The sequence below is a fragment of the Papaver somniferum genome, chromosome 2, assembly GCF_003573695.1.
Source record: "Papaver somniferum cultivar HN1 chromosome 2, ASM357369v1, whole genome shotgun sequence".
NCBI lineage: Eukaryota > Viridiplantae > Streptophyta > Magnoliopsida > Ranunculales > Papaveraceae > Papaver > Papaver somniferum.
Window position 1 is genome coordinate 31909686 of NC_039359.1, and position 72089 is coordinate 31981774.

General features: G+C 38.9%; 4 protein-coding genes across 4 annotated transcripts; all 4 read left to right on the forward strand.

Annotated features, from left to right (window-relative positions):
* Positions 1 to 12212: 12212 nt before the first annotated feature.
* On the forward strand, positions 12213 to 15093 carry LOC113347293 (chorion class B protein M3A5-like). The gene is made up of 3 exons (XM_026590916.1): positions 12213 to 12547; positions 14041 to 14215; positions 14738 to 15093. Exons 1-3 carry the CDS (start codon positions 12391 to 12393, stop codon positions 14829 to 14831), a joined length of 426 nt encoding a protein of 141 aa, XP_026446701.1. The 5' UTR covers positions 12213 to 12390; the 3' UTR covers positions 14832 to 15093.
* An 8621-nt stretch (positions 15094 to 23714) lies between these two features.
* On the forward strand, positions 23715 to 27169 carry LOC113353103 (monooxygenase 1-like). The gene is made up of 6 exons (XM_026596812.1): positions 23715 to 23917; positions 24024 to 24170; positions 24259 to 24309; positions 25474 to 25639; positions 25819 to 26047; positions 26306 to 27169. Exons 1-6 carry the CDS (start codon positions 23829 to 23831, stop codon positions 26836 to 26838), a joined length of 1215 nt encoding a protein of 404 aa, XP_026452597.1. The 5' UTR covers positions 23715 to 23828; the 3' UTR covers positions 26839 to 27169.
* A 30-nt stretch (positions 27170 to 27199) lies between these two features.
* Positions 27200 to 29338, forward strand: LOC113347294. Its single transcript, XM_026590917.1, has 7 exons — positions 27200 to 27372; positions 27492 to 27578; positions 27689 to 27904; positions 28009 to 28140; positions 28308 to 28361; positions 28442 to 28588; positions 28796 to 29338. Exons 1-6 carry the CDS (start codon positions 27205 to 27207, stop codon positions 28547 to 28549), a joined length of 765 nt encoding a protein of 254 aa, XP_026446702.1. The 5' UTR covers positions 27200 to 27204; the 3' UTR covers positions 28550 to 28588; positions 28796 to 29338.
* A 190-nt stretch (positions 29339 to 29528) lies between these two features.
* LOC113353104 (monooxygenase 1-like) lies at positions 29529 to 32714 on the forward strand. The gene is made up of 6 exons (XM_026596813.1): positions 29529 to 29681; positions 29794 to 29940; positions 30501 to 30551; positions 30634 to 30802; positions 31647 to 31875; positions 31998 to 32714. Exons 1-6 carry the CDS (start codon positions 29599 to 29601, stop codon positions 32528 to 32530), a joined length of 1212 nt encoding a protein of 403 aa, XP_026452598.1. The 5' UTR covers positions 29529 to 29598; the 3' UTR covers positions 32531 to 32714.
* The last annotated feature ends 39375 nt before the right edge of the window (positions 32715 to 72089 follow it).

The following is a 72089-nucleotide window of genomic DNA, read 5'->3' on the forward strand; positions in this document are numbered from 1 at the left end:
GCTAAATGCATTCGAGAGACCAGCGACAGTGGTATAGTTAGGATTTCATTAGTTTTGTTTTACTTGAGGACAAGTAAAATTCAGGTTTGGGGGTATTTGATGAGTGCCAAATAATGTATATATTTATCCCTTTTTGTTGGCAATTTAACTCATCTTTTATGCATTAATTCTACATTTTATCCCATATTCTGTATTTTCATTGTTTTCAAGAATAAATATTTTTCTTACTTAATTTTTCATTTTTTAGGTAGTAAATAAAGATTGGATGAGTTGCGGAGCAAGAAGAGCAGAAAAGTGGTGAAAAGCCGGGAGGAATTACGCAAGGAAGCCGCAAAGAATGGAGCGCACGTCCAAAAAGCTGGAAATGGGCTCAAGAAGAAGAAAGTTGTTCTTAAAGAAGAAGTGGGCTCAAGGTTTTCCAATCCCAAACTCATTTCCCAAACCCATATTCTATACCCAAAAGCCTAAAACCCAAATCCATACCCGCTTGCGTCTTCAGCCGTCAGATCAGTTCTCAGAAGAATCCGACGGTCGCTCCCTTGCTGTGCATCGAAGTTGGATATCTCCGCCTAACACTACAACACCTAACTCCATCTTGCGTCGTTGATTTTGTTGTATTATATAATCCAGCGGTCGTTACAAGCTTCACTTCATCTCACCGTCCGATTTATCTTTCATCTCCCTATCCCACGGCTTAGTCTCGCTGAACATCAAAAACCGATGCACTCGCCTCACACCCAAGTGCCGAACACCCTAGACCTCAAACAAACGCACCCTTCCCCTTTCTCCATCGAACCCATCTCCTCCATCACCCCCCTCTGCAGAACCACCATACTCCGTACCACCACCATGTCCGTCTCCATCACCACTACCTTCCCCCAAATCACTCCACTATCTTCTCCCCAAATCTACTCTACCTAAGCCCATCATCACCATCACGTACTATCTCTTTAACATCACTAATTTCTCCAATTTCTCATCTCTCTGCTCACTGAAACCCTAGGTGAGAAATTGGGGATATAAGTGATGTTAAAGCAACAATTGGAGCATGAGAGGAACGAGAAGAAGCAGAAGAAGAGTGGGTCGACGAGATGGAGCGAGTATCTCATCAACATTAGGTAAATCAATTTCACCTGATTTCACTATTTTGGGGAAAATTGGGGAAAACCCTAAATGGGTAATTGGGTATAAATTGGTGTTGTGTGGAGTGTGTGAAAGACACTGTGTATCTCTCTGGACTAGCCAGTAGAGAATTTGCCACAAAATTTTAATGAATTTCAATTTCAGTGCTTATCAGTTAACAGTTGAAAATTGCATATGTTTTTAGTTATCTCAAATGTTGCTAGTTGTGTTTGAATTATCACATATGATGAATGTTATTGCTTTATCCATGTTTAGCATGAGCTAAATAGCACTAAGCTAAGGCTCAGTTGAAGCCTTGTGTACTGTCATTTGACAGGTTGCTAGGATAGTTCTCCTGTTGCCCTGTTTTGCTTGAGCAAATGGGAGATACCAATGCTCATAGAGCCTGTGATTGGTTGTACTGTCAAAAGACAGCCAATGCTAGGGGCAAACTAGTGAGCAATTTAGTATTCTTCTATTTCTAGATGTATGCATAGGAACAAACACAACCTAGAAACATGTCATTTGATTAGGACACAAGGTGGATCCTAAGCCTTGGCTTAACCACCAATCCCTTTGCAGTCACTTCTATTCAGTTCTATTTTGTTTCCTGATCAGTTATTTTCTTGCCTTTTTTTTCTTGCACTTTGAAGCCTACTGTGCACTGAAATCAGTGCACAATCCTCACCTTGCCCTTGGCTTCCAAGCCTTGGTTCTTTGCTGATTTACCTTGCTGTTTTCTTAGCTGTTTCTTTACTGCTTTACCTTGCATCCTTGGTTCATGCCATTTACCTTGCTTTGCTCACTGCCATAGTGCATTGTCACCATTGTTAGCTAGGAAGACTTCTTGTATGCTCCTCTCCCTGTGGACAAACCCCCACTCATCACTATATTATAAATCTTGACCTTGTATACTTGCAAGTGTTTTGTGTGCTTCTTATTTACACACCAGGTATTCACTTTTTGTGATCGTCTATGGATATGAAATCGAGACAATACAACAACAAATTGTTCACTTGATAATAGGTACATTATAAAACCAAAACACTATATGATCAATATCAAGTGATTAGGATTAACGTGCAAGTGTAATTTACTTTAAATTGTAATAAACAAATTATAATTGTGGAATAATAAAGTAAATGACACAACAAGATTTTGTTAACGAGGAAACCGCAAATACAGAAAAATTCCAGGACCTAGTCCAGTTTTGAATACTCTCATAATTAAGCCGCTATACGAAATATAATACCAACTTCGTATAGTTGAGACCAGGTATACTACCCCTAGCTACTTAGTTTCATCAGTATCCCTGCGCCTTCGACTTCTATAGTCACGCAAGTGAATTTCTACTCTTCTGAATCGTATTCCAAACAACAAAGAAACTCTATTTGGTAACCACTCTAACCAATCTTTGGTAAAAGATATGTATTGAGTTGTTGACAAAGGCTCTTCCATTAAACTAATAAACTCTTTTGTATGGTTAGATCAATCTAAAACTTGATTACTGAAATAACCAATTTCTAGATTCGCAATCAATCAATATAGAATTCAAAGAGTAACTATAAGCAATGTCGATCTTACACAACTAGATAATCAAGTCTATCAAAGATAGACACGATTCTAGTTGGATCCCAGTCGATCAAGGTTTGTGCATTATATTCACAAGATACGAAAACTAATAAGAAAATATTCTCCGTCTTCAAATCTTCAATTGCTTTCAATAACCTGCACAACACAACTTGAAACCTCTTGTGATCAATCACACACAGAATGAAGTCTGTTAATGATGGATTATCACAAGATGCCTTTAGATCCGCAAATGGTTCTAAAGATCCCATCGATACTTTGATCTAGTTTGAGTGACCCTTATATCAGGAGAGAAGACTCTCAAGAATAATCAAACTAGGTGCAATCAAAGTTTCAACCACTAGTCAATCAAATCAATAATCGACATCTAAAATAACAATGCAATTATCTAGTTTCGCATCAACGATACTCGTAGAGCTTCTTGATCCCACATAAGTCTTTAAACGAGAGGTCATAAGAGATTTCGCCTAATTAGTGTACTTTCCTCTCCGGATAGACGGCTCCACCGGGAACAAAACGAGTGAGTTTGCCTGACTCTTAGGATAGCTTGCAAGAAATTAAAACTCAAGTATTTATAGACCAAGGTTGTTTGGACAACAAGAAAATTCCAAAACCGAAAATATTCTCAAGATATGCAATAACGTTCCTAATTTCGGTTTTCCTATTTCCAATAAATGTCAACCAAATATTTCCGAAATCTTTCATAGAAAATTTCTATTATTAGTTTAGCACATTAATTAATAATCCTTTTCTAGAGTATATGCTTTAATGCTGGTAATTAAAACATATAAAATCGAAAATCATAATTAAATATTTTTCAATTATTTGGGTTTGGGGTCACCTCGAGTACCAAGGAATATCTTTAAACGATAAATGATAAGAGTTATACACATGTTCAAATAATGTCGACATCTAGAAGTTTCCTATCTTGGCAAACCCTAATTCCAAATTCACACACAACATAAAGAAATATGTGAATATTGGAAACTAGGTTTTGCTCTTGGGACCGGTTCTACCATGACTCCCAAACTAAGTTAGGATCGATTCTACCATGACTCTCAATATAGGTTATGACCGATTATACCATGCTTCCCAAAACAAGTTACGATTGATACTACCATGTCACTGGATATAGATTATGACTAATTTTACCTTGCTTCCCAAAACTAGTTAGGATCGGTTGTACCATGTCACTCAATATAGGTTATGACCAGTTCTACCTTGTCTCGCAATACTAGTTAGAATCAGTTATACCTTGTCACACAACATAAGTTATGATTGTTTCTACCTTGTTTCTCAACATAAATTAAGATTGGTTCTACCTTGTCATCTTGCATTGGTCATCCAAATAATCTTCAATGAAAATCGGACCAACACACTTATTGATTTCCCTTTTTAATTACGAAACAAGTTCACACATCTACTTCCTTAAACCAATGTAATAATACATAGTTTTCTAGGATGAAATCATACCTATATTCCACACATAATAAAGTAACTAAATACATAGATTATGTTGATGTCGTATTTACAAAGTTCAAAAGATACGGGTTATACTTCGTAATTCAATATATTTCCTTGATACTTTGATCATAATGTTATGACCAAGTCTAATCACTAGAGGGTCATATATATAGCTTCACATGTTATGTTTTAAATATAAAGAGACTTGAAAGATACGTTAGGAATGAAAACAAGTCAAGTCCGTATTACTAACCTCAAGAGGAAGGATGATGTCTTCGTTACAGTCATTACTTCTTCACATTCTTCAGGTCTTCAGATAATACTTGTAAGTCTCGACATTCCTAGACTTTCTAGTCAAACGTAAACGAAGTTGAGTATAGTAATTAATCAAGAGACTCTAGACGAGTTTTGACACTAAAAAAATGATATCCAAACTTGACATACCAACGCTTGGTGGGTTCAAACACAAAGAGTTGAGAGCTTAACCTATGAGAACATATGTGATATCTGTTCTAAGCACCGGAAATATGATAAAATATAACGAATCTTAAAAAATAAGCAATACATACGCGCGCGCGCGCGCACCCGCGCGCACACACACACACACATATATATATATTAGGTATTGCAAGTCATCTCCAAAACAAAATTTAAATAAATAAACTTAAATGATTGCAAGATGATAATAATTTAAAATAGCTAATGTAATTTACATAAAAACGCTATTCCAAAAGCTAATGTTCCTCCTAGAGCAATATAAGAATAAAAATTCCTACATGGAGTTGATTAGAAACAAAAAGAAGAGGCAAGTGAAGGAGCTGGACATCGTACCCACTTTCAAAACCAATCCATGAATCTTGAATCTTTTCCATATCATCCTTGATTTCGGGGAACTTTGAAGCAAGCAAGCACATTTATTGTTGAATACATTATGTACCTTGTTATATACCCTTTTAACATTCTTGAGAATCTTGTGAAAAATACTCAAGGAAGTCGGATCGCAAGAACCAATCGAACATGAAGAAGGATTTCTTTTCCTCTCGTAATCATTCATTCTCATTTATTGAAAAGTAGTCTTGAGATTGGGAGAGGGAGTACCAATAAGAGCATCTCCAATGCTAGGGGTGAAGGTAATCCTAGGTGGAGGTCCTATTAATACCTTTTTGTTGTGGGTCATTACTATGTGCCTAAAAAAAATGAAAGTTATACTTTCTACCTCAAATTTCATCTCCAATGCCAAGATATTACTACCCTAGAACTTAGAGACAAATTAATTTTGGAATAAAGAATTGATTATGTGTCAAAAGACCTTGGGTCATGGAGAAGGTAAAGATATGACTTTCTCCTTTACCCTTTCTTATGAGATGGCATCCATGTCATGCTTTTACCTTACCTTGACCTTGGCATTGGAGATAAATTCTTGATTAGAAAAGTGCTAAATCCTAGGTGTCTTGTCTTTTTAAGACCTTCACCCCTAGCATTGGAGATGCTCTAAGAGTACTAATTGGAGCAATATTGAAGGGTCGACAAATCCTTTCAATTAAACAAGGGAAACTTAATTTCTTGTCAAAAGAGTCATGGTGGCCATTTGATGCATGATCCAACCACGCACATCAAGATTTTGAGTTCCGAAGTCAGGAAAGTATACCAATTCCGCAAATTTTGGACTCCAAAGAGCATTTTCAATGGTGGAAGGACAAATGTTTGGAATCACAAACTTACCAAAAATCTTCAAAGGCATCGGAAGATTTATAGGAAATTTTCTAGGAAATTTTCTATCTTTCCAACCAATACTATTACCAATGATTTTATAGGAAATCGTTTCACAAAAAGATTTATCTTCCCTTGATCTAGGAAGTGAGAAGGTTCTCATAGGCGGTGTAGTCGAGATAGGCAGTGTAGTCGATCTCGGCTGTATCGGCGGAGATTTCGGTGGAATTCTGCATCTCGTCCCAAGAGTGAGAACTCACAATTTCGCTATACGAGATTTTTACGATTATTTCGGCCGGAATAGTCTCATTCGGCTAAAATCGGTAGTATCGGCCGAGATTTTAAGTCCGAAATTTATTAAAAAAATTAATAGAGCAGAGTCAAGAGAACTGTTCATCATTCGCATTTACATGAGAATGAATAAAGGATATTGATTCACATAGTGAATAAGAATAATTCTTAAATTATGATCAATCTTTTTAAATAATCTGAAAACAATCACCAATCAAATCACCGATATTTTCAATGTACACTAAACTAAACTCTCAGTAACTGATTAGTCATCATCAACAACTAAATTATTATGATGATTTAGATCGATAACTGCCCACTAAAGAGATATACAGGTTCAAGTATATCTACACAAATCCCAAGCTGAAATTCCCATCCTACCTATAAATACAAAGCAAACAAAATGTTCCTAATCTTCAAATTAAATAGTGATCTTTAGCTGTGAAAAGGTAGACAGAGAAAGTGAGGAGATGACTCCGTGAAGAACAAAAAGATGATGATAAACTTGACTTTAAGAAATTTTCTCAACTTCTACTGTTATATCCTCATCTCATGTCTAAAATATCGGACATATTTACGAGACGACCCTCGTATTTCAAGAGACTTTGACACTTGGTAAACATGTGGTGAGAAGGTGCAACGTGGACCGAGATTTTCTAACAGATACTACTCTTTTACCCTTAACAGTATTATTGTATTAGTGAAAAATAATTACTCGTACTCTGAAATGTCGCTGTAACATACTTATAAAAATAAAATTTTAAACCGATATTAGAGCGATATTTGAAACCGAAATTTCCCCGGTACAATGTTGTATCAGTGTACCGGTCCCTGGCCGAGACAAACTGATATTCGATATTAACTACATTGCTCACAGGTAGACTTGTAATGCTTTCCAACAAATCCCTATCAACTTTAATAACCATTATTTCTATCATAGTTCTTAGGAACAATTTTTGAAGATCAACATCATGAATGTTAGCATAGAATACTATTTCGACAATGTCAAATCCTTCATCATCAACGATGTCGCCAAGTTTATACTTTTTAAAACAAGATAATTCAGCAACATGCACATAATCCTTGGCCGATTTATTTTCTAAGATGAAACCTCAAGAAAGAATTTTGTCATAGGTTTTGGAGCAATCTTCATTAACAAAGACAATCCTATAAGATGTTTGATTACTTGATTTACCTTTTTCCTTTAGGGTACATGCCTTTTGTGATGTTAACTTAGCCATTTTCTTAGGTTTCACAACATCCCCATTGATTCTAACTATACTTACTATGAATAGTAAATTGAGAAGGAGAAGAAGGAAAAACTTACTTGGAAGATACTCTTTTTAAGAACAATCACCTTAATTGACACTCTTTTTGAAGAATAAACTTATTTTCAAGCAAGATGGTATCAAGATTGTGTAAAACCAACTCCAAAATCATGACAATAGTAGCCGGTCCCGTGGCCTTAGGTATTTTTCTCCTCCTGTTCGCAAACTGTTGGGGAAGAAGAAATATACAGTGGTTGGCGGCCCGCGGACCTTATATTAGCCTTAATGGGCTTGACTGGTTCCGGAATAGTTAGCTTCTTTAAAGAAATTATCTGAATCATTTAATAATTTTCAAAAGTGCCTTTCTAGGGAGGATTTTCTCGATAAATCGATACAGAGTATTAGATGTTATCACTAAGACTCAGATAAGTCCTAATTGATGAGATAAACTCAATCAAAATTATGACATAAGTCGGTTAATTGATACATGATCCAAAAAGAGTATGTATCATACCAAGATGAATTGCTTTACCCAACCATTTTTGATAATCAATGGATAATGTTAAGATGATCTATATTCATTCAAATATATATATAAGTTTAAATATCAACATGATGATTAGAAGGTCTAGGAGCATCCTTAACTTGGATAGTTAACAACCAATCCCATGGATCTTTTTTACGTCTATTACTTAAGAGTCAGATAGGCAGGGACAATAGGTCGAGAAGAGCGCAATATTTGTTGATACCCACATTGAGTCATTATATTTTGGAGTCATAATTGTGATGTGGTAGCACCAAAGCCATACACCCTCTTTTACATATACAAATGCTTAGGAGACAACCATGATACCGCATAGAGATTTACGTTGTAGAGACACATCTTTACGGAGCGAGGCTCAACATGACAAGATGGATTTTTTAGTGTCTTCTCTGCTTGAAAGAGTTCTTTTTCTTCATTGTCCAGTGTAGAGTATCAAAAAAATACTCAGATCCCATTAGAATCACCTGATAAGACATAAAACGAAAAGATCGCGATAAACCAAATAAACATAAAAACAAAAAGAACTACTTATATGTCACTTGCCCCATATAAAGCTATTTACATGATTGGGTGGGGCCAAACTCTTGTTACCAAGAAGTTGGGTGAGCAAGATGTTCATGAACCATCTCAGAATGATAGTCTTCATTTCTCGTGTTTGAAGCATAATCAGTTGGGTGAGAATTCTTGATCAGCCTTTAAATCTGCCATACATTTCCCTTTCCGTTAATAAAGTGGTCAAACAATTGAGTTCCATAACCAATAGGAGTAGTCGACATCTTTATCGTCTTTTTCTTAGGGATTGCGCAAGACTTGACATGTCCAACTTATCCACACTGAAAGCTGATTTTATCAAAGTCAGAACAATACAAGGAATTAACCTTCTATTTGTCAAACCAAGATGTTGCAAGAATTCAAGAGTATTATTAATTGATTTGAAGAGATCTTCGTCTATAAAACATTTTTTATTGCATTACTTAAAGGGATTGAGAGACAATATTTTAAGACACTGAATCCTAGTGCTCTTGAATGATAGATTCTTAATCTTTGCTCTTGTTAAAGAAACTCTGGTGTACGTTACAGGCGAACGAAATGAGCCTCCTAAAGCAGTTTCCCACCAGGAAAAACTTTTAAGATCAATCACAAACACATACTTATTAGGTCTAACGGTGTTTTCCTGTTCCTGATACCAATTGAAAAGGAGAGGGTACCAAGTAAACCACCAACCTTTTCTTTTAGCAACCTGTATGGACGAAACCTAATACAATTGTAAGTATATCTACTTAAAGATCCTTGAATAATATATATATATATATATATGTAGAGAGAGAGATAGTTTTTCTCTTATCTCTTCTACAATCAATATGTCTAGACAACAAAGCACGTGAACCTGATTGTATAGAAGAGATCTTGGATGATCTCACAAATCAATATCCAAGATCAATCTAGTTGTACCCAAATCAAGAGCATTTGAATTCTGCCAAGTATGAAACTTGTTATTTATATTTCAAGATATGAATTCTACGAGAACAAGTCTCGTAATCGAACAAAATAAATAAAGACTTAAACTATACCTAGATTGAATACGTACTACTTGTGTTATTCTTAAGATAAAACAATATAATGTGGAAAAGGAAAAACACAAGACACAAGAAGTTTTGTTAACGATGAAAATTGCACTGCAGAAAACCCCGGGACCTCGTCCATCTTTGAACACCAAACTGTATTAAGCCGCTACAGACACTAGCCTACTATCAGACTTCGGACTGGAATGTATTTGAAACCGAATTAACCCTCAAAGAAATTCAACTATAGTCGTGCTCCTTACTAAGTTATGTGGTTTTCCCGCAATGAGTGTCTGTATTCCCCACGGCTCATTCCTAAGTTGAGTAGGGAAGTGGTACGATGTTTGAATATTATTTAGTAGGCCAGTTTTACCCGATTCAATATTATTTAATTTATTATCTTATGGTAGTCTACCGGGTTTACCGCGGTTGAATATTATTTAGTAGGTCGGCTTTTCCCCAGTAGAATATCATATATACCTTATATTTTGGGGAAATCACTTATGTGCATATTATGCGTGATTGTAAACCCTTCTAAATTTTGATGGTAGTTTCATGAATCATGGTTTGTATGGGCGCTCTGTGTGGATGACGCTATTATTGTGAGACTGGAGTTATTCTTTCTTCGTCTTCTTTAATGAGTTCGGCGAAGTGAGAGTAACATATATTGGTTGTTCTAGCGTCACTTTTGTGGATCATCTGGAGGTGGTCTTTTATGGATATTGTTATTATGGTCGTAATATCTGAGGAGGTGGTGTTAGAATAACATTTCTTTCATGAATGTCATATTTATGATGCCATGCTGAGTGTTGGGTGTAAAATGTGTTATATGTTTTATATTATAGTTGTATTTTAATTTATTATCTTTTAGAACTGTGAAGCATGTTAGGGATTACTTGAGAGTTATTTGTTTCCACCGAGCACCTTTTTGATATGATTTGCTAACTTGTTCCCGCTTCAGTTTCAGTTTTCAAAAGATAAGATGCAGTGAAGATATCTGTTTGGAAATTCCTTGTTGTCCAAACTACCTTGGTCATTATAAATAGTGAAATTTGTAGTTCTTGCAAACTTATCCCTTTGACATGCTGAACTAAACATTTATGTGGGAAGCCCGGTGAAATATTCTTGTAATACTCGTTCTAGAGGAAAGTATCCTAATTAGGTAAAATCTCTTACATGCGCTTCGCTTAAAGACTTCTGTGGGATCAAAGAAGCACTAGTAGTACCATTGGTGGGAAACTAGATTTGTATTGATGAGTTTTGGATTATTGATTTGATTGATTATCGGTAAAGTTGAACCTTGATCTAGTTTATTTATTCCGTGATCATTCTCTTCTGATATAAGATCACTCGAACTAGTTCAAGGACTAATGATTTCAGATCTGATCTTTTGATTCAAGATATGAAGATAAGAACTTTGATCATCCAATTTTAACAGACTCTGTTCAATGTGTGATTGATCATTAATAGAATCAAGTTGTTTGTGCCGGTACTTTGAAGAATGAAGATTGAAGACTAGAAGATTTGTTTTTGGTATTCTGATCTTCGTGATAACTTCGTGCACACTTGATTGACTAAGATCGGACAAGCTTGTTTATCTCGTATAAACATTTTAAGCTTGTTGTATAAATCGGTAATCTATCTTTGTGTTTCTCTTTGAAATCTACTTTAATAGTTTGCGAACTAAGATTGGTTATTTCAGTAATCTTGATCTTAGTTGATCTAATAAGACAAAAGAGTTTATATTGATTAAACGGAAGAACCTTTATGCTCAACCTTATCTCTGATTAACTTGTTGATCTTGGAGATTGATAGAGAGGTTACCGGAACAAGTTAGTCATTTATTGTTTCAGATTATGATCCAACAAAGTTGAGCAGTTGAAGTCTTCACAGCAGTGAAACGACTAAGATAGTGGACTTTATCTTAGGATTAACGTGCATAGACCAGATTGGTTATAGGCGCAGGGAGAAGGAACTGAGTAGCTTGGAGTTATTTTACTCGGCCTCAACTATACGAAGTTGTAGTAGTCTTTGTATAACGACTTAATTCGGAGAGTATTCAAAATTGGACCAGGTCCCATGGTTTTTCTTCCTTGTAGTTTTCCTAGCTAACAAAATCTTGTTATGTGCCTTTGCTTTACTTTTTGCATTATAATTACTACTAAAGTCATATTTAAAGTAATAACACTCTGCGTTAATCCAACACTTGGTTTGATCCCATAGTTTGGTTGAGATTCAAACTTACTCTATATACCAAGTGTACATCTTATTTAAGTAATCCCCTTGACAACGCTTGTTTGTAATAGATGACACAAGGTGTATATGCGTAGGTTGATACCAAAAAGATTGTGATGTACTTGGTACCCTCGTCATTTCAGCTGGTTTGGATACCAAAAACATAAATCACAAACACGATAATTTTTCTTCACAAAAAAATAATTTTTTTATTTCCAAAAATAATTCTGAAATTGTATATACAAAAGTTTTTTGTTTTCAGAATTCAAATTCAAAAAGCAACTTCTGGAGTGGCACCAAATAGGCTATTACTACGACCCTGACGCGTAAGATGCTCCCATTACTTTTCAACGGCCGTTCTCGGCATCCGTCACAGAAACGTGGACCAGAGAAATGAGGCGAGGACAGAGGACAGAGACTAGGGAAACATATAAAGACAAACGAAGCATAGTATTCCGGTCTCCGGAGTAGTCATACTCATACCAGAGAAAGAAGCAATCAAAACCAAATCAACATCACAAAACTCTCTTCCACCCATACCAACACTCAACAACTCACTCAAACTTGTCAGTTCTACAGAGAAAGAGGAAAAAAAGAGAAAGAGATGAGTGGGGATGGAAGGAGAGAAAGGAGAGACAACGATGACAAGGGTTTGCTATGGAAATTGCCTGTTATCAAGACTAATGAGTTAGGGAAACTTGGCCCTGCTTTTGGTATTGGTGTTGGTTGTGGTCTCGGTGTTGGTATTGGATTTCTTGGAGGTAGTATCTCATCTTTTTTGCACAAACCCTTTTCATAAAATCTTCACTTTCTGATTGTTGTTATCTTTAATTTATGGATTTCTACTAGAATTTCTTGCTGCTTTTGTTTCGTTTAATGGGGTTTCTTATATTAATAATTTCATTTGTACCAATTCATAAACCCTGGTATTTTTGTGAAAAAGACCCAAATGAATCACTTAGGAAGGTACCCGTGCAGCTCAAGGTTGACCATGAAAGTTTTACGCCTCTTAAATTGTTACTTATAGTCAGCAGTTACTGAAAAATGGTTGTGATATGGTTAATTTGCATTATCAGTGATTTGGTAAACTAATATTTCAGCTTTTCCCATGGATGTAGATGACATGTGGAATCAACAGTTCCTAGTAGTATCCTGTACTCTTAAGAAACATACTAAGTATTTATATCTGCTTCTTATATTTGTGACACCATCTTCAATGTGTTTTGTTTCGAAAACTTTTGGTTCAACATGATATATGCGTCTTACAGAATCAGCTGTCTATGAACAAAATCATGTCGGAATATGACCGTATAAGTTGCTGTAGTAGAGGATTAAGAACAGATAAATTTTTCCATGTGTTGCATTTTCTTTGTTCGAGTTTGAAACTGTTGTAACTTGAAACTTTTGGTTATTTTGACTGTTAAGCGAAGTAGAGGGGAATATAGAATATTAAGGCATTTTTACCACTTCAGGATCTTGAGAGAAGATAAATACGTGATGATAAAATAAGGAGAAAGACAGGATTAGATGTTACAGTCAACAGAAATTTCCTGCTTAAGTCAAAGTTATGGGGAAAAGCTGCAGATCCTCCTTATACTGAGAATTCTTTGTTCTTTTCTAATGTGTGACCTTTTTATGTAATTGGAGCAAAATTTCCCTGACATTTTATCCTAATTGTCGTCTAAATAATATTTTCAGTAAAGCATTCTAATACTCTTTTGGAGTTTGTGCTTATTCTCATTTGTTCATTCTACCGAGGTAATTTATTGATAGTGTAGAGTCTAAGCAAAAAAGCGTGCTGTGGAGCGATCTTATCCTTAAGTTTGGTATTTGCATGTTATGTAGTTTGAACATGTCATTTGATCTATGCTCGTGTTAATCAAAGGTTCATTTCTTTACATAATATGTATTAATCCATTTTCTCCTGTCCTGCTCATCTATTTTGTTCAATATCAAGCAGATGTCTGAATTACTTTTGAGAACAATGCGTTTTTGCTTGTAACCAATATTTCTTTGGTTGTCCTTCTATCTTAATGGGTAGCCCATGCATGTTTTTGTTGAACGATTATATCCATAACTTGCTTAACTTGATTATTGACGCCATTGAACATGTTACTGTTTTTAATCCTGTACAGGCTTTTGAGATAGACTGCTTAAGTGCATCAAAGCATGAATCAGGTGGAAAGGAGACTTGATATTATATTTCTTATGAATCTGGCTAAAAGGATATGTTTGCTTATTTCTATGACACCAGGTGTAGGGATAGGTCCTGGAATTCCTGGACTGCAGCTAGGAGCTGGGTTTGGTGCTGGATGTGGAGTTGGAGCTGGCTTTGGTTACGGCATGGGGAAAGGAGTTGCACACGATGACGTTCGGCGATATTCTAATGTTGGGCGACCTTCTCTGGAGAACGGACATCTTCCTTCTCAGTAAGTACATCTGGTTATCTTGCAATTTTATTAGTACTCATCTGTCTACCTCTAAAGATATGAATTGTTAACACGTGTACATAGCATTTAGTTCAGAAATCAAAAGATGAATTTCCAAAAACTAGAATTCTGACCTAAAAATTGGTTTCAGAACAAACTTCACTTCAAATTCGAAACCTATTTACAGTTGATTGGGCCGGAAAAAAGTTTCCATTGAAACAATGAAATAACTTCTTAATTTTCTGTTATTGGCTTCCAGAAGGATGATATCCAAAATCGGGTGCTAGATCATACTATCACCACATGCTTGTATTCCTTGCTTTTGAAAAAAAAAAACTGAATCATACTATCCTCATTAAAAACTGATTGGTATATTGTTTGGGAATTGGAATACCGAATCCACCACTTGGTTTCAATGTTTAAGTTGTGATTCTCCTTAACCTTATGACTTTTCTAACTGTTTTAGGAAAAATCACTGACTAGACTTTCTTTTACTCTACGTTTATTCTCCACTTTGTTCAGGGAAGAAATAGGAGTTCTGATTGATGATTTGGTTGTGCAAACAAAAAAGGTAATCCGAGCAACTTCAAGAGAGATTGATAAATGGAGAAGATGAAGACTACTGGATTGTATGCATGTCATTTCATTATTATTTCTTAATGATTCTAAGTGGCAATGAAAGTCATACTTCAAGTCGTCAAACTCAGACTTCTTACTACTGTTTTATGTTTGTACATACATTTGCTTGAACTTTGACTTCTGCATGAGCATCAAAACATAATGATACGTTTTACAGCTTTGGAGGGATTTCGTAGAAGCAAGTAGGTATCTGTACAGTGTACACTATGTATGTTAATTAAGTTTACTGTTTCCGCCGATCACAGCTCTAATTTAACTCATGTGGATCGTTTTCCTCTTGCTTGAATCAGCACTTTAAAACGAGATCCATCACAAAAAAGTTCACTGTTTTCCTTGTATATCTCAAACAAAAGCAGGTAAGATTCACAGCTGGATGTGAAGGCATGTAAGATTCACATGCCTAAAGAACAAACACCCCATATTCCTGCAATCTTTGGTTTTAATATTTTTTACACAAGTCAGCTGTTTGACCAACTATGGTCTGACTCATGGTGAATATGTATAATCTCTTTAGAAAACAAGCTCAGAGCTCAGTTTTTGCATCGATGTTCTACCCATCCGTTAATCGTGCTAGTTTTACATGGGATGGGACTTGCTAGCCACAAGTGCTGGATCAAATGCTACATCATTGCATACGTCTTTCAAGTATAGACATAGGTGGGCCTTATGATGATGTCACCAGTCAACTGGTACTGCCTATGTATAAACCTTTGATACTTGAAGTTTAGTGCATATGATGACGCCAGGGCGTACGCATATATACATATCGAACTCAGCACGCTCCATGACTTGATCCACTTGCATTATCTTTTTCCTCTCTTTCGCCTTAATCTATGATGAATAATTAAAGATCAGTAACATGGAAAAGCACATTCATTAGCCTCACTGAAGTTTCTGTTTCCTCAGGACTCCATATACATTACACTATTTAGGTGTTCTTGGACAAGTGCTATCCTGGTCGAGTAGTTTCAGGATCCTTAGAGCAACTGCAGTGGACGAGCAAACCTATAATTATGGTCCAGGGACGAGACGTAACGGGACGGAGTAAAGACTAAAATCTGGACCAAAACCAAATTCCAGACCATATTTGGTCTGGGACCAAGACCAAAACTATATATAGTGGAGCGGATGTATAATCACCGTTTGTTATCGGACGTGTATATAATCTACGCCTGTTGTGAAACGTACGTAAAGTCACCGCCCCATAAAGAGGCGTGTATATAAGTTACGCCCGGTTCAGGCGTTGATAAAATGTTCGCCCGTTGGGACGTTGCTAAAGTTTACGCCCCACGTCAGGCGTTCATAAAATTAACGCCCCATTCAGACGAAGATTATACAAACGCCCCAGCCCGGCGTTGATATTCTTAACGCCCCACGCCAGGCGTATATATAGTTAACGCCCCAGCCCGGCGTTGATATTGTTAATGCCCCACGCCAGGCGTATATATAGTTAACGCCCCAGACAGGCGTTGATATAATTAACGTCCCACTCCAGGCGTTTATATAGTTAACGCCCCATCCCGGCGTTGATATAGTTAACGCCCCACTCCAGGCGTATATATAGTTAACGCCCCATCCCGGCGTTGATATTGTTAACGCCCCACTCCAGGCGTATATATAGTTAACGCCCCAGCCCGGCGTTGATATTGTTAACGCCCCACGCCAGGCGTTTATATAGTTAACGCCTGTTGTTGAGCGGACTTAATAGCTCCGCCCCAAGCTTGAGTTTAAAAAAAAATTAAAATACTTAGACAAAATTGATTTTGAATTTTTTTTATACCGTTGGTAATTCGAACGTTGAAGAAAACGGAACGTTGGATAATTTGGAACGTTGGAAAGTTTGGAAGACATTTTGGAACGTTGAAAATTTCGGAAGAAACACCTATATATACACATGAGATCCTGTGACATTTTTCCACGACTAATACTTCAAACTATCTATCACACCAATAAGAAGAAATATTATTTCTGCTTTCAAATCATTTGGAAAATTTTCACGGATTCGCTTACAATGGCACCAAGAGTAGCACGAGGTCCAAATTTTACGACAATCGAAGATGTAACAATGTGTAAAATTCATTTATCTATATCTCAAGATTCTAGTGTTGGAGCTGATCAATCAGAGGCGACGTTGTGGACTCGTATCAAGGATGATATTGAACTTCATTTACCTAATAATCCAGAGCGGTCTTGGAGTTCTTGGCAAAAACGATATCAGGGAATAAGTAAAGATGTGGCGTTATTTTCGGCAAAAGAGGCAGAAGTTGAAGGTGAATATCATACTGGATGGGGTCCTGAAAAGAAGGTAAGCATTCTTGATTTTTCGAACAATTGTTTTCTAATATTTAATAAGCGCCCATGTACTTAAGTGTTTTTAAAAACATTAACAGCTTGAAGAAGTTAACAAGAGGTTCAAGGAATGCAACGATGGGAAAAAATTTAAGCACGAAGAGTGCTACCCAATTGTGTTAGAAAATATAAATATAATCGGCGATCGACTTTTGTATTCGATACGACGCATGATTTGGACACTTATGAGAATAACGAGGAAGATGATGAAGGACCGCAAACAACAACTCAAGGAGAGACCGGTAACGACACAGATGGGGGAGACATAGAGAACACATATCTTCGTAAGATGGGGAAAAAAGCAGCAAAAAGATTGAAGAAAACAGGGAGAGAGAAATCCAGTCACCAAGAGGAATTGATGGGAATAATTATTAAAGAACAACAAAATTTCAATACTCATTACCAAGCACAATCAAGATTCAAGATGGAACAAAGAGCAGCAGAGTTTGCAGCAAAACAAGCTGAACATGCGGCAAAAATAGCCAAGCAAGCTGAAGACGACGAATTTCGCATCATTATGATGGATCTTCAAAAAATGGATCCTGTACAAAAGAGTACTTCCAACTTCGCAGGGCGGAGATAGTTCGGAATAGAAGAAACCAATCTTAACACAAAGGCGGAATAGTTCAAACCTTAATTATTTCTCCTATTTAGTGATTAGTAGTATTATTAGTATTATTATGTTTTAAATTTCTTATTATCTGAACAATTAGCATTATTATTATGTAATTTTTGGATTTTAAATTTACTTCCGTTGATTTGAATTAAATTTCTACTTTTTTGAAACATACGACCTTAATTAAAACTTGAGGATGTTTACATACAAAGAGATAATAGAACGTACAGCAAAATCATTTGGGAAAACTTGAGGATGATTACCAAATTTAACATAGAAAGGAAATGACAAACGACAATTTTTAATTCCCATATTCTGCCCATATATATTCGATCAAGTCATCACGCAAGCGAATATGTGCATCTTTGTTACGCATTGCACGTCGGCGTTGCTGAGCTCTAATTTGGGAAAACTCGTCACTATTGCCTCTTAATATATTAACCGGTGCTGTTGCTACGTTGTTCATAAACATGTGGCCAGTCACCGGGTAGACGCTCATCCTCGACTATCATATTATGTAAGATAATACAAGTTTTCATGATATAGGCAAGCACATCTGGATTCCACATTCTTGCAGGTTGTTTGATGATTCCAAATTGTTGTTGAAGTACACCAAATCCCCGTTCAACATCTTTTCTTGCACCCTCTTGCATCGATGAAAATATTTCCTTTTTCCTACCAACCGGATGTTTAATGGCCATAATAATAGTAGGAATCTCTGGGTATATTCCATCACCTAGATAATACGATATCATGAATGTCCGTTCACCTCATAGCTCACCGGCGGTGCTTTTCCTGTTACAAGACTTCGAAAAACATATGAACGGTTCATAACATTAATATCGTTGTTAGAGCCGGGCATACCAAAAAAAGCATGCCAAAACCATAGGTCATACGACACCACTGCCTCCAACACGATACTTTCGCTCCCTTTACGCGGTGTAAGCCCCAGATTCTGCCGACGGACATTTATCCCATTTCCAATGCATGCAATCTAGACTACCCAGCATCCCAGGAAATCCCCGGTCTTTGTTTTGCTTGAGCAACAGTTCAATATCACCAGCCGTTGGTTCACGCAAATATTCTTTACCATACACATTCACAATCGTCTTACAGAACCTACGAGTAGCTTCCAGCACAGTTGTTTCTCCTATGCGTAAGTACTCGTCTATTGCATCTGCCGCACATCCGTAAGCTAACATTCGTACTGCTGCTGTTACTTTTTGATGAGGGTTTAATCCTAAAACTCCACAAGCATCGGGCTTTTGAACAAAATATCTGTTTGCATTGGTAACACCTTCCACTATCCGGTTAAACAATTGTCGACGCATTCTAAATCTTCTGCGAAAAACATTGGGTGGTTGGTTTGGGTACGGAGAGAAATAGTCGTTCCATAGAAGTTCAACCCCTGACTCACGATCTCTTGGTATTATACGAGTTTGAGGCCATTTTGAATTTGTAACAAGGACTCCCAAACTAACGGCCATGTTATTTTGCATAATTGCTATTGCATCATCATCCGAGGAATAAAAACTACTATTAGAAGAAGAAGATGAAGAAGAAACAGAAGAGCAATAATGAGCGGTTTTCTCATAGTGTTCCATTACTATATGAAGCAGAAGAGATGTATTGTTATTCATATATTGAGTGATCAGGTCTTTAATTTATAACCCATTTTCAAGAGCATTAAAAAAACCAAAAATAGATATTTTTTTGGGTTCACGCAAATGTGTTTTCCAAAAAAGATAAAGTGTTTGTCAGTGACCTGATATGACTATACTATATATGATATGACTATACTATATATATGACATACTATATAAGATAAGAAAAGATAACTCCAAAGACAGGTCATCTAAATAGTCATAACAAATTAACCCTTCATATTATCATTATCCGAAGTCGACGATCTTGGTGCCATAAAAGGCATGTGCGTTCTCGCATTGGTATTGACTGAGGACATTGTTGAAGCTGATCCTTGATTCATACAACTCCAAACTTGTGATGGCATTGTTTGGGAAAAGGAACCGTATCCAAGGGGAGGTTGGACAGTGTGCGGCATACGGAAAAGAGATAGTTGTTGCTGCAAATCAACGTTCGCATTATTTAGCCTTTGTATTTCTGCTTCTTTCGACATAATAACGTCCATCCTCTCCTTCGTTTGTTTTAATGTAAATTCGCGAAATTGTTGATTAAAATCAGCATTTTCTTGAAATAATGTGTAAGCTTCATGCTGTCAAGAAAAAATAAAATACATAAGTACAAATATACCAACAAAAATCGAACGTACAATAAAAAGTCGAAAGTACACTTACGTGGGATAATAGATGTGGAGGAGGGATATGTACATGTTCAGCAGGTTGTTCAATTGGTTCCGTATACAAGTCACCGACATACCCATATGTATGGGCTTCCCAAATAGGATGAGTCACATAATCTTTGTAGTTGGTTACCATTCTCCAGTATTGTAAATATATATCATAATCTTTAACAACTTGCACTATCTCTGTTGCATCGACCAAACCTTCTTTTTTTAGGCGTTCGGCTTGAATATTGCCAATATCCCCTATAACTGTGTGTAGTCTTATAGGAACAGCGAAAGTACAATGGTTTTGCCGCCAACACCTTTCACCAAGATACATGTTGTGCTGTGCAGTTAGAAAGGGAATAAGAATTTAGTAAGTATGTTATATAGAAAAAAAGTATGTTATATAGTTATGTTATATAATAAAATTTAATTATTAACTCACAATGCCCATGTAAGAAAATATATATCTCGAGTCTGATAGCCGCGTAGCCGTGCATCCCATATCAGATGCAAGAACTTCTCTGTATGATTCCCATGGGCGCCATGTCACTTGTTCAGCAGTAAGCTTACTCAGTAAATCCCTACAACGGAAAATATCATTTGTATTCTTCGGTACATTCCATTTAGAAGATACGGGCCATTTTTGTTCTGTACTCGCCTCTGGGATTTCTGGTCGACATATGCCCAGGTATTCATACCCCCAAAACTACTCCATCAAAATAATTAGCCAATTTAATAACTTAGCAACAAAATAAACAATGAGAGGAAAAATAACTAGATTGAAAGAATACCTCTAATACTTGGAATGGACCACATAGTGCCTTCTGTCTCCTCCCAGATAAACGGAGTGCCGCATACAATTTCGAAAACGCAGCACCACCCCAGTCATACGTGGAAACTACATCAAGATTTTCAAAAGCAGCTAACCATCCAGCATCAATATAAGTCTTTGCATTAGAAAAGAAAAAATGTCCCAAAACATACATGAAAAAGGCAATTGCTACTCTATGAGCAAGGGTGCTATCATTTTCAGCCGCAACCAACTTGTCTTCGAAGAAATATGACCTTAAATATTTAATTGTAATTGAATTTGAAACCCACGACGGTGCTTTTGGACAGAGCGTGACATCTTGGATATCCGGAAAGATATGCTCACGAACATGTTCAAATTGGTACTTCCCCGAATCATAAGGAACATCAGGCCCATCACCGATACTCAGTCCAGTCAACATGAGCCAATCTAGGGGGGTGAATCCCATCTCACCAAATGGGAAGTGAAAAGTATTTGTTGTATCCCAAAACCGCTCAGCAATATAATCAACCATTGAATGGTTGGTTTCTCTACATTGTATGTCCAGTAAATTTTGCCATCCCGCTTTTTCAATAATTTATTTAGCTCTAGGACAGTGTTGTGAAATAGTTTGATAGTGATGAATTACCGATGCCAAAGATCCACGATGTTGATACTTCAATTTGTGCTCCCCTGTAAATGTGATGTCCGTAGTAGCGTGCGGTTTATCATCTTGCAGTATAGGAAACCTCCCTAACCGGGGAATATCAACTTCCTTAATTGTACCAGTAGGGATTAAGTTATAATCCTCTTCGGCTACAGATTTTTGTTTCTTGTTCGTCTTCATGCGACCATTGAACCGCGCTGTGAATTTGTTCAACATCTGTGCACACACAATATAGATGCGGTTACATTATTAAAAGACCAACCCTCATTAACGAATATTTTTATTAGTCCATCACCATTTATATTCCAAATACTATAAATCCTTAACACAAACCATATCAATTCCAAATTCTATAATTCCACAAACACAAATTAAATCGTCACCGATGCATTTCGAAAATCATTACAAGATTCCACAACCCAATTTAATCACTTCAAGATTCCATAAAAATCACTAAAAAATCAATTCCATACTCACGAAATTAGCTCTTCTACATATGTTACATAACTACAATTTACATAACTAAAATTAATCACCTCAAAATTCAATAAAAAACAATACAAATTCAATTATTGGTAACCATATTCACATACAACATGCAGAAAAGCAATAATTAATCCAATAATTTACATAACTACAATAATTTAAAATTAATCCAATAATTTTAAAATTAATCCAATAATTTACATAACTACAACTATTGATAACCATATTCACTAAAATTAATTACCAACAGACAACATGCAGAAAAGCAATAAAAGGAAGCTCTCAATTGAAATAGGTTGATTGAAACAGATGAAGGGTGAGAACTTCCCACATAATCTACATAACCACAGATTTTTACAATACCCAAAAATTATAAATCTATTCCGCCCACAAATTAGATCTTCTATAACTATTTTCGGCAAAAATTTAACCAAATTTACATAAGCAGCAAATAGTGTTTTTTTCACATACATATTAATCTCTAAAAAAGCATAAAACACACATACCCAATTAAATTTAACCAATTTCATATTCATATTTGTTCGTTAAAACCCAATTTTATATAAACTAATTTTAACAAATAAAACCCTAAATAAGTTATACAACGATAAAACATAAGAGATTAAGAAAAAAAAAAACATACCTCTTTTGTAACCCGGGTTCATCAAGTATCTCGTTTTTTTCTTTTCTTTTACTGCTCGTTACTGTGATGTATCTCGTTTTTTTCTTTTCTTTTGGTTCAGAAGCTGTGTTTGTGGGCGGTAGAAACAAAGAGGAGGTAGAAAAGAAAAGAAGAAGACGGAGAAGATTAGGGTAAAGGGCAAGTGAACACGTGGGCTATACGTGGTGGTTAGAGATTGTCTGGGCTTTAATTCCACACGTGCTCGATACGTGTGTTAATACAAGTCCAACACTATACGTACGCCTGCCATGAGGCGTTGATTCCTTCATTCGCCTGACTGAAACCAAGCGTTGATTATACGTACGCCTGAGAGAAGAGTGAGGCGTTGATTATACGTACGCCTGAGAGAAGAGAGAAGCGTTGATTATACGTACGCCTGAGTGAGGCGTTGATTATACGTACGCCTGAATGAGGCGTTGATTATACGTTCGCCTGAAACAGGCGTTGATTATACGTACGCCTCAAAACAGGCGTTGATTATACGTATGCTTCATTCAGGCGTTGATTATACGTCCGCCACACCAGGCGTTGATTATACGTACGCCCCTTCTCCGAGCGTGAACTATATGTACGCCCCACAACCAACATATTCTTTACCAACCCCCCACAACCAGCGTTAACTATATCTCCGCCCGGCCCAAACGAAGATTATACAAACGCTCCACATGCAAGCGTGGATTATACATCCGCCCGACTAAATATACTCCACTGCCTTAACGTGACACTACAGACTAAACTCAAATTTGATCGTTTGTTTTGGTCTTTGATCTTTGGTTTTGATCGTACCACTGTGGACGCTCTTACCAGATCTATCTGTCTTCACTTCACCTGGGACGTTGGTTCAATTATAATATCATTAAGTATTTTTTAATAAAGGTACCAGTGTAATAAGAAAAGAAAAAAAAGCAGCAAGTAGGCTTTTTCTGGGAAATATAACAACTCCATGTTGGGGGTGGTGGCAGCAGGTAGAAACATCTCTGGAAATGCTACATATAAACACAACTCACTTCCAACATTTTTGCAGTTTAAGAAATTAGGCGAAAGAGAGAAAAAAAAATCTAGAGAGAGAAAGAAAGATGATAACTACTAATTACATAGAAGAGGCACAGATTGTAATAGTTGGAGGTGGAATAGGTGGACTTGCAACTGCTCTTGCACTTCATAAGTACGTATACATATTCCAGTTTTTTTTTTTACTTTCGTTTTTCTTATTGCGACACTAGTAATGTTCTTTGCTTTGAAATTTTACTTAAAAATGATTTCATGAGCAGGAAGGGACTTGAGAGTGTAGTTCTAGAGAGATCGGAGTCTATAAGAACAACTGGATCAGCTATTGGCATTTTCTCCAACGGTTGGCGTGCACTAGATCAACTTGGTGTCGGTGCTCAGCTTAGACCAAGAGCTGTTCCTTTCACAGCGTAAGCCAGCTTCGTTCTACAATTTATATTAGTTCAGAAACCAATCATACAAAAATCGTTTTAAAGTATATTAGTTTAAATTTTTCAGGTTGCGAAACATTTCACTCAATAATGGCAAACAAGAAGAGATACCATTAAGGTAAGCGTGTAAGATGTGGCTAATTATGTTCTCATCCCTAAAAATTTATTCCAAGGTTTTTTTTTTTGATCGTTCAAAAGGATAGATTAAAAGGCACACAAGCTGTGTGCGAGCGTATACAACTGAACGAACTGCTCACAAAAGAAGCAACAAAACAGCGATACAGCTAAAACAAAGTTGCAAACAACAAAAAAGACCAGTGCCTACTGGTGGAGCGATAAATACCACTGCCTAGTGACAATAAGCAAACTCGTCAACATCTTTTATAATTAAGTCATCGTGATTTTTTGCAAGATCTCTAAACATTTCTTTACGATTAATCTTTAGAGGTGGAAAATCTAAGCCCTATGAAGAACCATACTCCATTAGTTTATCTCCCGAAATTTTGTTAGGAACTTTAGTTTTAGGAAGTTTTTTCTTTTTTGAACTTGCAAGAGTACCATTTGGGAGCATACCTGTACTTTTGGATTTGATATTCAGTTTCATACCAATTCCAGTAATTGACTTGCACGAAAACGGCTTTGCGATGCCAGCTTTTGAATCTCCCAAAACCAATTTGGAAGTGCCTACCTCTTCTTCTTTTTCTTCTTCTTCGAATCCATGAAACCTGTTATGGATTTCAAAACCTGGGGGAATGGCGGGATCGATAGATGAGGTAGGCACTTCCAAGGTTTTAACATCCGTTGCATAGAACTATATACATGTTGCAGAAAATTTAAAACAACTAGTACAAGAATCATTCTTGCTAAATGCGAGGGCAAGAGGGATTTTATCCTTGTTCAGAGGGAGGAGCTCTTCCAGAAATTCTTGATGGATAGGGAATTTGGACGTAGTTTTAAACCAGAAATCATTGTGCCTTGGCTACCATCTCACTAGCTGGCTCGTTCCTGCAAGTGCCAATATGCCACATAACTAACCGGTTCATATATACTTATGCATGCAACTCCCTGCATTCCTCTGCGATCAGTTGCCGCATCATAGTAGGCACATTACGCCAACCAAACAGAAATCTTAACTAGGATTTTCCCTATTAGCACCCCACTCTTCTTCGGGTATTACAGCATTTTGTCCACTTTAACTAGCTTTTAATGGAGTTAAAATAACAAGTTTCTTGTTTCACGTTCGAAATGAAAGTGTATTTATGTCTTTCTTTGATTGTTGTAGAGAAGAAGCTCGATGCTTGAAAAGGAATGATCTTGTCCAGGTCTTAGCTGATAGTTTACCTCCTAATACAGTTCGTTTTGGGTGTCACATACTGGCTGTAAAGTTGGATCCCCTAACTTCTCAACCTATTCTTCAGCTACAAGATGGAAATACTATTAAGGCAAAGGTAATTCGTTTTAAGGAACAACTGTTCACTTTGAATACAATTGGGTGTTCCGCATGCACATGTTCAACTCAACCCATAGTAGCTTGTTGCTTATCATGAAGATGTTAAAAGATACCTTACTCATGCCACTTGCTAATTTCAGTTTTTATAACATGTTAAATCTGGTTTGGTGATAATAGGTTGTGATTGGATGCGATGGAGTACATTCAGTTGTCTCTGAGTTGATCGGATTAAAACCTGCAAAGAGTTTCTCTACATGTGGAGTTAGAGGTTTCACAAGTTATCCATCTGGTCATGGGTTGAGCAATGAATTTATTCGAATACGGAAAGACAATTGTCTCTTTGGTAGAATGCCAGTTGATGACAATCTCCTGTATTGGTTTGTAGCCCGTCCATGGACATCTTCTGGTATGTTGAACCCAATTACTGTCTTTTATCTTAACCGTTAGCGAATATCTATCACTTGTTAAATCTGATAAGCTTACACAATCCAGTATATTTTCTATCTGGCATATATGTGACCCTTGAGTTCAAAATTTTAAATTCGCCAGGACCAAGATCATGATATACTTTAAAGAAAATACAAATGATTTGACATATTAACTCCTCGAGATTGATTGGCAAAACCTTTTCTTAATATTACATTTTGTATATCAATATAAACAGATACAGGAGTTTCCAGCAAACCCAAACTCATCAAAGAATCGACCATCGAGTCCATCACTGATTTCCCAGAAGAACTTATAGAAATCGTAAAGAAATGTGATCTTGATTCATTGACTCTTACAAGAATAAGATACCGGACACCGTGGGACATCCTGTTAGGAAATTTTCGAAAAGGGACAGTTATTGTAGCAGGTGATGCCATGCATGTTATGGGTCCTTTCTTAGGCCAGGGTGGCTCTGCTGCTTTAGAAGATGCTGTTGTCTTAGCAAGAAATTTGGCTCAAGCAATGAGCACGAAGGGTTCAAAAAGAATCGACGAAAAAATTATGCAGGTAAAGATTGAAGCAGCAATGGACCGTTACGTGAAAGAACGTAGAATGAGGCTGTTTATGTTGTCTTCACAGGCTTATCTCATCGGAATGTTGTTAGAAACCTCGTCTGGCCGATTGACAAAGTTGGTGATGGTCATTGCCCTAGTTGTTTTCTTCAGCAATTCGATTGCCCATACTAAATACAACTGTGGTCATCTCTAAATTCAAATGTCTTTATAAAGTTGTCTTGTTTATTCCTCTTGTTGCCATTTGTAAATGTTCCATTTTTTTACCAGAAAAATAAAGGGAGCATCATTTGAATATTCCTCAGTTTCCCTTAACGAAGTCAGAAAACCTAGTCCACATGTAGTAGAATTCACTCCTGGTTAAGGTTATAAGGATGGTCAAATGTGTGATTAATGATGGCTAATGTCCTAAAGTAGTCATCGTTAATACCACCAATTAATGGCAGGATCTACTAATTAATAGTAACTGCCAAATCAGTTTATGTTCATATAGTGTAAATTTTATCAATGTAGTGCAACAACTCAAACCAGGGCATTTAGTTGAAGTTAAACATAGATCCAAATGGGTGGTACCTTGATCAATGTTATGGTGGTAGTCTTAGTTCTTTCTTTCGTTCTGAATTCGATTCACTATGAAGTTGAAGGAGGACAGAGTGTATCTGAAGAAGAAGACATGGAGTTAGAAAGACAACTCGAGAGTCTTAATAAGACGCCCATCAAAACATTTCATGTAAGTTAACCAAATTTTGGAACACTTTTTTTTTTTTTTTTAATTTACTGCTCAAGTGTACAAATCTTGGATACAAATGTGCACACACTAACATTATTCGTCATTTGCTGTGTTAAAAGTTTGAATTCGGAGATGTCATTGACTGTGTCGACATCTACAAGCAACCTGCATTTGATCATCCCGCACTAAAGAACCACAAAATCCAGGTACGTTTTGCCTTCCATCTTCACCTAAGTTTATTAGAGACAACATATGCATGTTAAGAATTTCGGTATTGATTACTGAAAGATTTGAGGTTCTTGTTTTGATATAATAGCTTAAATTGGATAATCCTCCGAAAAGGCATATTATGGAGAAAACTACACCAATTAATAACGATGAACCTAAAACTTCAGAAATTAAGGCTTATGGTATTGAATGCCCAGAAGGAGCAGTGCCAATCAGAAGGACAACAAAGGAAGATCTTATCAGAGCAAAATCTTTCACAAAAGCCAGAAATGACTCCAACGTTAGTAATAACTTTGGGCAGCAGGTAAGTTCATAATTAAGTCTCCCTAAGATACTTTGATCTATGCTTTTGCACAATTATTTTCATTACATTCTAATTTGAATCTGTTATTGGTGATTAATATACAGCATGCAATTCTTAGGCTCGACAATGGATATCAACAGTTCTATGGAGTCAATGGTGAATTCACTACAGCTCATATTATTATTGTTGGTAGTGGAAAAAATGAGCAATTAAACAATATACAAGTTGGACTTGCGGTAACCAACTCTCTTATACATTGCTCATAGGCTTTTCAGCTTTTGTATGCTGAAATACTTTGCATATTAATTGTGAAATTCTGCAATATTGTAAACTTCGCGCCTGCAGATTAATTTTTGCACTCACGTTACCACCATTATATTGATTGCATTATACTTTTTGGCAGGTCCACCCACATGTACTCGGTGATCACCTAACTCGAATGTTTATCTATTGGACTGTAAGTTTAATAATCAAGTACTTCCTAAACTCATTTTTCTATAAGTGAATTATTTTTACTATCATTTGGACTTCCAACAGGCTGATGGTTCCGATAAAACTGGCTGTTACGATCTTCTCTGCCAAGGTTTTGTTCAGATCGATCGATCTCTTTTCCCTGGTAGCCCTGTCACTAACATTTCAACTTAGGGTGGTCGTCAATTTATAACTCGTTTCTGTGTTTATCAGGTACTCTTTTTGTCCCCTCTTCTGTGTCCCATACTAAAAATTGACCTGTTTTTTTTTCTTTTCTGGTTGTAAAACGACTAAAGAGAGACTTGTTACAACTTCATCACATCAAGAATATAAGAATAATTACAATGGGGTAACACCATGCATGATGAACTCCTTTCTCAAAATAATTTAGTGTTTTATATTTTTGGTCTGCTTGTGTAGGATCGCAAACAAAAGGTGTGGGGATTGGCCGAATTCCATATTTAGTGGTTCGCTAAGTAAAGGATTCGCAAACGGATTAAATTGGGGAGGAATAACGAAGGCAGGATCACATGTGGGGATAAATCCTGCAATGGGGAGTGGTCATTATCCCGATGGTGTTTTCGGGCACTCAGGTTTCTTTCATTGGGTTCAGTACGTGAATGGATTTAATAAATTAATAGATCTTAACGATACACCATTGAAAGCATTTGTGGATTGTGAGTGGTATAATATAACTAATGTTGGATACACTAGTGACCATGGGAATACTATCTACTTTGGTGGAAGATGTCAAGATGTCGAGCGCAGAGCTGAACGCCTGAACCATAAAAGTGTTGATGGATAACTGGAGAGCTGAACCATTTTAGTTATTTTGCGACTTTTGTTTGTAGTTCCTGATGCTGTTGTTAGTTCGTAGGTTTTGCGTTATCAAAAATAAAACAGATTGGAAACTTGTTACATAATCATTACGGATCAATCAAACTTCTTAACCAATTTCCAATATTGGGGTCAAAATTGATGTTCTTGACTTTGTTCGTCAAACTCACAAAACCAGACATTTGAAATTCAAAGATAGATGCTGACGAATGAACTTTGGTCAAATTTATTGACAGCATACATTCAACAAATTCATGATGAACCTGCATATAAATATACCTTAAACACAAACAGCATCATTCATTTATCACGAAATTCAAGGTAGCTCTGCTGCTCTGACTAGTCTGTTATTATTATTTTTTTAGTAACAGTAAATAGAGAAAGAAATGAGCAACTACACAGAAGAAAAAGGGATTGTTATTGTTGGAGGTGGAATTTGTGGTCTTGCTACTGCTCTTGCGCTTCACAAGTAATAACTTTAAGCTTCTATTATCTCATACTTTAACTTCGAACTTTTTATAATGAATCCGGTGATCACTGCTTCTTGTAAAAACCTTGACGATAGTGTGTATGTATTGCAGGAAGGGAATCGAAAGTGTGGTACTAGAGAAAGCTGAGACTATACGAGCCGCTGGGTCAGCAATCGGTATCTTCACAAATGGTTGGTATGCACTGGATCAGCTTGGTCTTGCGAATCAGCTTCGACAGAAGGCTATTCCTTTGAAAGGGTAAATCTCATATTCTCTCCAGGTCAAATCCCAAAATGTAAATCAATAGCATAAACAACCGGGATTAGAATTTCCAGCTCCAATTAGGCTCCAATCTAATTTTGCTGAGCGAAATTAGGGAGGTTCAGACAAATCGATATGGAAATGTCCAAAAGACCACTTGCATTCACTGCTCAGTCTAAAATTGGTGCCTGTTGCTCTGAAATGGTTGTATGCTGGTTATGCACTGTGCTTGTTAAGGCAGCAAAAGCGAATTCGTGATAATTGAACTGCGTACCCGTGCCAGACAATAAAGTTCGCAAAATCATTTTCTCTTGCAATCTATGTTAAACTACTCATCTACTTTGTGCAAACCATGTCCCCATTTTATCTAGTTTTTTTAGTTGTCGTGTCAAAGTAACGCACTGGACACAAGACACTGACACCGTGTCCGTGTCGTTGTAACACAATAAATAACTAGGGAAATTGAATAACTTAGATTATAGCTCATAATTTTGTTACAGAGAGGAAAAAAATGTTTCTTGATTTTATAAGTCTCACAATTACCAGCTAATTTGCAGGTGTCGTGACATCGAGTTCAATAATCCCAAAGAACAAGAGGTACCAATGGGGTAAGTACGCAACCCTCTGAATTATGAACTTAATCTGACAGTAGTTTTATATATGCATTTATTTACTCACTTTTTTAAACAGAAATGGAGAACTTAGATGCTTGAAAAGGAGTCATCTTGTACAGACCTTGGCTGATAACCTACCGAATCAAACGATCCGTTTTGGATGCCATGTTGTTTCTGCCAAGTTTGATCCAATAACTTCTCAACCTCTTCTACAATTGCAAGATGGTAGTGTAATCAAGGCTAAGGTAATAATCTAAACATAAGGTTTCTAAAGTTGAACTTAGTCCTTTTTTTATATAGAAATTTGATAAAATATGAGTTAAAGTTTGCACGCATCCAACTCAAAACCTGGCAATGAGTGGAGTGGTCCTTTCAGATTATAATCAATGTTTATTAATGGGATATTAGCAATGTGGGACTATTATCCTTCACACGTCCCTCATGTATGGGGCATTCTCTGTGGGCCTCTAACACGTGGACCAGTGTTGTATGGGTGGATGTTGGGCCTACTCGCATTCGGGCCTGGCTATGATACCAAGTTAAAGTTTGCGGGCATCAACTCGAAATTAATTGCCAATGAACGGAGAGACCCTAAGGATTATAAACCGCAGGATCTTAGATTGTCCAAACAATGTGGGACCAATAATCTCAACACACCCTCTCACATGTAGTCTCGTTGGGTCTAACACGTGGACAATTAAATCGGATGACGCGGATAAAGGCACGGTCTAATGACTCGTCGCAAATAGCCTAATCTGATACCATGTTAAAGTCGGCGGACATCCAACTCGAAACCAATTGACAATGAGTGGAACGACCCTTCAATATTATATTTAATATTTAAGTTAATTAAGGAGATATTAGCAAACACCAGTATGTTCTGTAGATCTCCAGTAGTAATATAACCCAAAGGCTTGTACAAGGATGACATTGACCATCCTTGAAATCATCCTGTGAATCACTGTCATTACCCTTGTACAAGGAACATTGAAGAGATCTCGGCAAAAGTATAAAACACTCTCCAATTTTTTTTTTGTAATTGTAACTATCAAGTTGAAATCCTTTTTTTCGTGTTTGTGCATATTACAGGTTGTGATTGGATGTGATGGAGTAAATTCTGTTGTCTCCGAGTTGATAGGACTAAAGCCAACAAAGCTTTTTGCTTCTTGTGCAGTAAGAGGTTTTACTAATTATCCATCTGGTCATGGATTTAGCAATGAATTTCTTAGAATTAGGAAAGACAATATTATTCTCGGTAGGCTGCCTGTCGACAACAATCTCGTCCATTGGTTTGTAGGGAGACCAGGAACTACGGCAGGTACATATCTTTACTTAGACCACCCACCATCCTCACATTTTACACTTTTCATACACCTTTAAATAACTTCACACTTTGTTTTAACAATTAGAGTTTTGGGATTTCTGCATGATTACAAACAGATACAAGAGTTTCAAAAGATCCAAAGCTCATCCGAGAATCAACAATCGAGTCGATCAATGATTTTCTGCCAGAATGTGTAGAAATGGTGAAAATATGTGATCTCAATGAAGTAACTTTAACAAGCTTGAGATATCGAACCCCCTTGGATATACTACTAGGTAACTTTCGAAAAGGGACGGTGGTAGTCGCAGGTGATGCTATGCATGTTTGGGGTCCGTACATAGGTCAAGGTGGAGCTGCTGCTTTAGAAGATGGGATTGTGTTGGCGAGGAATTTGGCACAAGAAATGTGCAAGGAAAGGGGTTCAACAGGAAATGGAAATCAAGCAATACAGGAGAGAATTGAGAAAGCAATGGATCAATTTGTGAAAGAACGAAGGATGAGACTCTTTTTGATGTCCTTAAACACATACATACTTGGTATGTTGTTAGAAACTTCATCGCCATTAACAAAATTTGGGCTTATTGTGGGGTTAATCCTCTTTTTCAGCAACTCACTTGGCCACAGCCAACACAACTGTGGCCGGCTTTAGTTTGTTAGCATTTGGGAGTTCTAAAATCCTTACAGAATGCATTAGCCTTTGGTAGGGAAGCTGTACTATCCTTGAATACAAATTGATACAAATGAACCTGTAACTGGTTCTAACTCAGAACATGGCGTTAACTTTAAATAAACAAGTAGAGAGCACGTTGTCATTGCACACTATTTATTCTTAAGCTATGCCTAATTTTTATTTTGGAAAGAAATAAAAAAAATTGAAAAACAAAAATTTGGTAATTGTTGTTTATGCTTTTTGTATAGATAATTCAACTGAGTTTTACAAATATACAAAAATCCGACGTTCATATAAAAGATTCGAAATTTTAAATTCTTTTTATAAAAATGGATTTTTCATAAATATCATATTTTAAGTTATTTACAGTTAAGTCCCTATAAATATTTTTATATCACTCCTTTAAAGTCTAACAGCTGATTAAAAATGGAAATCTAATGATTCAACGGGTGAGAACAATAGTTTGTGATATGAATCATTTTTTGTGACGAGGAATTTTGTTGGAATATTTTTAGATTTGATGGCTTAAACTTAATGTAGAAAGATATGACGGTTATGAAGAATGAAGCTTTGATTTGATGGCTTAAACTTAATTAGGAAAGACAATATTATTCTCTACCTAATATAGACAACTGGAAAATTCCCAGGTGTCATTGTCCACCTGATTATAATTACTTATACCGACTCTTAACTAACTAAGCAAACCAATTATCTATGCTATTGAAAAAGTGGGGGTCTAACAACCACACCCAATATTTCGTTTAGGCAATCTGTATGGACTAACTCCAATATATTTCCAAGAGAATCAACTAGACAGTCAGACTCAATCAAGGAAAATACATCCAAAAATTATATTTCAACTTCTCAAATCAATTTGCAATCGAACAAATAGAAATCTGTGAGCCGTATTAATATGAGTGTTAGAGCATAGCTCGGTTGAATCCACCAAGCGTTGGTATGTCAAGTTTGGTTGTCATATTTTAGTGAATCAAAACTCATTTAAAGAGTCGCTTGATTGTTTACTAGAGTCAACTTCGTATAGGTTAGCTACAAAGTTACAAGGATATGAGACTTACAAGTATTACGTGAAGACTTGAAGAATGTGAAGAAGTAAAGAGCTACAACGATAACATCATCCTTCCACTTGAGGTTAGTAATATTTGACTTGAACTGTTTCATTCCTAACGTATCTTTCAAGTCGTGCATATTGAAAACATAACTGCGAAGCTGTGAATGATTATACTCTAGTTAGACATAGTATTAAGGAATTGCAACATGAAGTATAACGTCTATCTTTTGAACTTCGTATATAAGACATCGACATAATCGTATGAATGCTATTGTGATTATATGTATGGGTATGGGTGAAGATTTCGTCCTAAGAAACAATATTTTACATTCGTTTGAAAGAAGTACATTCATAAACTTGTTTTGTAAATCGAAAGGGAAATCGCTAGGCTTATTGGTATTTTTATTCATTGCAAATCTTTGGATTACCAATATGTGTGTTCAGTACAACTTCTTATAACTTGTTTATGTATCTTGGTAAAAATATTCACAATGCATGACTTTTGTATTGGTACGACTTTTATTAGTGAAACGGATCCTAAGTAATCACCTGAGATGGTATGATCGATATTTGTAATTGGTGCGACCATTCCTAGTCATTGGGTGACCGATCCTAGAACTTGGTTGGGACTAATCACAAGATGTGTAACCGATCCTTGTAGTAGGTTAACAAGTTTTAGTAATTGGTGTGACCGATCCTATAACATGTGCAACTGAATACAAGTTTAAACCATATATATGTGGTAACTGATCCTAATACCTAGTCAACCAAATTTTGGTAACTAGTGTGACCGATACTAGTACCCACATGGAGGTAAAACCAAAACTTGTTTTGGTAGAACCGTTAAACCCATGAATGGTGATTGAATGTTTTTGATCAATCACATAGTTCTTGGAGATCAGATGAACCAATTCTAAACTCGTTTGGAAGTGTGGCAAATCGGTTCCAAGATTCTAAATATGAAAAAGGATTTACAAGGTAAATATGTTGACATACTTTGAACACGTGCAGTAATTCTTACCTTTTATTGTTCAAAGATATTCCTTAATAACTAAAGGAGAATCCCAGATTGAAATAAATTGAGAATCTTTTAATTAAATTTTTTAGTTTTATATGCTTTTAATTTCCAACAATTAAAATGCATATCTTTAGAAAATAAAAATTGGTAATGTGCATTTACTAATTGGAGATTTTGTACTGAGATTTCGGCCAATATTTGGACAGAGCATTTCCAGGAATTATGAAAACCGAATTTGGAAATATATTGCATATCTTGATAATATTTTCGGTTTTGGAAATTCCTTGGTGTCCAAACTTCCTTAGTCTATAAATATTGAAGTTTGCATTTCAAGCAAACTAATCCTCAGAGCCAGCAAAACTACCTAGTTGTGTTGTTACTGGTGGTTCCGTCTATTCGGAGAGGAAAGTACCCTAATTAGGAGAAATCTCTTACGACCGCTCGTTTTAAAGACGTCTTTGGGATTGGGAAGCTCTACGAGTACAGTTGGTGGGAAACTAGATAATTGCAGTTTATTATTAGTTTTTGATTGATTTGATTGACTAACGGTGGTTGAAATTTGATTGCTCCTAGTTTGTTTATGCTTGAGAATCTTCTCTTCTGATATAAGATTCACTCAAACTAGATCGAAGTTTCGACAGGGATCTTTAGACTGTTGTTAGTGCTAAAGACGATCTTGTGATAATCCATTGTTAACAGACTCCGTTCTGTGCGTGATTAAACGGAAGAGCCTTTTGTCAAACTCATATCACTTGTTTGAAAAGAGTTGTTACTGAACAGATTTGTTGTTCCTTTACTGTTTAGAATACGAACCAAAGGAATTGTTCCAAGTGCGTGACTTATTACAAGTTGGAGGTGCAGGGATACATACGGAACTAGGTGAACTATAGGTTTAGTTGCTTGGTCTCAACTATACGAAGTTGATTTAGATTTTGTATAGCGGCTTAATCATGAGAGTATTCAATTCTGGACAAGGTCCCGGGGTTTTTCTGCATTTGCGGTTTCCTCGTTAACAAAATCTTGTTATGTCTTTTACTTTTCTATTTCCGAAATTATAATTATTTTATTATAATTAGAAGTAAAATACATAAACGTTAGTTCATATTTACTTGATAGTAATCCTATTATGTTCGGTTAAGTCCAAACCTATTATCAAGTAAACATACTTCGTTGTTGTATTGTCTCGATCTTGTATCCATAGTCAATCACACAAGTTATCTTGTTGTCGTATTGTCTCGATCTCATATCCATAGACGTTCACACGAAGTGTGAACCGATTAGTTGTATTGTCTCGACTCAGTCCATAGACAATCACTTTTGGAGAAAGGACTTATAGGTGGAAAAGTTTTAGATTGAGGTATATTTGGGTCCTCGTCTTTTCAATTGTTATTAGAGCAGGCAAACACGAAAAGATCCAACAATCTGTATTTGGTGCGATCCAACCTATAAGAAATGAACTCGAGTTCTCATGAATCGACTTCAATTAACGTACCGCCAATATTTGACGGAACAAACTATATATGGTGGAAATATACTATGAGATCTTTGCTTCAATCACGAGACTTTAATACATGGCTATTAGTCGTCGATGGTTATAATCTCCCGAAAGTAGAAAATTTGGAAACTGAGTTTAACGCGTAGTGGATTTTTCAAACGAAGAAAAGGCCTTTGCTAAGCAGAATTCAGATGGTTTGAATGCTATTATACATGCTGTAAGTCGTGATATATAACATCATGTATCAACATGTCAAACTTCGAAAGAAGCTTGGGATAATCTTCATATCGTATTCGAAGGAAACACATCAGAGAAAGAAGCTAGACTTCAAACTCTTACGACCGATTGGGAAAACCTTCGAATGGGTGACAACGACACTTTTGAAGAGTTTCATATTAAACTCCCTGAGATAATTAATGCTTCTTTCTCTCTTGGAAAGACTATTTTTGAAAAGGATGTAGTGTGGAAAATTTTCAGATCGTTACCATCTAGATATGATTCTAAGAAGCATGCAATCATAGAAGAAAATCATCTTTCAACACTGAAGCACACTCGTTGGAAAGTTAAAGATCTTTGATCATGAATCACAGTCTATTCAAAATAAAGGAATCACTTTTAAAGCTGCAAAAATTCTGAAAGCTCCGATGGAGTAAAATAGACAGATGAATGATTCAGATGAACATATTGTAGAAAATTCTGATGATGAAATTGAACAATCATTATCATTGATTACCAGACAGTTTCGAGATCTTTTAAAGAAAATAAGTAAGAGATTCATAAAGGATACTCATCGATCTATGCGTCCACATGATCGAGTTCCTGTCAAAAAGGATTAGGAAGAAGGTGATGAATATCAATCTCAGTTATTCAAGTGTAAAGGGTTTGGTCATATTGCTAAAGATTGTCCCAATCTTTAGAAATATACTGGAAGCAAGGATCTGGCTGTAACTCTAGATGAGACCTCTGATTCATATAATTCTGAAGAAGAGGAAACAACTAATATTGCATAAGTTGTCAATCTTATTCCTTCCTCCTCCATTAGTGATTTACCCATTTTAAGAATGGACATGTCTTCCGATGTTATTAAATCATCTAATGGTAAAGGGAAAAATAAGACAAGGTGCAAAAACTGTCTCAAAAACAAAATTGCTAAAAGTTGCATAGGCATCCCAAGTCAATCTCAAGATACTTTGCTAGTTCCAGGTAACAAAAAGAGAATTTCTCATACGATACTAGATCAAGGAAAATCTGGTTGTTCAAAATTCCATAATGAGAGAAAATCTCATACTAATATCACCTGATTGGTATCATCATTCTTTCCTCACCTCGTGTGCCAAATTTAGTGAGGAATAAGAGAAATTGAGGCACTTATGTGTAGATTATGGGAATAAAATCTAATAATTGAAAATATTTGAGATATTTGTATTTATAGGAATATTATATTTTAAAGTATGAAAATTATAAAAATATCCTTCTTTTTTCTTTGGTCATTCCTTGTTCGAACTATGAGTCTGGATCCAATGTCGTCTCTTGATAAGGTGCTATATCAGAAAGATCACTTTAAGAATAAGTCTGCATCTTCTCTTGATATAGAGAAATCAAAGAGCAAAATCAAAAAGAGAGATTGTCTTAGCAAGAAGGAAAGAGAGAATATGCTGAAGAAAGATCAGCGTATTGAAGCATTGACACACTTTTGTGTTCAATCAAAGACAGAATTACATGTTCTTGCAGAATCCTTCACGAAAATTTCTCAACTGCAAGAAATTCTGGTCAAACAACAAGGTTATCTACTTGAAGAATTTCACAAGCTGAAGACTGAAAGTAATAATCTACCTTCCTCTAGCATTGAGATGAAGGATTAATCCAAGAGAATAGACATCAGTTTTTGATTTCTTTCAATAATTTTATAAGATCTATTTTGAATAAAACTATCTATTATTTATGAATAAAATTATTAGTTTATAATTTTTCTTGTGATAGTTTTCGATTACATAGCATGTGCTTGAATGCTTTATATTATTCCTATGTATGGTTATGGGATGTTTGATTTCGGTTTTCATAACCTTGATATTCGATATCATATTGTGTGTACCCTTATGGTTTGGGTGACTTTTTGGTTTAGCAGGATTAAGTTCTAGCCCATGTTAGTAGGCTTTATCAAAGGATCATAAGGGGTTCCGATTGAAACTAATATGTGAAAAAGTCACAATATGTTGAATCTTTTGGCTTAGCATAAAAGCATATGAGTTTCGGGGTTTCAACTTTTGCATTGCATTAGTTAAAACCGGTTTTCAACCTTTCTCTGGTAAAGATTGGTCCTTGTTGTTGTTCTTTTGTTTTGGCGAGAGAATGACAACACAACGGGGGAGAGTTCTAATGTGAACTTTCGCTTAATGACATATCTTTTGGGGGTGAAGAGGATGTGGAACTTGAGGTAACGAATTTTTTAGTTAATCGTTTTCCTGTTTAAGAAAAGTCCGATTTTATTGCATATATTTATTGCTTTTGCTTAACAAAATTTTGGTACAATTGATGTTTATTCCAATATTTGTGTATGGATGTGTGTGTGATTCAATTTTTTCCGGATAAGAAAAACTATTGTTATCTTGCTTTATTGTTTGGTATCAATTGTTTAGGCTTACAAAATTACGCTGCAATTGCAGTATTATAATGTCTATGTTTGTTTCAATTGCTTCCGGTTGAGGTAAATAATTATGCAAGTTGATTTATTTGGTTTGTATGAATTGTTTATGGCTTAACAAAAAGGTTTTCGGGATGAATTATTTAGTCCAATTCGATTCCGAATAAGAGAAACTAAGTTATTTCTGATCTTAGTTAGACTTATCAAAGTGGAGGTTTCGGTTATTCAAGTCTAATCGAATGCCTTAACAAGAAATGCTAGTTAACTAACCTATTACTTGTCTTGTTTAAAAGTGAAATTATTTGAATAATTAGAACCTGATGAGAAAAATATAGTTAATTTTGATCTTTATTTTGGTATTATCGAACAAGCGATTGTATTTGTACAATCGGTTTAGCAAAAGAACTAAGGTTCTTAGTCAGTTTTTCATTTGCTAAACTATTAGGGAAAATGCTTCGGGGAATTGTTTCCTTGGTAACATATCAAAACAAAATTACTTTGTAGTTTCGGTTTTGATATTGGTTATCTAAAATGGTGTGTGGAACCCTCGTGCTTAACTCTTATAGGTTGCAAGTTTTTTGAGATTTGTAAGACCCTTTCGGTTTGTCTGTTATTTGCTCATACCTTTGTCATTTTGTAACAAAAAGGGGGAGAAATATATGGAGTAAACAAGTGATTTGGCATCACTAAGGAAAGGAAAATGGTGCTTAAACGTTATATCTAACGATAGAGTAAAGCATAGACTAAGGGGGAGTAACATATCATAGTGATACTTGTAGTTATATGGACTACAAAGGGAATAACAAAGACGTGCGGATTGAAAATCTACTTATCTTACCTTTAAGGGAGTATTAGATTTGTTATTATAATGTCAACAACGACATTTATGGATTGAATGTATAACAGGTCATTGTGTTGTTGAAACTCGGAATCAAGCGTATGTCTGATGAATTCTTGTAATTTGTTTATCCGTATGATGTAAGAGTTTTGTCACTAAAATTGACAAATGGGGAGATTGTTAGAGCATTGCTCGGTTGAACCCACCAAGCGTTGGTATGTCAAGTTTGATTTTCATATATTAGTGAATGAAAACTCATTTAAAGAGTCGCTTGATTATTTACTAGAGTCAACTTCGTATAGGTTAGCTAGAAAGTTACTAGGATATGAGACTTACAAGTATTACACGAAGACTTAAAGAATGTGAAGAAGTAAAGAGCTACAACGGCGACATCATCCTTCCACTTGAGGTTAGTAATATTTGACTTGAAATGTTTCATTCCTAACATATCTTTCAAGTCGTGCATAATGAAAACATAACTGCGAAGCTGTGAATGATGATACTCTAGTTAGACATAGTATTAAGGAATTGCAATACGAAGTATAACGTCTATATTTTGAACTTCGTATATAAGACATTGACATAATCGTATGACTGATATTGTGAATATGTGTATGGGTATGGGTGAAGATTTCGTCCTAGGAAACAATGTTTTACATTCGTTTAAAGGAAGTACATTCATAAACTTGTTTTGTGAATCAAAAGGGAAACCGCTAGGCTTATTGGTATTGTTATTCATTGCAAATCTTTGGATTACCAATATGTATGTTTAGTACAAACACTCATAAATTGTTTATGTATCTTGGTAAAACTATTCACAATACCTGACTTTTGTATTGGTATGACTTTTATTAGTGAAACCGATCCTAAGTAATCACCTGAGATGGTATGATCGATATTTGTAATTGGTGTGACCATTCCTAGTCATTGGGTGACCGATCCTAGAACTTGGTTGGGACTAATCACAAGATGTGTAATTGATACTTGTAGTAGGTTAACAAGTTTTAGCAATTGGTGTGACCGATCCTATAACTTGTGAATCCAAATACAAGTTTATACCATATATATGTGGTAACCGATCCTAGTACCTAGTCAACCAACTTTTGGTAACTAGTGTGACAAATCCTAGTACCCACATGGAGGTAGAACCGAAACTTTTTTTGGTAGATACGTTAAACCCATGAATGGTGATTGAATGTTTTTGATCAATCACATAGTTCTTGGAAATCAGATGAACCAATTCTGAACTCGTTTGGAAGTGTGGAAAATCGGTTCCAATATTGTAAATATGAAAAAGGATTTACAAGGTAAAGATGTCAACATACTTTGAACACGTGCAGTAATTCTTACCTTTTATTGTTGAAAGATATTTCTTAATAACTAAAGGAGAATCTCGGATGGAAATAAATTGAGAATATTTTAATTAAGGTTTTTAGTTTTATATGCTTTTAATTTCAGCAATTAAAATGCATATCTTTAGAAAATAAAAATTGGCAATGTGCATTTACTAATTGGAGATTTTGTATTGAGATTTCGGTCAATATTTGGACAGAGCATTTCCAGGAATTATGAAAACCGAATTTGGACATATATTGCATATCTTGAGAATATTTTCGGTTTTGGAAATTCCTTGGTGTCTAAACTTCCTTGGTCTATATATATTGAAGTTTACATTTCAAGCAAACTAATCCTGAGATCCAGCAAAACTACCTAGTTGTGTTGTTACTGATGGAGCCGTCTATTCGGAGAGGAAAGTACCCTAATTAGGCGAAATCTCTTACGACCGCTAGTTTTAAAGACTTATTTGGGATTGGGAAGCTCTACGAGGACTGTTGGTGGGAAACTAGATAATTGCAGTTTATTATTAGTTTTCGATTGATTTGATTGACTAACGGTGGTTGAACTTTGATTGCATCTAGTTTGTTTATGCTTGAGAATCTTCTCTTCTGATATAAGATTAACTCAAACTAGATCGAAGTTTTGACGGGGATCTTTAGACTGTTTGTAGATCTAAAGACGTCTTGTGATAATCCATTGTTAAGAGACTCCATTCTGTGTATGATTGATAGCAAGAGATTCAAGTTGATTGTGTGCAGGTGTTTATTGAATATCTAAGAAGATTTGAAGACAAAGAAGATTGCTTGTTTGAGTTCATAATCTTTGGTGTGCAAAAAACTTGATCGGATGGGGATCCAACTATAATCGGTTTATCTTTGTGATAATCGTGATTGATTAGTTGAGTAGATCGGCATCAATATATTGTCTTTGTGACTAAAAAGTATTGATTGCAAAATCTAGACAATTACTTTGGTAGTTGTATTGAGATAGATCTAAGAACCTTACAAAGGAGTTTATTGGGATAAACGGAAGAGCCTTTTGTCAAACTCATATCACTTGTTTTAAAAGAGTTGTTACCGAACAGATTTGTTGTTCCTTTACTGTTTGGAATACGAACCAAATGATTTGTTCCAAGTGCGTGACTTATTACAAGTTGGAGGCGCAGGGATACAGACGGAACTAGGTGAACTATATGTTTAGTTGCTTGGTCTCAACTATACGAAGTTAGTTTAGATTTTGTATAGCGGCTTAATCTTGAGAGTATTCAATTCTGGACAAGGTCCCGGGGTTTTGTGAATTTGCGGTTTCCTCGTTAACAAAATCTTGTTGTGTCTTTTACTTTTCTATTTCCGAAATTATAATTGTCTTATTATAATTAGAAGTAAAATACACAAACGTTAGTTCCTATTTACTTGATAGCAATCCTATTGTGTTTGGTTTAGTCCGAACTTATTATCAAGTAAACATACTTCGTTGTTGTATTATCTCGATCTTGTATCCATAGTCAATCACACAAGTTATCTTGTTGTCATGTTGTCTCGATCTCGTATCCATAGACGATCACACGAAGTGTGAACCGATTAGTTGTATTGTCTCGACTCAGTCCATAGACAATCACTTTCGGAGAAAGGACTTATAGGTGGAAAAGTATTAGATTGAGGTATATTTGGGTACCCTCGTCTTTTCAATGAGAAATAACTTGGATGGTACCAAAGACCAATATCCAAGCGTCAATCAATTTCGATCAACAACTAAAGGTTGGATTCACCAATTGATTGAACTATGCATAACCTGTGGTATTTAAATTATATAACAAAATATAATGCGGAAAAGAAATAACACAAACACCAAGAAATTTTGTTAACGAGGAAACCGCAAATGCAGAAAAGCCCCGGGACCTAGTCCAGATTTGAACACCACACTGTATTAAGCCGGTACAGACTCTAGCATACTACAAGTAAACTTCGGATTGGAATTTAGTTGAGCCCTAACCAATCTCACACTAATTAAGGTACAATCGCGTTCCTTACGCCTCTTGAAGCACACCGGATTCTGCGTACTTGATTCCCTAAGCTGATCTCACCCACAACTAAGAGTTTCTACGACCCAAAGTCGAAGACTTGATAAACAAATCTGTCTCACACAGAAAAGTATATTGAATAGGTAAATCTGTCTCTCACAGAAATACCTACGAGTTTTTATTCCGTCTTTTGATAAATCAAGGTGAACAAGAACTAATTGATACACCGGACTTATATTCCCGAAGAACAACCTAGTAATATCAATCACCTCATAATAATCTTAATCGTATGGAAGCGAAACAAGATATTGTGGAATCACAAACGATGAGACGAAGATGTTTGTGACTACTTTTTATCTTACCTATCGGAGATTAAATCTCGAAAAAATCTGTTGATGGTGGTTCTTAAGGATATAATTGTAAAACCAGTATTTAATGCGCTATCACCCCGCAAGGGGTAAATCCATTTGAAGAGTGACGAGTGCAAAAAACCTTCCTCGCTCATTGAGCAATTCAATATATATATATTAAATTCACTCAGAATGGTGCGCGTATTAGCGATCCCAAATATTTTGTGAATTCTATTTTTTCCAGCATTACTAACTAATGAATGACTTTCCCAGTATATGCATATGCTATGTTCCCAGTCGAACTCTCATTATTGACATGACATGACGATTAAGTGTTCACTCTCAGCAGAGTAGCATGAATCTCCCGAAGTGCCGATATTGGGATCTGCACAAAATACTCATACATGCTACACCGCTCTCTGAGAAAGAGATCAACGCGTTCACACACTTTTTAATTGAAGTTAGCGTGATTGAACACATATTTATTCCTTAAAGAAAATCTAGAAAATCTAGACTGTTAATATCAGTCTCAAAAAATAATCACGGCCACACGATTTGGCCACGTGATTTATCAAGCTTAAACTACTCCTAGCATAACTAGGCAATCACTATAATGACCACTTATGGGCCCACTAGTTCCCTAGTCGATCGAGTAGTCTTCTGCTCATTCACAAACACTTCAAACGCCGACCCAAACATGGGTGTTCGCGCTGTTTTAAAAAGAAAGCTCGAACGAGCTAGACCAACCATGACAGTCTTAAAATCATCACCGCCTTAGATCGAGCTTTGGGAAATCAAAAAAACGCCGACGTGATCACCGGCGGGCCCACTAATGCTCTAGTCCATCGAGCCCTATGTAGCTCGTTCACAGGTGCTTTGAACACCGATCCAAACATGGGCGTTCACGCTGCATAAAAATAGCTCAAACGAGCTGAGACTGACAAAAAGGGTCTCAAGAACGTATCGCGTCCATCCAACTTAGCCGGCCTAGTTGGATGGCTTGGATCGCATCTCGAGCGATCAAAGAAATTCCAGCGTGTTCACTGTTGGCCCAACTCCTCTTTTGGTCGACTGACCTGTCCACGGTAAAACCAGAGTGTATCAAACCGTTCGCTCAAAGTAGAGTGAACGCGCTGCTTTGAAAACCCTAAAATTACGTTTGCGGCAACACACTACTGCCGCAAATTGATCACAACCTTCCATCTTCGCCAGCCGAATCGAGTGGCTTAGATCTAATTTTAGATGGCCCAGGAGATGTCAGCATGCTCACCGATAACTCATCTTTGCATAAGATCGATCGATCTGCTCAAACCCGCACGCAGCGCCTCGAATCGCTCTCTCAAAAAGGAGTTGGCCGATTGGCCTCTAAACCCTAAAAGTTGCGTCAACGGCATTGAACAACTGCCGCAAATCGATCACGACCATCCAACTTCGCCATCCTAGTTGGACGGTGTAGATTTGTTTTTAACAAATTAACAAAACGACATTGTGATCACCAGCCACCTCTCTTCCACGGGGAGCGATTGAACAAATGATGGCTTGCCCATGCGGCATTCAAACGATCACCCGAAGGTGGTCGGACATGCTGCTATTTTAAGGCGCTCAATCCGCGACTTATCCAATCAAGCTTTAAAACAACGATGTTTCATGCATATCGATTTCTTGAACTGCTTGCTTAAAAGCGATGCATTACATGCATCGAACACATGCGATATTTTATGAATATCGACATCATAAACAACTTAGTTGTTTAACCCAGTAGAACCGTATGCTATTCTTTGCGGCAAGTCCCATGACTTGACCCACTCACTCGAGACATCGAACATGTCACAAACTAGGGGATACTTACTGGGGTATTGGTATGGCGGTTTACAGCGTGCGGCGCGTAACACGCTCATTACAAGAACGTGTCAGGAAAAGATGAACGGTTAAACACGATGAGAAAAGTGGGTGAAGGAGTGACCACGTGATGATCACCATCTCATACACAACCCCGCTACTCCATCACATAACCTTCTCCACTTCCTACGAGATCAAGGGTGTGCTCAAATGACTTGTATAAAGAGGTTTTCAACCTATTTCGACAAGAATAACACAAGTGTTGTTACCACAATATCCAGAAAACACCCAGAACTGATAGCTTACATTATGCAAGCCAGTTCCACATTCTGATACAAATCATAAACAACCACACCTTCATAATTCAACATCTTTTTTTTTATCTCAAACACCTTCTTCGCTTCCCTCCCTAAGATCAAACCTTCTCATTCACTTTGTGACCGAATTTAATCTAGAATGACCATTTATTGGTTTAGGCCAGAGTCTTATAGATTGATCTATCGAATCTAAAAGTACTCCCGTACAGTGCATTTATTTAGGATTTGAATTCGTTTCTCATCAATACACCCCAAATTTACCAAAAAACATCAGAACCAATTTTTACCCTAAAACAATTGGCGACCACAGTGGGAGATTAATCTCTCGGTCACAAGATCAATTTTTAAATTTCATTCCAATTTTTCTCAAATTCAAGATGGTGGATCTTAGGTATGGATCAGCGACAAATCCCGATGTTACTGGTGCTGACAACACCCCTGGTGTCCACATTCCTGCCGGTGACACCAATGTACCGCCTACCAACACGATCAACGCATCTCGCGGTGCTACATCCTCAGCCACCAACACTAGCGGAGCAGAAGACACTCCCTTAGGTGTGGCACCTCCAATCACCAGAGCTAGAGTCACTGACGCCACTCTCAATGTTCCGTTGAGCGTAACGCCCCTGGTTGTTACTAGAGTTACTGCCACTCCCCATTAGGACGAGATACTGGAGGAGCCATAGGAGGACAACCCCCTGTTACCATTTTCGATTTGATGGAAAGACAAGAAGTTCCCGCTAAGGCTCATACGGACATGGATACAACTCACAAAGATGTACTTACTTTCCTCAAGATGCTAATGGAGGGACTATTACAAGAGCCGTGTCAGCCCATAGAACCAATGAGGAGTACTTTCAACACTTTCGGCGCAAGCACTTCAATAGGGGGTGCATTCTGTTTGAGGGTGAAAACTGTTTTTGCTGATTTTGGTAATTTCGGGTGTGTGGGTGAGAAACGAGTCTAAACCCTAAACAATGTACTGCAAGGGAGTATTTTGATTCGAGAGATCAATCTGTACAAATCCGGCCTAAGCCGAGAAATGGCTGTTCCAGACTTGCTTCGGTCACAAAGTGAAGGAGAAGGGTTGGTCTTGGGGAGGGAAGAGAAGAGAGTGTTGAGACCAGAATAGTTGATTCTGGAAGAGTAGTTGTTTGACGACTTGGATCAGAAAGTGGAAAGCTAACAGATGTGAAAGCTAACAAGTGATTTCTGAGTGTTGTATGTTCGTGACCAAAACTTGTCCTTTGGTGGAAATAGGTGAGACCTATTTATACAAGTCGCAATGAAACGTACCCTGGTCTCGTAAGAAGTGGAAACGGTTGAGTAAATGGAAGAAAGCGGTGATGTTTCCATAATGAAGGAAACGTTTCACCATTACTTCTTGTATTTACTAACCGCCTCACTCTTATGACACTTTCTTGTAACGGGCGTAGTGTACGCCGCACGCTGTAAACCGCCAAACCAATACCCTGATGAGCATCCCCCAGTTTGTGACATGTTTTGATGTCTCGAGTGTTTTCGTGGAAAACGTGTAGTATGTTGCTACGTGTGGATTGTCCAAAGGATTTGGCGTTTGTAGTCAAGTTGGTGCCGTGACCAAAGAATAGGCATCGTAGCCAGGTTGGTGCCGTGACTAGAGAGTTAGCATCACAGCCAAGTTGGCGCCATGACCAAGAGTTAGCATCGCAGCCAAGACACTGCCACGAGTCGTTTGGTGGAAGATTTGTACGGATGAGATCTGCATTTCAGGAGGAAGGGTAGCCGTAGATTGTTGCAACCCTTTGTTTGGCAACCAGCGGCATGGTTGCAGCGGTTGCATGCTCTTGGCACAGCCACATTAGGGTTCGTGGCCAAGAATAGGCGCGTGGCCAAGAGATTTCCATAAATCGTTTGGTGGCAAGTTTGTATGGCTGAGATTCGTATCTCAAGAGGAAGGGTGGCCGTTGATTGTTGCAACCCTTCGTATGCATCCAGTGGCATGTTTAGGCGCGGCCAAGCTAGGATTTTGGCGTTGTTTAGGCGCGGCCAAAACTAGGGTTTTGGCATAGTTTAGGTGCGGCCAAAATTAGTGCTTGGCATTGGACAAAAGTGGCCATGCGTTTGATGGCAAGCTTGTACGGCTGAGATCTGCATCTCAGATGGAAGGGTAGCTATTGATTGTTGCAACCCTTCGTTTGGCAGCCAACGACATGGTGGTAGGGCCGCATGGCTTTGGCATGTTTTAGGCGCGGCCAAAATTAGGGTTTTGGCATAAACCATGATGTTTGGACTTGGGACGGAAAATACCATGCGTTAGATGGCGAACTTGGACGGCTGAGATCTGCATCTCAAATGGAAGGGTAGCCGTTATTGTTGCAACCCTTCGTTTGGAAGCCAGCGACATGGTGGTTGGGCCGGCATGGCTTTGTCCTGTTTTAGGCACAGCCAAAATTAGGGTTTTGACATAAACCGTGATGTTTTGCCTTGGGTCGGAAGTTGCCATGCGTTAGGTGGCGAACTTCGACGGCTGAGATCGGCATCTCAAATGGAAGGGTAGCCGTTGATTTTTGCAACCCTTCGTTTGGCAGCCAGCGACATGGTGGTAGGGACGCATGGCTTTGGCCTATTTTTAGGCGCGGCCAAAATTAGGGTTTTGACATAAACCGTGATGTTTGGCCTTGGTCCGGAAGTTTTCATGCGTTAGGTGGCGAACTTGGACGGTTGAGATCTGCATCTCAGATGGAAGGGTAGCAGTTGATTGTTGCAACCCTTCGTTTGGCAGCCAGCGGCATGTGGTAGGGCCGGAATGGCTTTGGCACATGTGGTGCGGCTGGCATGGTTGGCATGCCTTGGCGCGGAGATGTGGCCGGCATGGCATGCCATTGGCACATGTGGTGCGGCTGGCATGGTTGGCATGCCTTGGCGCGGAGATGTGGCCGACATGGCATGCCATTGGCACATGTGGTGCGGCTGGCATGGTTGGCATGCCTTGGCGCGGAGATGTGGATGACACGGAATTCCATTGACACATGTGGTGCGGCTGGCATGGTTGGCATGCCTTGGCGCGGAGATGTGGCTATCACTGCATGCCATTGGCACATGTGGTTCGGCTGGCATGGTTGGTAGGTCCGGAAAAGGGTATAGAAATGATGCGTAATGGAAACGCGGGCCTACAGTAATACCGCAAGTGCACGGTCGTCGGTTGTAGCTCGTGCAAGTACGGGTCGATCCACAGAGATCGGGTGTGTTTTGGAAGTGTTTTTGGGTTCCTAGATTTGCTTTGGGCTTAGAAGCCCTTTGGAAGTGTTGGGCTTAATGTACTATTGGGTTTGAATGCCCTTTGAATGGATTGGGCTTAGTGGGTTTGTTAAACATAAAATGAACTGAGCTTGGGCTCAGTTATCTTTAAAGTGCAAATGGGCTGTGGTTCTAGAAACTGGTCTGAGCTTTGGGCTCAACAGTTCAATTTGACTTGGGCTTAACATTTCACTAGGCTTTGGCCTTGGTCTTACAGTTGGGCTCAAATTGTGCTCTGGGCTTTTGGAGGTGAACTGTGAGTTGGGCTCAGATGGTTGGACTTAGTAAATGGAGAGCAAAACAAGCAGCAGGAGTGCAAGAGCCACAGGAGTGGATTGGCAGCAGCAGCTACAGGGCATCTGCACAAGCAGTGCAAAGAATGGAGTCTGCAACACACAAAACAAGCAGCTACAGCAACAGTGCAGCAGAAGTGGCAGGAGAAATTGCTGCAAAGCAAGGCCAAGAAGAAGTAGCAATGCAGCAGAGACAGAAAATTGCAAGGAAAGTGACAACAAATAGCAGCAAAACAGAAAAGCAGCAGAACAAACCAAAGGAAAACAACACAGTGCAAAGCCAAGATGAACAAAAGCAAATTGAACCAAGGCCTAAGGCCAAGGGCAAAGATGAGGTGAAGCTGAAAATGAGGCAAGGCTAGGCAGAAAACATTCAGGAGGTAAACTAAAAGAATGGAAGAGAACTAGCTTGCTATAAGCACTAGTTTCTCCCAATACACAATCAACACAGCAACCTAAGCATACAACAAGAATGGCAAGAAAATCAGCTTGCTATGAGCACTGATTTCTTGCTATTGCACAATTAGTTCAAAGCATCACATATACCTAGCCTAGCATTCCATTATGTAACTGACAGTGAATTGGAACAACAACAAACATGATCACAACTAACTGAACTAACATTGAACAACATTGAAATACTAACAGTGATTAATTTAACCTAACATGATATTTAACACATTAACATTAACAGTGCATTAACAAAAGCACATTTAACAGTAACAAGAAAGTAACAAAGCAACATTAACAATGGCAAGAGATTAACAGTTGAAAGTGAAAATTAACAGGAACAATTAACAGTGCAGGAACAATTGAAATTAACCTAACCCAAATTGGGTGGAAACTTGGCTAGTCCAAGCACAAGTTTTACATCTCCTACACATTGGCTTTTATAGTTTTACAAATCCCTAAAATTTCTGCAAACCCTAATGTTGATAACCCTAAATTGATTTTTGGGGGAAATCAAAATTGACATACCAATTGGATAAATTCGACCCAACCCATGCTTTGGGTATGTCCCCTCTGCTCTTCTGAAGCTTTTCTAGCCTTCAATTGTGTCTTCTCCTCGCTGTTGGTGAAACCCTAGCTTCTCACTGTTCTAGCTTGTAGCACCTAGTTAGATGCTAGAAACGAGACTAGGGAGAGACTTGGGGTGGAGTGGTGATGGTGGAACTCGAGGTGATGGTGTGGTGGGTGTAGTAGGCGACAGCGGCAGAGAGTGGAGTTGCAGTTGCAGAGCTCTGCAACTGTCGGGTGGAGGGGAAGAAAGGAAGAGAAGAAGAATGGGTCGGGTCAGGGTATAGGTATAGGCTGCTACTGTGTGAGGCGGGATCATCGAGTTCGATATTTGCGAAGCTGAGCCGCTGGATATGGAGATGGTAGGTAGATCGGACAGCTAAGAGAGAAACAGTTTAGAGCGACCGTTGGATGTGGAACACAACGAAGTCAACGGTGCTAGATTGAGTTAGGTGCTGTAGTGTAAGTCGGAATCATCGGGAGTTGATGCACAGGCATAGGAGCGACCGTCGGATTCAACTACCATCTAATCTGAAGGCTTGGAATTTCAGCGCTGTGGTGCTCGGCAGAGACATCAGATTTTGATGCTCTATGAAGGAGCGACCGTCGGATGCTCCCGAGAACTGATCTGATGGCTGAGAACGGAGGCGCTTTTGTGTGTATAAAATGAGGTTGTGCGCACCATTCTTGCGGTTTCCTTGCGTAATTTCTCCCGGCTTTTCACTACTTTTCTGCTCTTTTCGCTCCACGTCATCCGAACTTTATTTATTACCTAAAAATGCAAAATTAATTAATAAAAATATTTATTCTTGAAAACAATGAAAATACAGAATATGGGATAAAATGTAGAATTAATGCGCAAAAGATGAGTTAAATGCCAACAAAAAGGGATAATATATACAATATTTGGCACTCATCAAATACCCCCAAACCTGAATTTTACTTGTCCTCAAGTAAAACAAAACTAAGGAAATCCTAACTATACCACTGTCGCTGGTCTCTCGAATGCATTTAGCGTATGCACTAAGCCTTTTAAACCACTAAGTGTCCCTAGTGGACGAGTTGAAGTCTCGTGAAGGTTTACCAGAGGTGTGCCTACAAAACCTAAGGACAAAATATAAGCTCATATTCCATCAAACGTGACATGTGCAAAACAGTTAAGCTCACAGCAAAATGGAGATGTCAATCTAGCTATCGAAGGCACAATCCTAGCACTGATAACAAATAAGGACATGTGATAAGAGTGTAAAGTGTATCTACACATGTGTAAAGAAAGATCTGAAGTTATGACTACTAATCACCAAGAGATAGTTTCTCAGGCTAAGAACTGAGGTCGAAATCTAGCTAGCTGTCCGGACTTTACGAGAATTGTGAATGAGTTGGAGGTATTTCACAATTTCTCGCGTTGTACATCAATGGCATACACCCTCCTTGCTTATTACAAGAAACAAAAGATGACATTTACATGACTCTTATTTACATTGACAAATCTCTTTTTTTTTTGGAACAAGAGATGATGGAATTGATAAATACTTGATTTTTTGTATTTTGATTTTTTTTTTTTTTTTTTTTTTTTTTTTTTTTTTTTTTTGAAAAGGAAACACTTTTGATACATAACAAAAGAAACAAAAGATTACATGACACTTTGCAAGAGGTAGCCCTTTTTGATGCACCCAGTTAAATTCGATGGTTGTCTTTCTTAATGTAACCTCCACCTTCTATCCCAACCAACCAAAGAACAAGCTAGTCAAGTTTCGTTCAGTATTCTAAAGTGATTGGCAATCGTAACTTCCTATCCAACACCTTGAAGATCGAGGCCATACATGTATTGGTAGATCGTGCGCGTGCAAATTTCTTATCACTATGTGAATTGTGCTAGAATCAGGGTGCCTAAATATCTAGACTAAGACTCCTAATAATTACATATTTGCACGAGAGTCAACATTTCAAGGTAAATGAGCTCCATTTTTATGATTTTTCATTTTTTAATTTTTTTTATTGAATTTTGATTTTTCAAATTTTTTTTGGAATTTTTTACTTTTTCAAAAAGAAGGAGTTCTGTTTTCAATTATAGCATATTATCATGGTATCCATTCTATACCCCCAAACCTAAACTAAACATTGTCCTCAATGTTTCAAAATATGGAAAGAATTAAAATGCAACATATGGAAAGGGACATGCTGAGTAGAGTAAAAGGAGAGAGAATACCCGATTTCGGCGAAAGCAGAATTAAAACTCCGTTATTCAAGGCAAAAATCCAACATATTTCAGCCGAGATCATATTGGATTAGTAAAATATATACAAAAGGAACAAAAGTGTTTTTTAAAATTTTATCTACTGGATTATATACAAAAAAATTCACCATACACTAACAATCTAAAGAGTTGAGGATCAACCCAAAAGACGAAGTGTAGAGACAAAGGAAGTTTCAAAACACTAAAATTGGACTTAAATGGGAATGAGAGTGAAAAACCGAATGAATTACCTCTAAACCTAAATTGTTCAACAGGTTTACTTTTAAGCACAAAATCTAACAATTTTAGGGGTTCAGGATTCAAAAGGTCTAACTCATAATGGACTGTTTTCGGGATGGGCAAACATGCAATTTCCAACTGTGGCTCTTTAAAAGTGTTATATTTTGAAGCAAAATAGTCCAAGAGGACTTGGGAAGCACACAGTTCCAATCCTAGATTAGGCATTTTCAGAAAAAATGGTTTTACAATATTGGCACAAACCAAATCTAGGTTGGGTGGAAGGCCACAATTGTGACTTAGGTAGAAGAATAGGCATATCATTATCAATCAAATCAAAATCTTCTAACTCATCTACACATGTCACATCATGCTCATCATCAATCACATTGGCAAGATTACAATCAGAATTATCAACATCATCAACAGATTTATTCTTATGTATCGGCACATCAGGGGAAACATCACATGGAATACTAGAAGAAATATCATGCATTAAGGTCGGGGCAGAGAAGCCTAATGTATTTGAACCCAAAGGTTCCATAACATTTTCAGTATAGACATGTTCTTCTAACATAACATCATAATCATCATCATCATGATAGGCATTTTGCAATCTAGGATAATTTTCAATCCTAAGGTCGGAGCTATTACAAGAATAAAACTCTAATTCATGAGGGTGACTCATATCATGTGGTGGTTCCTGTTTCCCTAACGGATTCCCATTGATGGGTTTTTTCTGCAATCTCGGCTAAAAAATTCCATGCATCATCCACAGATTTATCAATAAACTCACCATTACACATAGACTCAACCATGGTTCGAGATTTAAAGTCTAGTCCCTCATAGAGGATGACGACAAGTCTCCACTTCTCAATTCCATGGTGCGGACATTCACTCAACAAATCATTAAAACGTTCAAAATAGTGAAAAACAGTTTCCTCATCCAATTGGACAAAACAATTGATACTTTGACGAATAGCGATGGTCCTATGGTGTGGAAAAAATTTTTGGAAAAATTGATTAGTGAGTTGTTCCCAAGTGGTGATTGATTGTGGTCTCAAACCGTAAAACCATGTTTTGGCCCTTTCCTTTAAAGAAAATGTAAACAAACGCAATTTCAGAGAGTCTTCGGACAAATGATCAGGTTGCATAGTCCGACAAATTTGTTCAAACTCTCTTACATGAGTATAGGGGTTCTCAGAGTCGAACCCTCGAAATATAGGAAGTATTTGTATCATGCTTGCATTTATTTTAAAAGGGTTATTGGTTTGAGGTAAGACAATACATGATAATGGAATTTGTATTGATGGATACATGTATTCATGGAGAGCACGAGGTTGGCCCATTTTGAAATGACACAAAGCCCACTATTTGGTTTTAATGGGTTTAAAAAATTTGGTTTTTGATGGGTTTGGATTTTTGGGAAAAATTTGGTTTTGGTGGGATATAAAAGAAATTTGGTTTAAAATTGGGAGCAAAAGATTTTTTTTTTTTTTTTTTTTTTTTTTTTTTAAGAAAATAAAATTTGGTTTTTGAATGGGAGCAAGCCCACTGTGCAAGCCTCTAATGAAATGGAAGGAAGGCTGCGGCCCACAATCGGTTATCAGCTGGGTTTAAACCTAGAGTCCAAAATACAAGTCCAATGGAAAAATTTAAACAAGCCCACACAAAATAAATACAAGCCCACAAATTAAACAACAAGCCCAAAAATAAATTATTACAAACCCAAAATAGAAAAATAAAAAGCCCAAAAAATTGGGTTAATTATTACAAGCCCACAATAAAAAATTGGAAGCCCACAGGTTGGGTTCTCTCAATTAATGGGTTTAGGCTTACCTTTGTAGCACAGCCCAGCTGCTCTGATATTGTTGCAAAAACCCAGTTGGGTTTTGGTTCTTTTCCTTGGTGGCGTCCCAGCAGAGGAAAAACAGGTTCAGAATCAGCAGGTCCAACAGCAAATGAAATGAAGCAGATGCAGATGCAAATGCTATGCAGTGAAATACAAAATAGCTAAGAAAAACACAGATAAAACACAGCACCAATCCCCGGCAACGGCGCCAAAAACTTGGTAGGTCCGGAAAAGGGTATAGAAATGATGCGTAATGGAAACGCGGGCCTACAGTAATACCGCAAGTGCACGGTCGTCGGTTGTAGCTCGTGCAAGTACGGGTCGATCCACAGAGATCGGGTGTGTTTTGGAAGTGTTTTTGGGTTCCTAGATTTGCTTTGGGCTTAGAAGCCCTTTGGAAGTGTTGGGCTTAATGTACTATTGGGTTTGAATGCCCTTTGAATGGATTGGGCTTAGTGGGTTTGTTAAACATAAAATGAACTGAGCTTGGGCTCAGTTATCTTTAAAGTGCAAATGGGCTGTGGTTCTAGAAACTGGTCTGAGCTTTGGGCTCAACAGTTCAATTTGACTTGGGCTTAACATTTCACTAGGCTTTGGCCTTGGTCTTACAGTTGGGCTCAAATTGTGCTCTGGGCTTTTGGAGGTGAACTGTGAGTTGGGCTCAGATGGTTGGACTTAGTAAATGGAGAGCAAAACAAGCAGCAGGAGTGCAAGAGCCACAGGAGTGGATTGGCAGCAGCAGCTACAGGGCATCTGCACAAGCAGTGCAAAGAATGGAGTCTGCAGCACACAAAACAAGCAGCTACAGCAACAGTGCAGCAGAAGTGGCAGGAGAAATTGCTGCAAAGCAAGGCCAAGAAGAAGTAGCAATGCAGCAGAGACAGAAAATTGCAAGGAAAGTGACAACAAATAGCAGCAAAACAGAAAAGCAGCAGAACAAACCAAAGGAAAACAACACAGTGCAAAGCCAAGATGAACAAAAGCAAATTGAACCAAGGCCTAAGGCCAAGGGCAAAGATGAGGTGAAGCTGAAAATGAGGCAAGGCTAGGCAGAAAACATTCAGGAGGTAAACTAAAAGAATGGAAGAGAACTAGCTTGCTATAAGCACTAGTTTCTCCCAATACACAATCAACACAGCAACCTAGGCATACAACTAGAATGGCAAGAAAATCAGCTTGCTATGAGCACTGATTTCTTGCCATTGCACAATTAGCAACAAGCTTCACAGAACTCTAACCTAGCATTCCATCATGTAACTGACAGTGAATTGGAACAACAACAAACATGATCACAACTAACTGAACTAACATTGAACAACATTGAAATACTAACAGTGATTAATTTAACCTAACATGATATTTAACACATTAACATTAACAGTGCATTAACAAAAGCACATTTAACAGTAACAAGAAAGTAACAAAGCAACATTAACAATGGCAAGAGATTAACAGTTGAAAGTGAAAATTAACAGGAACAATTAACAGTGCAGGAACAATTGAAATTAACCTAACCCAAATTGGGTGGAAACTTGGCTAGTCCAAGCACAAGTTTTACATCTCCTACACATTGGCTTTTATAGTTTTACAAATCCCTAAAATTTCTGCAAACCCTAATGTTGATAACCCTAAATTGATTTTTGGGGGAAATCAAAATTGACATACCAATTGGATAAATTCGACCCAACCCATGCTTTGGGTATGTCCCCTCTGCTCTTCTGAAGCTTTTCTAGCCTTCAATTGTGTCTTCTCCTCGCTGTTGGTGAAACCCTAGCTTCTCACTGTTCTAGCTTGTAGCACCTAGTTAGATGCTAGAAACGAGACTAGGGAGAGACTTGGGGTGGAGTGGTGATGGTGGAACTCGAGGTGATGGTGTGGTGGTGTAGTAGGCGACAGCGGCAGAGAGTGGAGTTGCAGTTGCAGAGCTCTGCAACTGTCGGGTGGAGGGGAAGAAAGGAAGAGAAGAAGAATGGGTCGGGTCAGGGTATAGGTATAGGCTGCTACTGTGTGAGGCGGGATCATCGAGTTCGATATTTGCGAAGCTGAGCCGCTGGATATGGAGATGGTAGGTAGATCGGACAGCTAAGAGAGAAACAGTTTAGAGCGACCGTTGGATGTGGAACACAACGAAGTCAACGGTGCTAGATTGAGTTAGGTGCTGTAGTGTAAGTCGGAATCATCGGGAGTTGATGCACAGGCATAGGAGCGACCGTCGGATTCAACTACCATCTAATCTGAAGGCTTGGAATTTCAGCGCTGTGGTGCTCGGCAGAGACATCAGATTTTGATGCTCTATGAAGGAGCGACCGTCGGATGCTCCCGAGAACTGATCTGATGGCTGAGAACGGAGGCGCTTTTGTGTGTATAAAATGAGGTTGTGCGCACCATTCTTTGCGGTTTCCTTGCGTAATTTCTCCCGGCTTTTCACTACTTTTCTGCTCTTTTCGCTCCACGTCTCATCCGAACTTTATTTATTACCTAAAAATGCAAAATTAATTAATAAAAATATTTATTCTTGAAAACAATGAAAATACAGAATATGGGATAAAATGTAGAATTAATGCGCAAAAGATGAGTTAAATGCCAACAAAAAGGGATAGATATATACAAAATTTGGCACTCATCAATGGTTGACATGCCTTGGCGCGGAGATGTGGCTGGCACGGCATGCCATTGGCACATGTGATGCGGCTGGCATGGTTGGCATGCCTTGGAGCGGAGATGTGGCTGGAACGACATGTCATTGGCACATGTGGTGCGGCTAGCATGGTTGGTATGCCTTGGCGCGGAGATGTGGCTGGCACGGCATGCTATTGGCACATGTGGTGCGGCTGGCATGGTTGGCATGCCTTGGCGCGGAGATGTGGCTGGAACGGCATGCTATTGGTACATGTGGTGCGGCTGGCGTGGTTGGCATGCCTTGGCGCGGAGATGTGGTTGGCACGGCATGCCATTGGCACATGTAGTGTGGAAATTAGGGTTTGGCCTATCGAAACCATAATTAGCATTAAAAAAAGGTACCCTGGTAATTTTCTCGCAGACATATTAAAGGGTTCAATAAATGGACTTGGTGGAGACATTATTACTCAAGTTTTGTGACGTCACTGTCTAACTAGGGTTTTATGATTTTAAGCCTAAGCTAAAAACCACCATCAACATTAAGTCCTCTGCTTAGCTCGGAACCGGGGAATTGTTGCGAGGTAAGCATGAAATGGTGACATACAAGGACAGAAGCGAAACGTAAATTATGCAAGATGGTCAGGAAAATCCGTCTAACCTTTTTCTGGAAGTAAGAAGAATTCGTGATCCTCGTATTTGGCGTCTTTGCGTAAATTCTGTTCGTGGTACTGCAGGTTAGGCTGGGACGGAGCCGCTAATGTAGATTTGGTGTGAAGGGAAATCCGCTGGCATTGGATCGGCTTGGGATTAGCCGTCATCATTGGTCGGATTGGACTTAGAGTCGTTAGCACTGGATCGGCTTGGAATGGGAGCCGCAGGCGCTGTAGTGGATCGGGCGTGGCTTAGACTTGGACGTTTGCTTGGGATCGGCGTGGCAGGGACTTGGCGCGGCGCGGACTGCTTGGCGCGACGCTGACAAGGACTTGGCGCGGCGCAAACTTCTTGGCACGGTGCTGGCATGGCATGTCGCGGACTGCTTGGTACAACGTTGGCTTGGCGTGGCGCGGATTGTTGGCACCGTGCAGCTTGCTATTGTTGGCACGGTTGCCTCTTTTCTTGTGTATCTCAAATAGGGAATATTTCCCTTATTCAAATTCCGAAAGTGTTATGCTCATAAAAGGGGGCGTTACTCCTTGTCCTCATGTTACGTTGTCGGTTTTGCTTTCAAGTCTCGGTGCTGGAGGTAGAGAAGCAATAACGTGGGCAAGTGTGTCTCAGACATGTACTTCCACGTTTTCCCACTAAACCCTAATTATAATAGGGTTTAATTAAAAACCTGATGTCACGCCTTAATTCACGGCTAGTAGAAGGCTTTCCTTTTTGGGACTTCATCGCTCTACTGGATATAAGAGATGATCTTGAATCCTTCATTCGCACAGTTCTCTCTGAAATCGTGCCCATCCTCTTTACAGGTATCGTCTCGTGTTTTCTCCTGGTTTCCCATTTTATTTTCTTTCTTATGTAGGTTGCTGGTGTAGACAGGGTGAAAACTTACCCCCCTCTCTAGTTTTGTAACGCATAATGGGATCTTCCAGTGACAACCATACCTCTGACTCTTCGGAGAGAAGCTTTAGAATCGGCGAAAACCAGTTTTCTTATCATGAGGAGGCATTAGATAGAATTGAATCTATGTTCCGTGAAGCTGGCAAAATTATTCAGGACATACCTTCTACCTATCTAGGTGAAGTGCGGGTGAGTGTTCAGACCTTCTTGGCTTTGGTGAACATGGAGGAGAAGTGGGAAGGTGACGAAGCATCCAAGTACGCTGAGAGGCTTCAGTGCAACAAAACTTCTTTGCGACCCAGTGCTAGGGCGGAACGGTTCGCTTCTCGGTTGAAACGACGGAAGACTGAATTTGCGAAACTTTTAGAGGAAAGCCAACGTAACTTCCCTGTCCAAGGAAGTGTCATAATCCTTGATTCTGATGCGGATGAATCGGGAAATCCTCCTCAAAAGGTCGTTGAGAAAACTTTCGAGGAAGATGACGCTATGGTTGATGAAACTGAAATAGCTTTCGGAGTAGAAGGTGAAACTGTTGTCGATGACATTGGGGGAGTTATGGTGGCCTATGCTGGGTCGGTTGTTGAAGCGGACGTCGGGAAGGAGACAGATGATGTTGCTGCTGAGACGATTTCTGGGTGGGATGTTGAGGTTGATACTGCTGACGTGCCTTGTGGATGGAACCTTTGTTTCTCGAGATATTGTTGGGGAAAGTGCTTGAAAGAGATCTGACAGAGGCGTTGGCAACTCGTGCATCTGCTTTCGATGATCAATTTCTTCTTTTTATTGTTTCTCTTTGTTGCGTAATCGTCTTGATGCTTTGCAGACTCATTTTATCTTCTTTGAATTCATGGCGAAGTTAGGGTTTCTCCAATTAGCATCTCGCTTACGGTTTCACATCTTTGAATAAAACTTCTTATTTTAAAGACCCAATCTTCTATTAGAATAACATGTTTGTACATCATTCCCTTCAGAGATTTGAATAATTGAATAAGGTATTTCTTGCACGGTTTCGGCTTTTCTGGTCGCGACTTGCGGGTTAGTGGTTTCTTGATGATTTGGGATTTATTTGGCATGTGTTTTTTTTTCTTTTTCTGAGATTCAGAAAACTCGTTTAGAAGGAAAGGTATTCTTTAAATAAAACGGAACCCTAATGAAGAATGCAAAATGGTGCATTCATCTCGTAGGGGATACAAATATTGAGTGGAAATAGAAATTGGTGAGGAAAATACTAAAGGAAGAGTGCCGGAAGAGAAAGTAGTACAACGCCCTAGGTATTGAAAGGATTGAGCCATCGCGAGTGAACTATCACGCCCTCCAACTTGTCGGTGTTGATAAGCTTGCAATAACCACCTAGAAGGACGTCTGCCACCAGATATGGCTCGTCTTCTTCGTGTTGCTCCTGATCGCTCAAGGGAAAGGAATCATATGTTCAATTTCATCACGCGTGAGGATATAGAACGACTTCTCCAACATTGAGGCAAGGAAAACCCGGTAGACCTGCACCAGCATCAGCCTCCTTATCCTCCTGATGTGCAAAGAGTTTCTCTTCCGAGAGGATACTCCTATCCTCAATTTTCCCTTTATGACGGAACTGGTAATGCTTGTGAACACATCTCTTGTTTACTGGAGTCATTAGGAGAGCACGAATACAATCATGTCCTCCACTTGAAAGAGTTCTCAAAGTCACTTACCGGGAGAGCGTACACCTGATACAACAACATTGCACCAAACAACGTATCCAACTGGTGTGAGATGGTAACCGCTTTCTACAAGAAGTATTTCTTCGTATCCGAGAAAATCACCTTTTCATATTTGGGGAAGATGTTCCAACGAAACAATGAGCATCCAAATGATTATTTCAGGAGGTTTAAAATCCAGGCACGGATTGTCACGATCCAAATATGAATGAACAATGATTGGTGGAATTATGCATTAATAGGATGGTACTCATCTATCGTGTTATGCTGGAGAATCTGCAATTTCAGACATCCTCTCAACTTCGTGAAGCTTTTAAATGCTCGGCTACAACAACACCTGCCCTGCTATAAAGAACCCGGCCTGCCAGGAATGAAGATCCTCATGATATTCGTGAAAGCATACATCTCACCAACAAGCAATACAACCTTCTGTAAGCAGCTTCACTGAAGAAGCAATAGGAAAACCACCAAGATACAACATCCTGTGCGTCCAAAACCGCCAACTCCAACCTCAATAATACATGCACGACTATCACAATGATAAAACAACGTCCGAGATATACCATATCTGGCTTGAGGCAACAAAATCGGTGAGAGACGTTTTAAAAATTTCGTCTCTCATAGAAGGAGTAGTTGCATTACCGAAGGAGGTCGCACCTGAGACTTAAGAGGTACATACAGACCCTCCATGTCAAGAGCTTCATCATATTTGCACAACATGTTAGTTAAGTCATTCGCATGAGGGAACTTCCCTGCTCCTCAAAGTCACGATCCAAAGATGATAAAGACAAAGGATTGTAGCTGGGGACGGCTCATCACTATCCATATCAAAGATGTTGAATTTAGAGAGACGCAAGCACGCTATCATTATGATTCCTGGATATCCAAAGATGAGGACATATTCAAGAGAGCAGACGTATTGTCAAAAAACCAGCGATGGGTATGGACGTCTATGAAACGCAGCGTAGACGTAAAGAGGGCCTCATGATCAGCAACTCGTAAGATCCTCATCAATATTTGGGTTCAACTCCAACTCTCTCCCAAATTATTTCTTCAGAGACCCAACATGACAACATTTATCAAGTTGAAATCTCAATAGATACTCGTGGACAGGGGACTGTCTCCCTCTTCTCCATTCCATGAAGAAACATCAAGGAAGCTATCAGCTTCTCCCTCTAATAACGAGACGATCTCTACCATTATATGAAGACCGCCAAGTTTGTGCAAGTAGCTACCATGCCTCTCCCTGCAGTCTCTTCTGATCACAGCTGCTGCCAAGAATCGTTGTTGCTCGCCAGAACTTCACCATAGCAACAACCACTACAGACAGAGGTAATCTGAACTTCTGCATATTTTTCTTTCCCGTGGAGAAGTAATAGATTCACCAGTACGGAGGCGAGATGGTGATATCTTTATTATGGTAAACCCACCGACCATACAAGATAGAGCCATGTAACTCACGCTTGGAGACTGAGACTCAGCATGAAATTCCTTCACCGTCAGTCAAGGACTTCTTCAACACAAGAGAGACGGTCAATCAAGAAGCATGTAATTTGAAAGGGAAAATAAAACTGAAGGAGAAGCCGATTCAACGCTCTCTCCAGAAGAAGCCGCTTTAACGCTCTCTCAAGGAGAAGCCGCTTCAACGCTCTCTCCAGGAGAATCCGCTTCAACGCTCTCTCCAGGAGAAGCCTCTTCAACGCTCTCTTTAGAAGCCGCTTCAACGCACGCTCTCTCCTGAAGCCGCTTCAACGCACGCTCTCTCCTGAAGCCGCTTCAACGCTCTCTCTCTCTCTCCCGAAGCCGCATCAGCATTATTTCCCGAAGCCACTTCAGCGCTCTCTTCAGAGGCCGAAGCCGCTTCAACACCTTACCAGCAAATGCAATAGAAGTACGTCTTTCAAGAGAAAATAAGATCGGGATAATTATACCTAGGGACTGCCGGCACATGATGCCTTCACGTCCCTCAACCGGTTTATTTCTAATATCATCAATCATCACTGTTGAAGCTTTACGAGCCGCATAAAATTCTCAACATGAAGACGTACATGTGCATCAAAGACACCAAAGTACAAATCAGAGATGTTTTCACGTGTCCAGCCACACCATCGATTTTAAAGTGTAACTGGGACCGCTCATCGCATCCCATTCCATACAACCATCCAAGATTCAGAAGACGGTTCAAAGGATGTTGCTTGAAACGAAGTCCTTGAAGACTTGATAGTGGCACGTCGACAACGGAACGCCTCTCAGCTTGTCTACTTCACTTAACGGCTCTGGAGGATTATGCCCATACAAGCATCCCCAGCATATCATCATCGCAATCAGAAAGAGCGAGATGACTGAAATAAATCATCAAGCAGCCAATACATGCTTCTTAGGGAAAGCGTCATTCGTACCCTGAAGTGCAGCTGCTTCAATGACTAAGCAACCTCTCAATCACCATCTCATTGCTCCTAGATCCCAGAAAGAAGTTTCGCCATCTGTAATTTCATATTTTGGAAAATCCCTTCACGGAATCAGGAAGCAGCGAGCTAGTGCATGCGGTACTCCCAGATTGCAATTACTTCTTCAGATGTGTCCAATCACATCGTACACGCTATTAATTGAAGATGGAGTCTCCTCACCTAACAAATACGACTCCTGGATCTCCTGTTCACGGAAGCACAACACACGTGATATAACAAATGGAAGTTACAGCATGAATGAGGGATTATTATTCGATCAAGCCCTGGCTCCAGCCGCATGAAACAAAGACTACTAAATATCAAAGAAGTGTCGTCAACGCCAGGGGAAATGGTGCCTTCACTAGAGTCCTCTCCAGGAGATGCTTCAACATCCTCTCCTGAATCCGCTTCGACACCCTTCTCGGAAGCTGCATCAACGTTCTCGTTGGGAGCTACTTCAAGATCTTTTTCAGAAATTTCATTAGCAGCCTTTTAAGGATATTCCTCATGGTAGGGATCGTCCACATCAGGGTCGAGGATTATGACATCGTCATGAAAAGGGTATTCATGTTTATCCAGGAGTTCATGTTATGCTCCACCCTCCTTCACTTTAGCCGGGTGTAGATGGTGGATTTTCAACAAATGGCAAAATCGTAAAATCATGAGGCATGTCTTTGACACGGCTTTCAGGCATGCAACGATTCATATTTTACAAAGCCATGATGAATATTTTTTCGAAAAACCTCCACCGGCTGAGCGGTCGAGGATTATGACGTCGTCGTGACCTCTATGCAGAATAACGTATTTGGGCGGTTCTCCGTAGATTGAGAGCTTAACGCCTTCAGGACGTCGGTGATACTCAGTTTTCCATGACTGCAGGAGAGAGACCCACCTCTACATAAAAGAATAGTTGGGCGGCGGACGCCTTCAGGACGTCGGTGCCACTCACCGTTCCCTGATTATGTGTAGATACTGTGCATAGATTCAGGCGGTTCTCCGTAGATTGAGAGCACTAACGCCTTCAGGTCGTAAACAACATCGTGACTCCCTGACTATGTACCATTCAGAATAGATGTGACGCTTTAACTGGGTAATATCTTTTCTGCAATAGATTAATTCTGCTGCGACATTCACCACTGAATTCCGAGAATAATCTATTATTGCTCCTATTCCATGGTCGAATCCACGGCCTGATCCCATGGAATGGAAATAAAAATTGTTCCTATTCCATGGTCGAATCCACGGCCTGATCCCATGGAATGGCAATAGCAATTGCTCCTATTCCATGGTCGAATACACGGCCTGATCCCATGGAATGGAAATAATAATTGCTTCGATTCTATGATCGAATCCACCATATTTTCTCAAATATTGCTCAAATCACGAAAAACCAAAAGCCAACATAGTCACACGACTGGCTAGCCTCTCACGGCAGTTTTAAATATTAAAACACTTTTATTTTAATATTTTCAAAATATTTATGAATTGAGCATACATGCTCATTCCAACAAAAATCGAGAATTCTCATTCAAAATGAAACTCACGATATTGCTCGAACGCGCATAAAAAAATACTGAAACCCTCAGTATGGAAACACGGACACCACGGCAACACGTGCACGCCTTCATGACCGACCAGGGTCATTCCTAGGGCTTGCACAAGGCCGGTCCCACACGTTTTCATAATTTTGACCTAATTTGCTCAATTGCTCATACTGGGCCCGAACTCTCTCCAACCAACTGGGGGATTCTCCAAATGACCAAAAACTGGTCCTGTGACCACCATGAGACGGTTCCGTGATATCTTGTTGGTCATCATCTCTCATACCTAGGTTTTATCACCTAATTCTGAATCCAGCAATATTTCAATAAATGATGAAACCTGCATTTAATCATCGTTCTTTCATCAACTCTCAAACTGAGAACCCTGGTGCGTGATCACTCGAGCACTGAGCACCCATTGACACTCATAATCCCATGTGGTCGGTACCTCCTCACTCATGACCAATTTTCAGCAATTCGCCAATTGATGAAGGATTGATAAAAAATTAGGGTTTCGAACAAACGCTCCACGAATCACCATTCTGAGCAAGTTGAAACACAAAATAACGTTGATTCAGCAATCAACATCCATATTAATAATATTCGGTAATTCACAAAATTTTTTGATTAATATTTTATTGGGTCATGACACCAGTAAATAATTCGTCGAATTGAGCAATACTTGCTCAGTTGATCGAATATTGATCCAACCATCAATGTTCAGTAATTCATCAGTAGTGTGTTGAATTGAGCAACACTTGCTCAGTTGCACACTAAAATTATCGAATTCGTCGAATTGAGCAATACTTGCTCAGTTGCTCGATAAACTCTCGATATTCGGCAATTCGTCGAATTGAGCAATACTTGCTCAGTTGCTCGACAAACTCTCAATATTCGGAAATTCGTCGAGTTGAGAAATACTTGCTCAGTCGCTCTAGTCAGTAATTCATTGAAATCTCAGAAACTACATGTTCAATCCATGAATCGCTGAGCATTCACTACATATGCTCGATTCAACAAAACTAGACTCACAGTCTAAATTATTCAACAACTGACCAACTAATACACGTCTACCTTGCAGACTACACGATTCGTGAAATATCAATCACGTCACAAATGGGGGGATATCACTTAGGGTTTTGGTCTGGCGGTCTACAGCACGTGGATTCATCCACAACGAGAAATGTGCGTAAGTCGTGTAAACGGCTGAAGGAGTTAGCAAAGTAGTGGGTGCACGATCAGTCAAGTCTCGGCACGACATGAAATTGACTTTACCACGATCTTCCACTTTCCCACTCTTTCACTCAAGAAACGGTCACACTTTCAGGGATCAGTGGTACGTCATTCTTGCAATATAAATAAGTCTAAATCGAGGACATCAGGATATCATCAATCATAGATTATCATCATTATCCGTCAACAACTCGATATAAAATTATTCACATAACTCAACTTCAGCAGTTCAGCAATATTGCAAAAACCTTCAACACACCCACAATCCTTGATCATCACTGATCCCACACAACTCTCATCTTCCCTCCTACAGATCAATCCATCTCCCTCTTTGCGACCGAATTGACTCTGGAATGGCAATTATCTTGGTTTAGGCCGGAGTCATACAAATTGATTTCCCGAATCTAAGCACCCCCTTTGCAGCGATGCATCTGTGTGAGGATTAACATTTTTCCCGGCTGAGGATTCTCGACAGCACGCTCGACTCTTCACTTTCACAAAAAATCGGCGGCTCGTTTTTCCCCATCTACAGATTGGCGCTGCTCGGTTGTAATCTTTCATTTTCGCAAGATGGTTGGTCTTATATCGAATTCAGTTTCTCAAAACTCCAGTCAGAGTCTTTCAAATGGTGACGCTTCTCTAACTCACCCGAATGATTCTGGTAACATTCATCATCCGTACTTTACTACTCCCTTTTCATCTATTGGTGCATTTGATGGAGAAATTCCGTCACTAGCTGAACTGGCACGAAGGCAAGAGATTTTGGAAAGGAACATAAATCGATTGAAAAGAGCAATTGATAATTTGTTCAACTGCATGGTGGACCTGACAAGAATCTTAGGAGCTCAAGTTGTGGAACGCTCATCTCTTGACACCACTGACGCTAACCCTCAAGCCAACAGCTTCACCACTTATGAAAAGCCGGTGGAACAAGAGGTCACACATCTAATCGAGAATCTATGTGAACTTCTGCATTTCTCCAGAGATCAGCGCACAGACACGTTTGTCGCTCTCAACAAAATATCATCCGATGTGCGAATAGTTCCATCATCTCCGGTGGTTGAACAAGTGTCCATGGTATCTGAACTCTCAATCAACAACATCACCTTCACTGAGGAAGACCGAATGGCGGAGGAAGGGCATAACCGAGCCTTGTTCGTTACTGCTTCCATTAAGGACTCTGAATTCAGGAGAGTTCTCATCGATACAGGTGCTTCCACGAATCTTATCACTATGAAGACTCTCAAGGAGGCCAAAGTTCCACAAAGCAAGATCGTTCATCATCCCATATTGATGACGGGTTTTGAAGGAAGCCAGAGTCACACATACGGGTATGTCTATGTGGATCTGAAAGTAGGGCCGATTCAATCCACTGTCAAATTTCACGTGATCGAGAAAGACCCTGACTATCACATGATACTCGGAAGGCCATGGCTTCACGACAATAAAGTTGTTCCTTCGACGTACCATCAATGTATGAAAGCTTTGTTCAACAACAAAATTGTCGTATCCCAGCCTCAGTGTCTCCTTATGCTCCGGTTTACGATGCTGAGTTCCTGGAACATCCAAAGAGCATCCCCGAACCTCCAAGCAAGATCTGCAGTATTCCACTCCCAAGTTGGAAATCTATTGAGAAAGTCGACAAACCATCATCAACAGATGCTAAATCCGTCAAGTTGTCCACCAACCACTCAAGCGTCGTCAAGGTCAAGGTACGACTCAGAAAAAGTCCAACTTTATTACTGATTATGATGCAGAGGGGAGAGTCATTTATCTCCGTCGTAAGGATTAGCAATTAACAGGGAGGTCGATGAAAAGTCTCCCCGCCCTGAAGAATCATGCCAGAGTGAGCAATCCCGATGAAGAAATTCAAGATGCACCACGACAGCTGCAAGATGGCACAGATTCCACAACCGACGACCTCGAGACTATCAACATTGGAACGGATGAAAACCCAAGGCCAATTCTAATCAGTTCTGCTCTCTCACTGAGGAACGAGAAGGATTGATACGCCTGTTGAAAGAGTATCAAGATATCTTCGCCTGGACGTACGAAGAGATGCCTGGCCTAGACGACAAATTGGTTACTCATCATCTGCACATCACTCCCGGTTCCAAACCCGTCAAACACGCCCAGGCAATTCAGACACGAAGTTGAGGAACAAATCAAGGTGGAGATCCAGAAACTAACAACAGGGTTCATCAAACCCATTCAACATCCAACATGGCTGGCGAACATTGTCCCAGTCAGGAAGAAAAATGGACAGATCCGGTGTGTGTAGATTTCAGGAACCTGAACAAGTGCTGCCCAAAGGATGACTTTCCATTGCCAAACATTGATATCGTCGATGCAACCAGTGGCCATGACATGTTCTCGTTCATGGATGGTTACAGTGGATATAACCAAATCAAGATGTACGAACATGATGCTAACAAGACTGCATTCAGAACCCCATTGGAAACTTCCACTATACAGTGATGCCTTTCGGCTTGAAGAATGCAGGAGCCACTTATCAGCGGGCCATGACTGCAATATTTCATGACATGATGCACAAGCAAGTAGAAGACTATGTCGACTGTGGTGGTGAAATCAAAGACCCGGGCGTCCCACCTAGACATTCTGAGACAAGTCTTCGAAAGATGCAGAGAATACAAACTGAAGATGAATCCCCTGAAATGTGCTTTTGGTGTTTCTTCCGGAAAGTTTCTTGGATTCTTGGTCACTGCAGAAGGAATCAAGGTCGACCCAGACAAAACAAAAGCCATTACTACCATGCCGCCTCACGAACTGTGAAAGAGCTCCAGAGTTTCATGGGAAAAGTCAATTACATCCGGCGTTTCATTCCTGGACTCGCTCAACTCATTGCTTCATTCACTCCTCTGTTGAAGAAAGGAGCAAATTTTGCATGGACAGCCGTTCAACAAGAAGCATTCCAGAAAATACAGCAGATATTGTTATCACCTGCTGTCATGAAATCTCCAGTGCAAGGACGGCCTCTGATACTTTACACAGCTTCCAGTGACGTAGCTATTGGAGCACTCCTCGCTCAAGAGGATGAAGAAGGTATCGAACACCCAATCTATTACTTCAGTCGCACAATGAGGGATGCTCAACTCCGGTACCCAAAGGCTGAAAGGGCGTGTCTGGCGTTGGTTCACGCAATTCAGAGGTTCAGACATTATCTACTATCAAACAGGGTCGTGCTGATGGCCAAAGCTGATCCTATAAAGTTCTTACTGTCGAAACCTGCTCTGATCGGAAGAAGCGAAATGGCTACTTCAAATGTCAGAATTTGACATAGCGTGTGTCCTCCAAAAGCAATCAAAGGACAAGCAGTTGCAGACTTACTTCCGCTTTCCCTGGAGAAGACATCACGATGTTGCATGAAGAAGTGCCCGGTGAGTTTCCAGAAATTTCAATCATTCAGGAAGAAACGTGGCTATTATATTTTGATGGGTCCGCCACTCCGAGCAATGATACCGGTGGGGCGGGTATTGTGCTGGTATCTCCATCCGGTGAAGTCTTCTCACATTCATTCAAGCTGGATTTCCATTGCACCAACAATTCAGCAGAATATGAAGCTTTTCTCCTAGGGCTATCTTTGGCCAAGAAAGCAGGAGCGAAACATCTAGAGATCAGGGGAGACTCAAAGTTGCTGGTCAATCAAATGAATGGCGTATACTCTCTCAAAGAAATAACACTTGCTCCATTCAGGACTGAGGCACAACGACTATTAGCTCTTTTTCCGATGCAACAATTGTCCATACCGGACGCACCAACAATAGACATGCTGATTGTCTAGCGACCCTAGCATCCAAACTGCAATTTGAGGGGTCTGAGAAATCCATCACTGTGCAAAGACGCGTGTGTCATCCACCTGGCTTACTCAAGTCGAAGATGCTCAGTCAAGCGACTGGCGAGCGCCATTATTCATGAATTGAGCAATTCTCTTACGGAGGGGAAAATTAGCCTCAAGGAGTTGAAAAACTTTTTCCTGCTGCACGGAGCGTTATATTATCGCAATCCTGATGGATCCCTGTCTCGATGCCTCGGAGATGAAGAAGCCGGTGAACAACTCAAACGTATACATGAAGAAGTATGTGGGAAAACTCTAGTGGTCACACTTTACAGAAGGCTTCAAAGGCTCGGATACTATTGGCCTTCCATGGAAGCTCAGTCGAGGATGCTGCAAGGATCATGTCCCAATTGTCAGACACCACCTCATCATTTGGAGGTTCTAACACTTCATCACACTGGGGACTGGAGAGAACCTTACATAAAATATCTTCGTGACAACGATCTTCCGTCAGAGAAGAGAGGTGCAATCAAACTCATTCAGAGAGCCAAACGTTTTGTCTACTTGGAAGGGATTTTGTATCGCAAAAGCTTCGGTGGGAATCTCCTGAGATGCTTGGCCGAGCATGAAATTGCCATAATTTTGAAAGAAATGCATGAAGGTGAACACCAAGGGAAGAAGAAATTGTTTCTCCAAATCCATGAGAAATATTACTGGCCAACCATGGAAGATGACGCAGCTGCCTACGTTCGGAGATGTCATCAATGCCAAGTTCATGGTAACCTCATCCACACTCCTTGTCTTCCATTACATTCTGTGAGCAGTCGTGGCCCTTCTATAGCTGGGGACTGGATATCATAGGAAAGATCAATGGCATCTTCAAAGCAGCATGAATACATCATCACAGCAACAGAGTATTTCACCAAATGGGTCGAGGCTATTCCTCTTCGAAGCACCACTGGAGTCACAATTGCATCTTTCATCAAAGAGTTCATCATATGCAGATTCGGCGTTCCTAAACATATCATCACGGATAATGGAACTCCTTTCGCCAACAAACATGTTGCAGAATTGCTCGAAGAATACGGAATCAAACAGATTTTCTCCACACCATACTATCCCCAAGGAAACGGATAGGCGGAGAGTACCAACAAAACCTTGATCCAGATTCTCAGTCGAACAGTTCATGATAATCCACGGATGTGGCATGAGGAATTTCCCATGGCTTTGTGGGCCTACCGAACCCCACCAAGAATCTCAATTGGGACTTCACCATACTCTCTCGTTTATGGCACCGATGCCATTCTCCCAGACGAAATCAAGGTTCCCTCTGCAAGAATCGCAACATCTAGTGGAGTACAATGGGATGAAGCAGAAGTCTCAGATTCAAGAATTGCTGAATTGGACATGCTCGATTCAAGAAGAGCCGAGGTGGAAAAATATGTAGAAACCTACAAACAAAGGGTTTCCAAGGCCTACAACAAACTGGTAAGACCTCGAACATTTCAAGTAGGAGATTTGGTTTTGAAAACAGCAAATCATATCCAACAAGACATGTCCGCTCCCAAGTTCTCTTCGAAATGGGAAGGACCTTATGTGATCATCAAGTCAGTATCCAGCGGATATTACAAAATCTTAGCTGTTAATGGAGGAGTTGAAGGAAACATCATCAACGACAAGTGGCTCAAGGCGTATTATGCTTGAATAACCATTGGAAGTATTAAATTTCTAAATATAATTTATGTTTTCTCCAAAAGAGAAATATGCTCATTCACTCAAAATTCAAAATATCCTATGAGTCTCACAAAAAATTTTCAATCACCTAATTTATTCAAAACAAAATCTCAAACCTACATAAAATCTTCCTCTCACTCAGAACAATCCATCCAACAGAGGATAATCTCTATAGAAAACCCTGTCAAGCTTCTTCTGGAAATTTTTGGTTTTCACCTTCAAGTCCTGAACTGCCTTCTCAACTCATGCTGACTCCAAGGCGAGTGTCTTTTCCTCCTCCAATATGGCAGTAGACGTGGAAATTGCATCAGCAGCGGCTGCCGCCTTATGAATTTTGATTATCTCGAGTCGACGACGAAGCCAACCTATGTTAAACTGCAGGGTTTCACAGTTTGAAATCATCTCATCCCATTTGTGCAGTTCATGATTCTTACCATCTCGCAGATGCGTCCGGTTCATCTCTTCAATGATCGGTAAGAACCCTGCAACTGTAGTTAGGAGGGTTGGTAGAAAGCCTTTCCATACTTCGTTCGTAGCAATATGCCCGTACCTTCTCCAAATTTTGGTGTACAGGGGCGCGTGACACTTGGGAATGACGAATCCCCCAACCACTTTATTATTCGGGCAATTGTTGATCATGGAAGCCTCGAATACGAGTCCAGCTGTTGGATACTCAGGAGCACGATATCTAACCTCAGTCTCCACAGAATCAGTGGAGTTCTCGTCGACACGGTTGTTGCTATCATAAATCACACCGCGGATTTCCCGATCTTCCCTTTTCTAGCATCGACGACGACATGAACATCAATCTGCGATGAAACGATGGAGTATTTAATGGTATTGACCATTGAGCATGGTAAAAATCTCAGTCGAGAAGTTATGAAATTACTTATAGACGTTCCGGCATCAACAGGAGCCGACCTATACCGGCAAGGAGCTTTAACCGTCCGTTTAGGTCTCAAGCTACGAGAGGAATGCTGATTATTATCATTATCCTGCAATAAATTCTTTTCTTTTGATCAATCATCCTGATCGAGAAAAAGACAAGAGAAGAAATGTAACTCACCGA

Bases quoted from the DNA above. Each gene is read 5' to 3' on its own strand.
- LOC113347293 (XM_026590916.1), top strand. From the start codon at position 12,391: ATGAGTGGGGATGGAAGGAGAGAAAGGAGAGACAACGATGACAAGGGT. The intron at 12,548-14,040 runs GTAGTATCTCAT...CTATGACACCAG, and splicing joins TGGTATTGGATTTCTTGGAG to GTGTAGGGATAGGTCCTGGA. The intron at 14,216-14,737 runs GTAAGTACATCT...CACTTTGTTCAG, and splicing joins AACGGACATCTTCCTTCTCA to GGAAGAAATAGGAGTTCTGA.
- LOC113353103 (XM_026596812.1), top strand. From the start codon at position 23,829: ATGATAACTACTAATTACATAGAAGAGGCACAGATTGTAATAGTTGGA. The intron at 23,918-24,023 runs GTACGTATACAT...TTTCATGAGCAG, and splicing joins ACTGCTCTTGCACTTCATAA to GAAGGGACTTGAGAGTGTAG. The intron at 24,310-25,473 runs GTAAGCGTGTAA...TGATTGTTGTAG, and splicing joins CAAGAAGAGATACCATTAAG to AGAAGAAGCTCGATGCTTGA.
- LOC113347294 (XM_026590917.1), top strand. From the start codon at position 27,205: ATGGGTGGTACCTTGATCAATGTTATGGTGGTAGTCTTAGTTCTTTCT. The intron at 27,905-28,008 runs GTAAGTTCATAA...ATTAATATACAG, and splicing joins GTAATAACTTTGGGCAGCAG to CATGCAATTCTTAGGCTCGA. The intron at 28,141-28,307 runs GTAACCAACTCT...ACTTTTTGGCAG, and splicing joins ATATACAAGTTGGACTTGCG to GTCCACCCACATGTACTCGG.
- LOC113353104 (XM_026596813.1), top strand. From the start codon at position 29,599: ATGAGCAACTACACAGAAGAAAAAGGGATTGTTATTGTTGGAGGTGGA. The intron at 30,803-31,646 runs GTAATAATCTAA...TGCATATTACAG, and splicing joins GTAGTGTAATCAAGGCTAAG to GTTGTGATTGGATGTGATGG. The intron at 31,876-31,997 runs GTACATATCTTT...GATTACAAACAG, and splicing joins GAGACCAGGAACTACGGCAG to ATACAAGAGTTTCAAAAGAT.